Here is a 72,089-nt window from a genome sequence, read left to right on the forward strand (position 1 = left end):
ATAGAGAAGTCCCATGGACCCATTACCCTACTACCTGCAATGATGACATCTTACATACCTGTAATGCATCACCGATCAATTGGCACAATACAGTTTCACCAGCTGCTGCATGCACTTATGTGTTTTGTATATCTGCACGTGTATAGGTTGGTAGAGCCACCACCATAGTCAAGACACAGAACTGTTCATCACCACAAAGGATCTCTCTGATGCTGCCCCTTTACAGTCACAGCCCTCTTCCCCTTCCCACACCCCTGACAACCCCTTATCTCTTTTCCGTCTCTATAATTTTGTCATTTTGAGACTATCTTATAAATGAAATCTTTTTTAATATCTAATTTTTTGAGATTGGCTTTTTTCACTCAGCACAATACTCTTAGGATTCATCAACTTGTTTCATTGTATCAACAATTCATTCCCTTTTTACTGCTAGCTACCATTCCATGGTATGGATGTACCACAGATTGTTTAACCTTCACCCATTGGAGGATTCTTGGGTCGTTTCCAGTTTTTGGTTATTACAAATGAGGCAGCTATGAACATTTGCATAAAGGTTTTTGTGTGAACATAAATGCTCAGGATTTTGATTGATGGGTCATATATTAGCCTGGTGCAAAAATAATTGCGGTTTTGCCATTACTTTTAATGCAAAACTGCAATTACTTTTGCACCAACCTAACAGTACATATATGTTTAACTTTTAAAGAAATGCCAGACAGATTTCCAGAGTGATCATAGCATTTTACATGCCTACCAAAAACATTTACAAGATCCAGTTTCTGCATTCTTGCCATCATTTGTTTTATTAGTATTTTTTATTTTCGTGATTTTAATAGGTGTGTGGCATCATCACTAGTTTTCCATAAAAACTAGTGATGTTGAGCACCTTTCATGTGTTTATTTTGCCATTCGTGTACAGTGGCAGCCACTATATACAGAAAAACTATAACCACTTTTTTAGTGAAGTGTCCAAGTCTTCTGTTCATCTTCTAATTAGATTGTTTGTTGAGTTTAGAGAATTATTTCTTCTGAAAACAAGTCCTTTGTCATATATGTAATTTGCAAATATTTTCTCTCAGTTGGTACTTTTCACTTCATTCTCTTAACTGACTCACAGAGCAAATGTTTTTAGTTCAGTGATTTTTTTTTTTTTTTTTACTTTTTGAATTGTTCTTTTAGTGCCATGTCTAAGAACTCTTCTAACATTAGATCACAAATATTTTCACCTATGTTCTCCTCTAAAGATTTTATGGTTTTACATTTTACATTGAGATCTGTGATCTATTTTGAGTTCATGTACAAAGTGTGAGGGGCAGATATTTTGTTGGCTCTTGATGATCTCTCTGTTGTTTCTGCCAAATGAGGTAACACCAGGTTCTATAGGAATCACAGAAGTAAGACAACATACAGGGACACAGGATGTCTGTCCAGCCCCTTGCAGGAAATTAATTACCCTCCCATGTGTAGAATAAGCTTCATGCTATGGAAACCAAACATTTCACCAGTGAGTCTTTCTTCTGTAATCATATTGTTCAACCAAACACTGTTCATACTGGATCCTTGAGGAAGCTCCTACTTCCCCTTGCATCATAGCCTGGAGCGAATCTCTGAAGCAGGAAGTGAACATGGGAAATTCCTGTTACACATGGTAACATGTCATTTAATGTAGGAAAAGCTGTGTCTTACAGCCTCAGGAACCCGGAGGTGGAAAGGGCCCAAAGCAGGAGTCACTTATACAGCCTCTCTGCAAAGAAGAACAATCTTTTATTCAACAAATATATTTTGAGTAGTTACTATGTGTCAGAAACTAGGCAATGAAGATGAGAGAGAACGAAAAGACATGGTCCCTGCCTTCTAGTGGGAGAGGAAGGGTGGAGTACAGGTAATAATATGGGCACATATAATACTGCACACCAAAAGTTAGTGATAGGTTGCTGAGGGAATATACTGCAGGGACACATAACCCAGACTTCAGGAATCCAGGAATGCTTCCCAGAAGAAGGGACACTGAACTTAAGACCTAACAGACAAATAGCAAAGAGCTAGGTGGAGTGGAGTGGGTGGGGTGGGGAGAGCGGTAAGAAATAGTCTTCCAGGCAGGGAGAAACAGCACATGTAGGCTCAGAGGTGAGTGTGAGCATGGTGGGCATGGCATCTAGAGTCTCCAGTATTGCTGGTGTGTAAGGTGCAAGGGAAAACGGAATGGGATAGGCTGTCCAGGTCAGGCCATGAAGGACCTTGAAGGTCACTGTAAGGATTCATCCACTTACTAAGGACATCCAGAATCCACTGGAGGCTTTGAGCAGGTGTGTAACTGATCTAGATTTGTATTTTAGAAATCTCATTCTGGAAGCCTAGAGGCAGATTGGTGGGATTCTAGGTGGCAGGCTGGAGCACTGGTTAGACTGTTGGAGACGGTTGCCAGAGATGACAGAACCACAATGGGGGCTGTGGCAGTGGAACATGGTTGATGCATTTACACTGGGGTAGAATCTGAGGCTTAAGGAGGAAGATGCGGTTTTAAAGATGGCTTTGAGAAATGGAGTGAGAGAATCATGCAGAGAAACAGAATTGAGGGCTGTGTTGCAGGAACCATTGTGGTTGGAACCTTCACTTGGACATTCCTAATGAGCAAGGACCAGCTCATTCCTTCCTTCTTGTTACTCTTCCAGGTTTGACAGTCCTGCTTGAGCAGAACTGTTTCCTGTAACTTTGCTGCCTTGGACCAACTTTGGCCCTGACAGACCATACAAAACTGTCCACCTCTGCTAGTCCAGGCAGGCTTCAACAGTCTTAAAGACATGGATCACTTTGTCTAAGACATTAAAGGATTCTCCCTTCTCTCAAGCTTTCTTTTCTCCAGCTCGCTAGCTCCAAGTTCCTATAGCCACTTCCCACTTAGCATGACTTCCCTCTCTCCCCTCTTCCTGATACCCCTTCTACCTCCTACTTTTAATGTAATTATGTGCTGTCCAAACTGGATAAAATCTGGTCAGCCAGAGAACAGTAATCATCCTTCCTGGAGCCTGGAAATTCTATCCCTAGCATCCACACATACTTTCGGCCTCGTTAGGGAACCTGCCTCCCTTCTCTGAATGTTTCAGCCAACCAACATCCCCCACTGTCCCCTGGGCAATGGAGACAGGCCTGATCCCAGAGTCTTAGCTGGGGAAACAGGTCGGACAAGGCCCTCCCTGACTCACCCTCCAACAGCAGGTGAGCTGGGTCTGGAAGCATGTAATCAAGCCTCACCAGGAAATGGGGTTCTTGCTTTTCCCCTCCAGTGAGGAGACAATAGAAACTATTCACTGACCATTGCTGGATGTGTGGCTTGAAGGGGCAGGTACGAAGATGGGACACTGGCTCTGTCTTCAATAAGTGTGCAGTCTTGTTGAGAGAGAGGATATAGAAGGGGTGGTCACAGAAGGCCCTTTCCAGAGGAAATGAGAACACAGCAGTGCCTTGAAGGACAGGAGGAATATCAGCTGGTGAGAAAGATGGGGATGGTGCACCAGAATGGAAAAGGAAAGCTCTTTCCTTGTGCAGAGGTCACAATGTCTAAAGTGGACCTGGAAAAAGAAGAGAAGACACTGGTCAGAGAAAAGACTATATGTGAGCATTGAGAGAAAATGCTGCAAGGGTAGATTGAAACCGTATTGGAACACCAGCTTTGGAGCCTGGACTGTCCTATAGGCTGGGAATCACCAAGAGCTCTTGAACCAAAGAAAAGGAGTGAAGTGATAGATGGCTTGGTTTTTGGGTCTGGTGAAGCTAGATAGATTAATTCTACACTCTACACCCTGATCCAGAGTTTCATAACGTTTAGGTGTCAGAAACGTTTGAACTAGAGTGACTCCATTCTGAATAGGGACCTGGTAAAATAAGGCTGAGACCTACTGGGCTGCATTTCCAGGAGGTTAAGGCATTCACGGTCATGGGATCACACAGCAGGTCATCACAGGATACAGTTCATAAAGACCTTGCTGATATAACAGGATGCAGTAAAGAAGCCAGCCAAAATGCACCAAAACAAAGATGGAGATAAAAGACCTCTGGTTGTCCTCACTGCTCATTATATGCTAATTTGCATGCTAAAAGATACTGCCACCAGCACCATGACAGTTTACAAATGCCATGGCAACTTCAGGAAGTTACTCTATGGTCTAAAAATGGGGGGAACCCTCAGTTCCGGGAATTGCCCACCCCTTTCCTGGAAAACTGATAAATAATCCACTCCTTGTTTAGCATATAATCAAGAAGTAACAATAAGTATAAGCAGCTGAGTGGCCTCTGCCACTACTCTGCCTATGGAGTAGCCATTTTCTATTCCTTTACTTTCTTAATAAACTTGCTTTCACTTTATGGATTCACCTCAAATTTTTTCTTGTGCAAGATCCAAGAACCCTCTCTTGGGGCCTGGATTGAGACCCCTTTCCGGTAACATAGGGAGGTAAAAACCCTTCCAGGAAGTAGTCCAGGGAATCTAGACAGGCACCTGGCTGGCCTAGCATTAGCTCACTTTCAGGTGATCTTTCCAGTAGCCCTTCCTAGAGTGATATGGGCAGAGAGGATTGAACTATTCAGATATAAGACCTGGGAAGTGCTTTGAGTGGCAATAATAAAAGCTAGAATCTGGGAGCAGAAATGGCTACATAATTTGCAGGACCTCATTTTTTACATATCATCAAGAATTTTAAGATGGCAACATTAAGCCAACCACAGGGTCCTTCTAAGCATGAGGTCCCAGGCAATATCACAGGTTGCATGCCCATGATACTGGCTCTGTCTAGGGGTAAAGATTAGGGTAGGTTCTTATCCAAATGCACACATAGGGTCTTCAAGGGGGCTGCCCAACTCAGTAGGCTCACAGCCTCTTCCCTGGGCAGATGGTAGCCCAGCATTCCAGCTCGTGGCTCTTGACCTCATGAAAGGAACAAGAGGCAAGGAACAGGAAATCTGAGTTCCAGTCCTGGTTTTGCTTTAAAATTGATGTGAGTCACCTAACTTTAGGGCCTTAATTTCCTTGCCCAGATTACATGTTGAGTACGTATTGTTTCTCTTCCTTTTGATAAAAAAAAAAAGGCCCAATTCTGGGATCTCTACCACATGACCACTTGCCGGAGCATTTGGAGGAAGACACGGGTCCAGTGATGGGTCTTTGGTTACAGAAAGAACTCAGTGAAATGTATTTGTAACTCAGAGCAAACTCCAGATACTTTTTTGCATGCCAATACCTTCTTATTTCACTAGAAAAGTAATCATTGGCCATTCTCTGAAGAATTTATTTGAAGAGACTTCAGGTCTTTTCTTACCTCCTCACCAATTCTTTGTAGGCCCACAGGTAACTGATGCCCTCTCTCTGTGCCTCAGTTTCCTCTTCTGTAAAGTTGAGACCTGGATTAGAGATCTTTATGTCCCTTTCAGCTCCCATTTCTGCATTTCTTTGAATCTATGAAGTAACTGGTCCAGCATACAGCATCACATGGTGTTGGGACGAACTTAGCTGTCTCTGTCAATGGAAGGTAAGCTCACTGAGTTCAAGAATGATGTGTGATTCACTCTAAATCTCCAGTTCCTGGCACAGTACCTCATGCTCAATTAAGAATGGAATGGACAAATCTATCGATGGATGGACAGGGTCTCTGGAAGAGACTTAAAACAAATGATCCAAGGAAGCGAACACAGAGATCTAATCAGAAGCAAAGCCCAAGGCAAAGAAAGAGAATCAGGGTAACTACCTATCAAGGGAGATTGAGTACTGGGTGATCAACATCTGAAATGATACAAAGGAAACAAGAAAATTTAAGGCTAAAAAGAGACAAAAAGGGCTGGGCGCAGTGGCTCACACCTGTAATCCCAGCATTTTGGGAGGCCGAGGAGGGCAAATCACTTGAGGTCAGGAGTTCGAGACCAGCCTGGACAACATGGTGAAAGCCTGTTTCTACTGAGAATATAAAAAATAGCTGGGCATGGTGGCACACGCCTGTAATCCTAACTACTTGGGAATCTGAGTTAGGAGAATTGCTTGAACACGGGAGGCTGAAGTTGCAGTGAACTGAGATCACGCACAGATCTCACAAGATGGGCGTCAATGAGACTCTGTCTCACACACACACTCAAAAATGTAAAAAGATGTCACAATGGGCAGGTCATTAGTGACCCCTGAGAGAAAAGAAGATATCAAAAGTTAAGGAACAGGTAGATCACAAGGAAGGGACAACAGACATAAATGAATCTTTTGAAAACTTTTGGAAAAAATGAGAGTGATAAGAAGGTAACTGGGCACATGGCAAAATCAAAAGGATTATTGTTTATCAATTTATTTTCTTTAAGAGGAGACCTGTATGTTTATCACAGTACTATTCACAACAGCAAAGACATGGAATCAACCCTGGTGCCCATCAATGTTGAATTGGATAAAGGAAATTTGGTACATACACACCTGAAATACTATACAGCCCATAAAAAAGAGTAACATCATGTCCTTTGCAGCAACATGGATGCAGCTGGGGGTCATTATCCTATGTGAATTATCACAGAAACAGAAAACCAAACAATGCATGTTCTCACTTATAAGTGGGAGCTAAACATTGGGTACACATAGGCACAAATATGGAAACAGTAGACACTGGGGATACCAAAAGGGAGAAGGGAGAAAGAGGAATAAGGATTGAAAAACTACCTACCAGGTATTATGTTTGCTACTTGGGCGATGAGATCATTAGAGGCCCAAACCTCAGCATCACGCAATGTACATATGTAACAAACCTGCACGTGTACCTCTGAATTGAAAATTTAAATAAATAAAATAAAGTGAAAAAGAAGAGAAGGAGACCCAAAATATTTGTTAACCAAGAGGAAAGATTGAAGGAGGAAAAGGCAGAAATTTTAATAGAGGGAGAGAGGAGGCAACTGATGGATTTATGTCCTAGAGGAGTCAGGAGAGAAAGGGGACCAAGAGCACAGTTCTTTTCCCCCTTGTCTCTGCCACCTATAAATCTGACAAGCAGACCACTGGGTGCTGTAGAGGACATCCAAACATAGAAAGAAGTTGGGAAGGGTGACTCTTGAGGTCCCATCTTACCAATCCTGTGACCGTGATGTTCACGCATTCTTACTGTGGCATGTGGTTCACAAGCAGATGACAGCAATGTGAAGAACATCTTTGAAATATAGTCTAGTGGTGGCTCACGCCTGTAATCCCAGCACTTTGGGAGGCGGAGACAGGCGGATCATGAGGTCAGGAGATTGAGACCATCCTGGCTAACATGGTGAAACCCTGTCTCTACTAAAAATACAAAAAAAAAATTAGCCGGGCATGGTGGCGGGCACCTGTAGTCCCAGCTACTCGGGAGGCTGAGGCAGGAGAATGGCGTGAACCCAGGAGGCGGAGCTTGCAGTGAGCTGAGATTGTGCCACTGCACTCCAGCCTGGGCGACAGAGCAAGACTCCATCTCAGAAAAAAAAAAAAAAACGGAAATATAGTCTAGTGCCTGCAGCTTACCCTGGACCACATTTCCAAAGAGGAAATGAGCCCTTTGAGATGTATTCCACCTGTTTGGGAATGTGGTCCAAGGATAGAGAGTGGAATAGTAGGAAAAGCACCAGGTTGGAAGTCAAGAGTTCAGATCTAGTCTCTCCTTGTAATTCTTTATGTGCCCTTGGCCATATCCCTTTTTCTCTGGGAGTTGCGTTTTCCTTGGAAACACAGGAGTTTGAAATAGGTGACTGGTTTATTTCTACATGCTCTGACTGAAGTGTTACAGAGTCATCCTGAAAGAGCTGGCACTCATCTCTGTGGTTCTTGGGCAGCTCTGTGCCTAATGTGGCCACTGAGGTACAAAGAGCAAAATAGGTAGTAAGTCCTTCTTGTCAATTCTTACTCATGTCACTAGACAGCTCACAGTATGGGCATCACCTCCAACAGGAAAACCCACATGTTTGTCAGTGACATTCCAGACCCTCCCGTTTGGGCTGCAGCATCAGCATGACCAAATCATGTTTGGCAAAGAAAGGCTTATGTCTGGCTATGTGTTGATGACATTGATGAAATTCAGTATTGCCTTGGGGGACTGATTTCCTGACTGAGTTCCAAGTTCTGAGTTTAGAACTTGGTTTGGCCTTTGTCAACCAATTTCCACATAGGATTAAAAGGCAGGTAGATGTATCTTTGCCATTAAATAAATCATGACAAATTAGTTATTCATTAATTCATTCAAAAATATGCATTCAGCAACTTCTATATACATTAAATGTATATAAGATGGATGGATGGATGATGAATGAATAAATGGAAGGATGGATAAGTGGAAAGATAATTTAGTAAATGGATAGATGACTAGGATGGAGGGATGAGTGGATGAAAGATGGATGGATGGATGGATGGATGGATGATGAATGGGTAAAATCATCAGGAGGGAGCTTGACAAAGAACTAGGAGACCCAGGATCTGGTCTGCAACATCATTTATCAGCTAAGCATATGAGCAAAGATTTTTTAGTTACAAGTGACAGAAACTTAAAGTGGCGAACAGGGAAATAAAAAAGTGTATTGATTAATATATCTGAAAAATTATCATGAGTTTACAGAGGTCTCTCTTTGTCTTGCAGCTCTGGTTTCTTTCATTAACATCATCCTTACCTAGTCTTTCCCCATCCAGTGGCCAGATTTACCATCAGCAGCTCCAGCCTTACGTTATTCCAGTTTTGCAACCTCCAAAGGAGTGTCTTTTCCCCAAGAGTTCTAGAAAAAGTTCTTGAGAGGGTTCTCATTGGCCCAGCTTGAGTCATTTGCTCATCCCTGAACAAATCCTGTGGCAAAGAGGGTACAGTTCTCCAACTGGTCAGGTCTGCCCTGGACCCACCCACAAAGTCCAGAGGTGATGTCTTGTACTATGAAACGCATAGACTCAGAGTGAAGACAGGGTGGCATTCCCAGAAGAGAAAGGAATGGATGCCAGGCAGGCAAAAACCTTGGAAGTCCTCTTGCTGGGTGACTACAAGGCAGTTCCTTTGCCACTTGGAACCTCTCAGCTCCCTCCCATGGCTGTCCTCACTGCATAGATTTCTTGTGATGTGAAAGCTCTTTGACAAAGCGGGGCTTATGCTTTTCACTTGTCTGTTATTCAGCACCCATCTGTGGCTCTTCCTCCTTCTCCAAGCCTTCGCCAGCATTTGGCCTCCAGGTTCCTCCCTTTTCTGACTTATGCCACTTAACTTTTCAGGCCACGCAACCCGACAACTAACCATTAGGTGTATTTGGAGCAGAAAAAGTGCCGAGGCCTTTGTCAGGCCCAACAAGAAATACTGCAATGAATAAGACCCTCTCTTTCCACACAGGGAACTCCCAGTTTAGTCAGAGACAAATATCCTTCTTGCATTGTGCTCTAACTGCTCTCTGTGTGAGTCTAATCTCCAAAATAAAACTACTGGCTCTTCCAGGGCAAGACCATGACGCATCTTTCTCTCTGTCACCCACATCCCTCTAGGCTATTTTGTCCCAAGAGCACCAACAAGGGAACTAGGGCCCTTAGTGCCCCCAACAGTGAAATAGTTGAAAGTCCTACCCCACTGGTCCCAACCTTCCTGCTAAAGGACCCAGTATCCAGGACAGTCTTCCTCTTTGCTACCTCACAGCACCTGCCTTGCCTTCCACACCACCTCACCTGAGGCCCTCCATCACTGGGTCATTGGGACCTAGTTTAGCAATGACTTCCATCTTTGGCTTCTGAAGTCACTGGAGCTGTGTGGCCCTGGCTGTCCTTTGGATCTAGACATCTCCAAGCTGAGGAAGGAAAGGATCCTCCTCTGGCTGTTTCAGACCACCTTGCAAGGCCAGAAATAGGGTGGCAACTTTGTGATCCCTTCCTTTAGCCAGCAAATACGTTCTGAACATCCACCCTTCTGCACCCAGCTAGTGTGTTGGGGAAAGAATGGTGAGTACGTAGGCAGAGTCCTGTCTTTCAGGAACTCACAGACCAGCTGAGAAGACTGCTGGCTCCTCATCCAACCCAAGCAAAGCTTCTTGGACTCCATAGTGACATCCTCTATCCACTCATTGGAACAAGAATGATGGGAACTTAGTAAGAGTAGCCTAGGTCCTTGGTGGAGGGGAGTTGGGAGTGAAGGAGAGGAGTGACCCCATAATGAGCTACTCAAAATGATCTTTCGATGTCATTTGTCAGTCGGGTTCCTGGACTTAGCATATGTGCCCAGATTTACTTTTTCTCTACCTACTGCCAGGGAAGTATTGTGGCAACCACTGGCCACATGCTGAACATCTTGGCCTTGGCTTCAGCCATTCATTTAAGGAAGCCTATTAGGGCTCTCCTGGGAGGAGTGTGAGCCACCATGCCTGGCAGAAGTTGATTTTTTAAAAAGGAGGAACATTTCCTGACCCATCTGCTCTTGACTAAATAATCCCATGAACTCCTTCCAAAGGTGAGCATTTCTCTGGCATATTTCTGCTCTTCTCTCCTTTAAACTCAGAGGTAAAATTAATCCCAGGATCTCAGTCCCTTTTTCTCTCCCTGCCACATCTTCTTTCTGATACTAAAATCAGTCTCTGTCTTTCATATCCACACAGGGAGGAGGTGGGGCTCAGCTAATGAATATTTGAGAAGCCCTTTGAGATCTTGGATGAAAGGTACCTTATAAAATGCAATTAAAAAAAATATGGGTAATTACTAGCTGGGCTAATCCCCGTAGGATAATTAGAGAGTTTTCCTCTGGCAGACTCTGAATTCATGCAGAAACTCATGAGTTCAAAAGGCAAAACTGATTTGAAATTTCAGGGACCACTGATATGCTTCCTCTGTTCCAGCATCATATCCCTGAGTCTTTTCTGAAATCTGAGGAGCTTCTTAGCAGGCCAGAGCTGGAAAGGATCTTTGAGATGATCTTTCCAACCTCTTTGGATTACAGATGAAGCCACCAAGACCCAGAGAACTGATGTGTCTGGCTTAAAGCTGCAGAGCATGTGTGGGAGAGCCACAGCTCAGGTCCAGTCCCTAGACACCCCAGTTTAGGGGTTCGTGTCACCACTCCTAATCTATAATGTACTCTATCCAAATCTCTGCATACTGCACAGTAGAGTACTGGAACAAGAGTCACACAGAGTTGAATTCAAATCCCAGCTCTGACACAGATGAAAGCAAAGTAGCTGGCAAGTAAGCCTCAGTTTCCCCATGTGTATAATGGGAATAATAACATCTGCCTCATAGGGTTGTTGTGAGGAGTCAATGAGTAATGACACAGAAGCATCTGGCACAAAGCATATGTTCAGTCAAAGCTGCTGGAATGAATGGAGTCTTTGCAGTCCTAGGGTTTGACCTACCGTCCTTGTTTTGTATAGCTATGTTCAATCTGCACTTATGGGGCACTTACATGCTGCAGACTGTGCTAAGCTCTCCAGTACTTTATGTCATTTAGTCATCACCACATCCCCTCAAGGTCAGCAGTGTGAAGTTGAGCTTCAGGTTGGTTAGCTAACAGGTCCAAGGCCACAGCTGAAGAGGAGGCAGGACTTGGCCCTGTGCGCTCAGCCATGACGCGACACTGTCGTCACTTGTGAGAAGAGGAATGCACGTTGTTATAACCACAGTGGAGCCCTAAAAGGGTTTTCTCCTGGGATACAGGGGAGGAGTAATGGAGGGAGATTGGGAATGGTCGTAGCCTGAGAGGATCCATTGAAGCATTTTTATTTCCAGTTATAAAAATTAAACTCTTCTCCTGTATAAGATTTAATTATGCTGAGGAGGCTGCACTGATGAAAGTAGTTAAATTATCTTCTCTGAAAAGAGAATCAAGAAATCCAGATTCAGGTCCTGGATCTGCTCCTTAGAAACCGTGTGTCTTGCTCAAGTCCCTCAACCTTTGCATCTCCCCAAGACTTCTGTTCCTCATCTATGTAATGCCTTATCCCACATGGAGTCTTTGGAGGCTCAAATGTGAGTAACGTGGAAGTGCTCTGTCAATTGCAACTTCTGTACAAATGGGAATCATTACTGGTACCATTCATAGTTTAGAAGACTTTCAGTCTGAAGGAAGAGGTAGCTGGAAGCCCCAGGCTGGGCTACTAATCCAGCACACTTCGCAGGCTGGGGACAAAACACATCACATAATTTATGGCTCTGAGCTCAAATTATTTGGTTGGAAGAGGGCATTTTTGGGGAACAGCCCTTTGAAATTTAATTGTAAATTAATGGGTTTCACTAGTTTCAGGTTTCAAACTTTTTTCTGGGCTGAGACCCAAGATTAAAACCTGATGTGTCACATTCTTTCATTCTGTGTGTTTAGAAGAAAACAGGCCCCTGTGAAAGGCTGCTGGGTGAGGCTGGCAAAGGAGGAAGGAGCTGATCCAAGAGTTGTTAATCACCCCCCAATGATTTCCTCATCAACCAAGCCTTTCCCAAGGACTCCCTAGAAACTTGAATAACCAGGAATGTATTCTTCAGAACCACCCTGTTTAAAATGGACGGCTGAGTCATCCTCTCCAGGGATGTCCAGGGCTGACCAAGAGAATGACAGTGGCTAAGGCTATCAGCCAAAGGAAACTCAGAGGTTGCTCTCTGCAGCCACCCCAGGCAGGGGTTTTTTGAAGAGATGGTCATCTCACACCCCCAGCGATGGGGAACTCACTCCCTCTCATTGTCAGACACTTGCTGGAAGCTGCTCCAGATCTCCAGTCTCCATTTATCTCTGTGTAATTCTCACCCACTCCTCAAGGGTCTGTCCTCTGGAGCCACAGGGCCATGTATAGCCCTCTCCACCACCACTGGTAATGCATCAACCCTGAGACAACCCTTCCCAAGACTAAGTCCTCCAAGTTAAAGAGATGGATGTAGCTGAAAATATACAGCTTGAGGCATCAGAAGGCTTGAATTCAAATCTCAGCTTAACAACTCATTAGCTTTGTGACTTTGGGAAATTTACTTAACATCTCTGATCCTTAGTGTACTTATCTTTAAAACAAATACCTTTGGGGATTGTTGTGAGGATCTAACATATAAAGGAAGAGGAACTGAAGGCCAGAAGTAAAGTTAGACCCAAGTGAATATATGGGAAGAAAGTATCACACACTCGGGAGAATTCTGTACAGTCTGGTGGCCTAGACCTGTTACACACAGAACTTTACTAGGAATGAAGGGGTGACTCTGCACTAATCCTTATATCCATGCAGTGCAGGGAGTCAAATTAGAGAGCCCTCTGAATAAAGCCAGGACTCAGAAACAGCTATACTCTCTGAGAAAAAGGATAATTGATGAAAAATAAAACAAACGAAACATAAAACCTGCACAGTATAACTAAGCAGCAAGTTGTCCACCTTGATTTAGGGTAGTTGGGGAAGAAAATAGTGCCCTGAGGTTTCAGTGCTACTGGCTGACCATTGCATAACTAGGGGTTCTGAAATGACACTAATTTACACATGGTTTTAAAACTCTCAAGATGATCAATTGAATTTAAGTGGACCTTGAAAAAGAAAAAAATAAAGTGGACTCTGTTCTGTTATCAGTATGTCCTGATGCCTGACAGAAGCAATCAAGAATCTTCCCTGCAGAAATGCACTCTCAAGCCAAGCCTTATAGAATTATCATAAGATTCCAAAAACTAGGGGCTCACAATCAAAATGATGTGTGCAAGGAAACAGACCACCATGAGTCAGTGGCAGCAGAAACAGCAAATCATAGAACCAGGCCCACAAAGACTTCAGATATTGGGATACATATAGACTATAGAACAATTATGTTTAATATGTTTAAATAAACATATTAAAGAAAGATTCAAAAGAAGACTCACACCCACATCTTCTGGCATGGCCCAGCGCTCTTTCCACTAATTCAAGAAGGAAAGAATGAAAAATGAGTCAAGAACAAAAGAATATAAAAATGACCAGGCAGATTTGAAAAATAATCCAAGTGCCTACTAATGATGAAGAAGTAACCCAAGCTTCCTCTATGAAAGCCAACACACTTCCTATTAGACAAAAATTTAGAAAATGTCCAGTTCACCCCCAGCTATTAAATGCATCCTGTGCCAGCAGCAGGAAACAGTCATAAATATTCTTCCAGAATCATCCTTTTGCCTGACCCATTCCTCTTGTGCTGCTTTTCCTAGCTCTGGGATTCCCTGGATTCCTTTCCCAGTTCCAGGCACCAACTTCTGGCCCTCCTCCTTATCTAGGTGACACATTCAGACACTCCTCAGCTCCCCTCTCAACTCCACATTTCATGGGGCACCTTCAGTCCAAGTGTGAGGGGGTCTCAAATATGACTGTGCTCGCAGCAATTATTTTAAACACGCTACGGGCTACCACCACCATCTGCATGCTTCTTTACAAAATACCTTTTATGTCTATGAAAGCTTGGTCATCCTCACAAATGAAGGAGACAGGCTTACAGAGTTATAGTCATTCAGCTAGAAATGGACAGAGCCAAGACTCAAAAGAAGACTCACACCCACATCTGGCATCTCCCAGTGCTCTTTCCACTAATTCAAGCTACCTCCAATTAGAGCAATGATGAATAGCCAACCAGCACTGTCTGTTCTTTATTATTACATAGGTTAAACCCTCATCTGTTTTCATCAAACTGAACTGAAACCTTCTCAGAGTTACCCAGTTGGTTGAGAAATCTTTGGGTCATTGCCAAGTACGGTCTTAGGATCAAGGAAATGTTACTTTATGTCCCAATTGTTTGGAGATCACTGGCTACAGTTAGTGGAGACATAAGTACAGGTTCTTTCGGGCAAAAGCCAGCCTAAGCATAGCACAGGATGGAGAGGTACCCCAGGGGAACAGAGTCCCTATGATTCCCCCCTTCCACTGTCTCAGGGTAACACCTGAAGTTCCGCAGAAAAACATTTTTTAAACTCTCAAACAAAACATTAAAAATCTACAAGAAAATGAGAGCATGTGTACCCAGCTAGGTAAAGTGTGCAATTTGAGTCTGTTTTCTGTTCATTTTACTCCTGGGGAGATTTTCTAGTCAAAAGCAGAAAAGGAACTTTGTGGGCGCCCTCTTGTGGGGGAGACCTAGCACTGCGGGGCCACCCCCAGCCAGCCTTGCCCTTCAGAGTTGCTGAATGAGACAGAGGAAGGGCCGCCTGCCCACGGGATTTACATTCTAGTGGAAGCAGATGGGGAAATCCCAAGAAGATAAATGAACAAGATCTTTCTAGATCATGAAAGTAAAGAGCATAAAACAGGGTAATGTAATAGAGTGAGTAGAGGAGGGTGTGGGTCAGGCTACAAGTTGTGTGTTCAAGAAAGGCCAGCTGGGGCAGGGGAGAGGAGGTGGCTGAGCTGAGCCCCAAGTGTCAGGAAGTTACCAACCACGGGAAGGTCAAGACAACCAGCCCAGGCAGTGCCAAGGCCTTGAGGTAGGAATGAGTTCGGGGTGTCGAGCACAGAGAAGCCAGTGTGACAAGTGGCAAAAGCAAACAAGTATTCCAGTGAGTGAGGATGGAGGGTGAGGCACCTCTGGGAGGACCCATATCATCCAAGTGGGAAAACGGGGTCTGTTTCACACTTTCAGGAAACTTAAATCTCACCCCTGCACCCACCTCCCACAGCCAGTTCTTCAGCAAATCCAGCTGGCCCTGCCTCAAACCATCCACTTCCCTCATCCCCATGGCCGTCCCCAGCCCGAGTTATCACCCTCTTCTGTAATAGCTTCCTAGTGGATCTCCTTGCCCCTTGCAAGGCATTCTCCTCTCCACAGAAAAGTGATCTGCTTAATGTAAATGAGAAAATCAGATGGTGCCTCTTCCTTGCTTAGAACTCTTCAATGGCTTTGCACTTAGAATAAACATCCTCTTAGGTCTGACTTCTCCCTCCCTCTGCTCCAGCCACAGTGAACTCTAATCTCTTTCCTGCCTCAGGACACTTGCACTCGCAGTTCCCTATACCAGGAACGTTTTTTCCTTGGTTTTTGACAACTCTGCTTCCTTTTCATCCTTCTGGGCTCAGCTTAAACTTCTCAGGGAATCCTTCCTTGACCACTCTATCCAAAGGAGCCCCCAAGTGACTCTCCATCACCTTGTCCTATTGATTTCCTTCATGGCAGCTATGATAATGCATCATTATTCCATTTATTCATTATTTTCTTACTTTTCGTCTTTTTTCACATTGGATTTGAGGTCCATGAGGGCAGGGACCATAACTCTTATTCACCACTGGATCCTCAGTGCCTGCAGAGCTCTTGGCATTTGCATGATATTTGAGGAATGAATGAATGAGCCCTAGGAGGTAGCAGTCAAGATGGAATCTAGGAATTATCTAGCCCAACAGCCCTCAAATTCTGTTTTTAGCACAGAAGCTGTTTCCAAATGGACTCTTACACAGAACCTAAGAATGAAGCAAGACACAGCAGACGTGAGCCCTGCCCTCCTGGCTCTGTCTCCGTGTCGCCAAGAGCCCTGACTGAGCCAACGATGCTGGCAGCTCTTGAGAAACACCTCCCAGGTGGCTGAGTCCTCATGAATTTTCCCTCAGCCCATGTTTCTCTGGCTTTCTCTCTTCTACAAATGAGAACAGAGGCAGAATGGAAAAAATAACATTTTAAATTGTCATCAGCAATTTGGGGGGTGGATAGAATTAAATGTATTAGAGAATATTTTCATGGGGGAATGTATTTGGGAACACTTCTGAGGTATGAATGAGCTCTGTGGTTTTTACTTCAAAGCACCTATGTGGACCCAGGCACATTTGCGAAAATTTCTGGAAACCCTGTGTGCCCCAAGGAGGGAGCAGAGACCACTTACTCTCCTGCCACCCTTTTCCTTCTCCAGAACATTGATGTACCCCTTCAGGTGCCAGGCAGCACAACTCAGCGGGCACAAAAAGAAGGTGAGTCGGCAGAGGCCTGGTGTCCAGGTGTCCTGAGAAGGTCCTTAGCTATGTTCACATTATTTATGACCCAGTTCGTATATTCTCAACTCACCTTTTTACCTTGGCCATTGATGTGGCAACCAACTATATGCAAATGTAGCCTGACAGCTGTCCAGAATGTCTCTTGATTTCTGGGGTTTTTTTTGTTCGTTTTTTTAAGACAGAGTTTCGCTCTGTCGCCTAGGCTGGAATGCAACGGCATGATCCGGCTCACTGCAGCCTCTGCCTGCCAGGTTCAAGCGATTCTCCTGCCTCAGCCTCCTGAGTAGCTGGGATTACAGCTACAGGTATGTGCTACCACGCCGGGCTAATTTTTGTATTTTTAGTAGAAATGGGGTTTCACCATGTTGGCCAGGCTGGTCTCAAACACCTAACCTCAGGTGGTCCGCCTGCCTCGGCCTTCCAAAGTGCTGGGATTACAGGCAAGAACCTCCGTGCCCGACCATGTCTCCTGATTTCTAATGGCTACTTATCAGCTGTGTGATCTTGGGCAAGTTGCTTAACCTCTCTAGGTTTCATCATCTGAAAAAGGGGGACGATAATGATACCACTTCATATGACTGTACCAAAGAGTACATGAGTTAATAAATGTAAAGTGCTCACAACAGTGCCTGACACAAAGCAAGTGCTATCAAAAAGATCAACGTTGTTATAATAACTATTATTATTGTTGTTACTCTCGCTAGGGCTGAGCGCTAGAAGAGGGAGACCGGGCTTCCTATAGCTCCGAGTCTGCTAAGTTGGAGCCTGATTTGCCATGGATGGGAGTTGACTTCAGTCCTCAGGCTTGTGGGGTGGGGGCAGGGAGGACAGGAGATACCATTTATTGAAGGCACAGAATCAAAGAATTCTCAAAACACCTTAGGGAGAAGATACTCTTGGTATCGAAGTGGTGCCATTTGTCTGGGGTAATAACCCGAGGTTCATTGCCTCATTCCCTCATTCCAAGGAAATTGAGGATGTGGACACACACAAGGAGTGAGTTTAAGAGCACAGGTTTAATAGGTGAAAGAAAGAGAAAGGAGAAAAACTCTCTCCTGCAGAGAGAGGGGCTCCGGAGTGGTCTTCCACTCCGGAGAAGAATAAGGACATTCTCAAGCTATTTCACCCCTGTATGTGGAGACCTAGCTGGCCACGCCTGTTTGAAGAGGGTCAGTCTCATGGAAGGAGGCTGCCCCAGTTGAGCTTCCTGCCCAGGCTGGAGCCCCTTAATGGTTGGGCAATGGTAGGCTGATCAAGAGTTGTCTTTCGGTGAAATGCATGGAGGCGTTTTACAGAGGAGCTTGAGGAGGCAGTGTCTGATTGACATAGGGCATGAGAGATTGGTTGAACCAGGTGTGCTGTTTGCATAGCATGCAAAGAAGCTGGTCATCCCACCCTAATCTTTTATTATGCAGATGGAGTCTCTACCTGGCTGGCGCCATGTTGCCTGCTTTTTACTGCACATGTGGTGACAAAGAAAAGGGAAGAGGGAACTTCCGCGTTGAATATACCTGGCTTCCAGATATCCCTTTTCTATTGCCACAGCTGCCAGTATTTACCTATGTAAGCTTTTAGCTTGCTTATCTATGCTTGCAGCTTGATTTTTCAGGTTGCCTTTTCTTAGAAAAGAAATGAGTTAGGGGCTGCTTTTTATTAAAAGGAAACCTTACTGAGGACTCTCTTATCCTCACTATCTGCCTAAATAATTTCTTTCTAGTTCCTGTATCACTATCACCTTTTCAGAGATGAGGAAACCAAGGCTTAAAGGGCTTACAGGAGTCATCTGAGGTCATGTAGCCTGGAATGTCTGAACCAGGGTTGCCCCTAGGCCCAGCGAGTGTGGCCCTGGTCCCTGTCGCCACCCTGCGAAAGGAAGGAAAGGGTAGTGCATATCCCTGTGGTTCCCAGAATGTCCTAGGGGAAGAAGGAAACTGCAAAGATGTACCTCTCAGCCCTTTGTGCCTGCTGGAAAATGCTGCAGGCAATATCCTATCAGGGCCCTGAGGGGAAGTTGGCGCTCTGGGCACTGCTTCCCTGACCTACACCCAGGAGGCTGGGCTCTGGGTGAGGTAGGTGGGATGGGAATCTGTTGGGAAGAGCACTGGGCCAGGAGTCAGGAGCTGAATTTCAGACCTCGCCCAGTGTGCCAGTTCCAGCACCTAAAACAAGGCCTATCAAGTAGCAAGGAGTGCACAATCAATATTCATTGAAGAAATGGATGAGTGAATCCATGAATGAATAACATAGGCCCTGCTCTCAAGGAGCTTTCAGTCTAGAGGAGCAGAGGAGACAGGTGCAGCAGCTACAGAGTTCAGATGAGGGGAGTGCCCTAGGAGCTGGGTTACACCCCCAAAAGGGGAGCCTTCTGGGACCTAACAGGTAAAGGGGACTACAGAAGGCAAAGAGGAGAGAGGAGTGCAGGGCACAGAGGCCTGCGGAGCATGGGCTTGGAGGCTGAGCAGGTTAGCACTTGACAGGGATGTGAGAAACGGCTCGCACTGTTCGGATCCTTATATTCTGGAACACATCCTGCCCCGACAATCCCTTCCCTTCACTCTCTCAAGGCGTAACTCCAAACTGGGCAGTTATCTGTGGATTGGGGTAAGCTTGGCTCCCCCACACTGATTTTCTAAAGTTGGGCTGGACACAGGAGCTGGTTTGACACAGAGGCCCCACAGGTCTCCTCCATCCAACAAGCAAAGCCTGGGACCAGCCCAACCTTCAGGGAGTCGCCCTCAGCCTCCTGAGCTATAGGCCTTCACTGGACCCAAGTCTTCACTGACCCAGAGCTCCACACTCTGCCCTCCTCCCTGGCTGCCCAACCCTCCACTGTGGGGTCAGACACACCCTGCCCACCCCTGGCAGCTGGTCCCTACAGCCTCTCCCTGGCCCGCCCTGGCCAAACACTGGCAGAGGGAAGCCCGGGAAAACCAGACAGGCAGGCCTTGCCAGATGGCAGCCAGGCCTGAAGGAACCTGGGGAGAAGAGGGTGACGTGAAGGTCACTGGGGCTCCCTGAAAGTCAGAAAGACGTGGAGATGAGTTGTTGTTACTGAGACCTAATGGGCAGTAAGTCTTACTCTTTTGTTTCCCAACAAATGAGAGAATTATACCAGAGGTAATAACCCTTTCCATCTCTATAGGGCCATCCAGTCTCCAGCCCATGTTCACATGAGGTATCCACTCTAACAGAGAAGCAGGAACAGAAGGGAACCTGGGGCATCCCTCCCTCCGTCGCATAGCAGCAGGTGCAGGCACCGCGTCTTTGCCCAGTGCTTCCATCTGCTGTCCTCAGGCTATTGCCCTGCCCCAAAGCCTAACGTGGCAGACACGTGCTGAGCAGTTTCAGACCCTGCTGGCCTTGGGGATTGGGATTTTAGGAGCAAGCTTCAGAAACCCTGTGGAAGACTGGGAAAGTCAGTGAAATAATAAAGATGGTCCTGACGATGACAGAGAGCACATTCTGATGTCACAGGGCTTTAAGCATGTACTAAGCACTCACGTGTGCACCTTGAATACCTCACAACAGCCATCTTACTGATGAGGAAGCCAAGGACTGACTAGTGAGGTTAAGCAACATGACAGTAAGATTAAATTAGTAATCCCAACCTGGGTTCATAGACTTAGTAGATCAGGATTTGGGACCAGTATTTCAGTGGTTGATTTAATAGACACTCACAGGAGCTGCTGCACAGGCTGCCATCCATGAACGCTCAGGTTGCAAAAATTACATGGGTCCCCTTCATTGCTCTACTTTAAATTGGGATGGACAATCTTGGCTACTCAGGAGGCTGGGGTGGGAGGACGGCTTGAGCCCGGGAGTTTGGAGATGCGAGCTATGATCCTGCCACTGCACTTCAGCCTGGGTGCAGGGGGAGTCTTTGTCAAAAAAAAAAAGAGAAAAGCAAAAGAGAAAAAAGAAAATTGGGGTGGGTAAGTAGACAGTGGGTAGAGACTGGTTCCCAAACTTCACAGGGCATTCATCTCACTTGGATTCATCTCCCTCTCCTCTCCCTCTGTCCTCACCCTCCCTCCCCATTCCCTCTTGCACGCAGGCACACACACCACGCACAAATACACCTCGGCTTGAGATCCCAGGCTTTTTCCAGCCATGTCATTGACATGGGCCCCCTGCTGGCAAGTGAAGGGTTACCGCATACTAACAAAGCAATGATCCTTGACTACCACCTAGTGGCGCAATGTGGTAATGTTACATTTCTTTTCCATCCCTCCTTAATCTGATGATATTAAATATTTCAGTAACCAGAAGCCAAAATGTTAAGAGTTTGCTGTTTGCGCTCCCTGCTTCAGAATCCCTAAAAAAATTCCTCGTTAAAGTATATAACAGTAAATTTTGACGAAGTTGAAGATCTAAATTTAACTAAAAACTTGGCAGTGAAATTTGAACTAGAATAACAGGTACTATTTATCAAGCATCTATAAGCTAGGCGTTGTACCAGTTGCTTTATATTGTTTAATTTACAATTTAATTTGATACCTCTATGAGGCATATCTTATACTTAACAGATTTCAAAATTGGGGCTCTGAGAGGGAAAATAGCTTATTCAATATCAAACAGTTATTATGCAGAAGACTCAGGACTAACCAATACCTTCATTTATGAAGCATGCAAAAGTTAACCAAATGACCCTCAAAACACCCTTGGAGAACTACAGGATTAGTCCTATTTTAGGAATGAGGAATAGAGATCCAGGAAAGTTAAGGAGCTTCTTAAAGGTCACACAATGAGTATTGCAAAAAGTTAAGTGTCAGACTTCACTCCCCAGGAAGTGGAGTCTTTCCTGTGCTGCTCCTTGCTCCCCAGGGCTGAGACAACAGTTGTGCTCTGACATTTTAGGGTCCTTGCTGCCATTGTACCTGGCCTCACAGAGTCTAAAACATACCCCCACCCCACCATCCCCAAGGTCTAGAGTCGCCACATGGTTCCTTATCCCTGACATCTGAGTTGCCACCAAGCCCTATTGGCTCAGGTTCCTGAATTGCAGCCATATTCTGCTCCCCAGGCCGAAACCTCCAGAGCACTCCTTCTTCTCCTGAGTCAGACCAGTTCTTGCCCTGGCCCCTAGAAGTAGAATTGCAGCTACAACCCAGCCCCTGAGCCCAAACTGCTAAAGGTGCTCTCTGGACAACCTATATCCAATAAACACAGAGAGAAAACCTGCACCACAAGACCCAGGTGCCACAATAGGTTTGTGATACCCTGAGCCTGGGACCCCAGCCCCACAAATGCTCTAAGCACCTTCACCTGGAACCTAGTACCACTGCAGCTGCATGTAGGCCATGTCCGACCTGATACCAAGAAGAATTCTCTCAGCTAAGTCTCCACACTGTGGGGGAAATAAGAATAAGAGGACGGCAAAAGCCCTTGCCCATGAAGACTTTAACAACCTCCACCACTACTGCCACCGCCACAAACTTCTACAGTCTAAGTCATTGAGGCACCCACAGTTATTCAATGAGCCAACAATGAATACAGCTGAGGAAGCTGCATAGAGATTATATCACTCAACTTACACAAAAACAGAGTTGTCCTGACCAACCAGCATACTAAGACCAAACTGCAGGTGAAAGTCTTTCTCTACAAAGATGATTCTAGAAAGTTTGGAAGAGGTAGATGTTCCATCAGATGGACAGATACAAGAAACATCATGCAGAGACAGAAGAAACATAAACAAGAAAGGAAATATGACACCCCTAAAGGAATACAATAACTCTCTAGTAAGAGACACTGCTAAAAATGAAATTTAAAAATTTCTGGAAAAGGAGTTCAAATGATGATTTTAAGGAAACTCGATGAGATACAAAAAAATACAGATAGACAATTTAACAAAATCAGGAAAACAATTCATGATATGAATGAGAAATTTAACAAAAGGTGGATATTATTTTTAAAAATAAACAAACCTTGAAGCTGAAGAATTCAATGAATAAAATAAATAATACAACAGAGAGATTCAATGATAGACTTGATCAAGCAGAAGAAAGAACTCTAAGTTGAAAGACAGATCATTTGAAATTATCCAGTCTGGGGGAAAAAAAAGAATGAAAAATAGTGAAGAAAGCCTATAAGACTTATGGAACACCACTAAATGAACAAATATTCATAGTATGGTGCTGGAAACACTGGATATCCACATGCAGTAGAATTAAACTAGATCCCTATCTCTTACATACAAAGTCAACTCTGAATGAATTAATGACTCAAATATAAGACCTGAAACTACGAAACTATTGGAAGAAAACAAAAACATTGTATCAGAACATTGGTGTGGGCAAAGACTTTGCAAAGAGGACCTCAAAAGCACATGGATCAAAAGCAAAACTAGACAAATAGGATTGTATCAAACTAAAAAATTCCTGTACAGTGAAGGAAACAATCATCAGAGTGAAGAGACAACTAGCAGAATGGTAGAAAACATTTGCAAACTATTTATTCAACAAGGGATTACTATCTGGAATATACAAGGAACTCAAACAACTCAAAACCAAAAACCAACCAACCAAACAAAAAAACCCACCAACAATCCAATTTTAAAATGAGCAAATGAGCTAAATACACGTCTCTTAAAAGAATACATAGGAATAGACAACAGGTATGTGAAAAAAAATGCTCGAAATCACTAATCGTCAGAGAAATGCAAATAAAAACTACAATGAGATATCATCTTAATACAGTTAGAATGATTGTTATCAAAAAGACAAAAAGTAAATAAATGCTGGTGGAGATGCAGAGAAAGGGAACTCTTATACACAGTTGGTGGGAATGCAAATTAGTGCAGCCATTATGGAAAACAGTATGGTGCTTCCTCAGAAAGCTACAAATCGAACTACCACATTATCCAGCAATCCCACTACTGGATATATATCTGAAGGGAAGGAAATCAGTATGTTGATGAGATGTCTGCACTCTCATGCTTATTGCAGCACTATTCACAATAGCCAAGATATGGACTCAACCTGTGTCCATGAACAGATGAATGGATAAAGACAATATGGTACATATACACAAGGGAGTACTATTCAGCCACAAAAAAAGAAAGAATCTTGTCATTTGCAGCAACATGGATGAGTCTGGAGGACATTATTTTAAGTGGAATAATTCAGGCACAGAAGGACAGATACCACATGTTCTCACACATGTGAAAGCTAAAAATGTTGATGTCATAGAAATAGAGAGTAGAATAGAGGTTACTAGAAGCTGGGAATGATAAAGAGATGGATAGCCTAATTTTGGTTAACAGATACAAAATTACAGCTAGATAGGAGAAATAAGTTCTAGAGTTCTACAGCATTGTAGGGTGGTTATAATTAATGACAATTTACTGTATATTTTTAAATAGCTAGAAGAATATATTTTGAATATTCCCAACACAAAGAAATGATAAATGTTTGTGGTGATGGATATGTTAATGAACCCTATTTGATCATTATCCATTGTATACATATATTGAAATATCATACTGTAAGCCATGGAGAGGGGCCTAGGTTGATGATTTATCATAGTTATGAAAACTCTGGAAGCCAATAAGGATCTAAAAGATGAGAGTCATCCTGGAACCCAAGTTTGGCCTCAGAGAGAGGCCCATTTGAGGTCTCTACTCTCTTTGGTACTTGGAGGAGAGAAACCTCCATAGGCACCAGAGTTCTCTTAGTTTCAGATTCATCACAACTGTAAGGCATCCCATTTTACAGATGGGGAACTGAGATCAAAAGAGTTATCATTTATGTTGGAGGTCCCACAATCAATAATTATCAAATTAGAAATAAACCACATATTATAAAACAGTATCAATTGTATATTTTGTATGCATATACTAAAGTATTTATGCAGTTGTTTCCATGTAAAGTATAACCAGTGATTTATGTTTTCATCTATATTCTGTATCTTGTACATTCAGCAGCCTGACAAGACTTCTCTGAAGCACAGGCATGATCAATTCATTTCCTAAATGGTTATCTTTTCCTCTCAGTAGGAGATTCTCATTTCGTATTATGGCTACAAGCCCAAAAAGAATGAAAGAGTTTAGAACAACTCATGGTGGGAAGTCTAACAGGAAAACCTCATGAAAATGCAGGATTTCAAAAGACCGAACCTTTAGTGTATTCTCATTCATGAGAAATAGAACTGCCAAGAAACTGCCTGATGCACACTTGGCTCTGGGGAAAAAAAAAAAAAAAAAAAAAAAACCGCAAACCAAACAAAACCAAAACAAAACACTTTTCTTGAGAATTTATAACCATAAGTCAGTATCACATTGTGATCCAAATTCATACAACCTGTTGTCTTCCTAAAATTTCAAATGACAAATGAGGTTTCTGAGGACAACCTGATACATGAAAGCATGTTGGGAAGTTCCTCCAGTCAATTAGAAAAAGAAAACAGAAGACCTCTCTAAAAGAACTCAACTACAATTCAGGCCTTACAGAATTTCCACAAATAAGCTCCCAAGGCAAGTGGCAACTCACAGTCAAAAATCACAAACAAATCACATGAAAGTGCCAGAAGAAATTACAGACAGTAAAGTCAGACACACATAGACTTTAGCACTAGAATTATCAGATAATCATAATATTGCCATGCTTAATGGGATTAAAGACATAAAAGAAAAAATTGGCAACACAAGTCAGCATCAAGAAATGAAAAAATGACTAAGAAAGTAGAAAAACAAAATATCAAATAGATTAACCTTAAATGTAAATAGGCTAAATATCCCAATTAAAAGATACAGACTGGCAAATTGGATAAAGAGTCAAGACCCATCAGGAGATGTATACAGATGTGCTGTATTCAGGAGACCCATCTCATATGCAAAGACACACATAGGCTCAAAATAAAGGGATGGAGGAATAGAATATTTACCAAGGAAGTGGAAAGCAAAAAAAGAGCAGGGGTTGCAATCCTAGTCTCTGATAAAACAGACTTTAAACCAACAAAGATCAAAAGAGACAAAGAAGGCCATTACATAATGGTAAAGGGATCAATTCAACAAGAAGAGCTAACTATCCTAAATATATAAGCACCCAATACAGGAGCACCCAGATTCATAAAGCAAGTCCTTAGAGACCTACAAAGAGACTTAGACTCCCACACAATAATAGTGGGAGACCTTAACACCCCACTGTCGATAAAAGACAGATCAGTGAGACAGAAAATTAACAAGGATATTCAGGACTTGAGCTCAGCTCTGGACCAAGCAGATCTAATACACATCTATATAACTCTCCACCCCACATCAACAGAATATACATTCTTCTCAGCACCACATTTTACTTATTCTAAAATTGATCACATAATTAAAACACTCTTCAGCAAAAGCAAAAGAATGGAAATAATAACAGTCTCTCAGACCACAGTGCAATCAAATTAGAACTCATGATTAAAAAGCTCACTCAAAACTACACAACTACATGGAAACTGAACAACTTGCTCCTGAATGACTACTGGGTAAATAATGAAATTAAGGCAGAAATAAATAAGTTCTTTGAAACCAATAAGAACAAAGACACAACATGCCAGAATCTCTGGGACCCAGCTAAAGGAGTGTTTAGAGGGAAATTTATAGCACTAAATTCCCACAGGAGAAAGCAGGAAAGATCTAAAATCAACACCCTAACATCACAATGAAAATAACTAGAAAAGCAAGAGCAAACAAATTGAAAAGCTAGCAGAAGACAAGAAATAACTAAGATCAGAGCAGAACTGAAGTAGATAGAGACATGAAAAACCCTTCAAAAAATCAACAAATCCAGGAGCTGGTTTTTGGAAAAGATTAACAAAATACATAGACTGCTAGCAAGAGTAATAAAGAAGAAAAAAGAGAAGAATCAAATAGACACAATAAAAAATGATAAAAGGGATATCACCACTGAGCCCACAGAAATACAAACTACCATCAGATAATTCTATAAATACCTCTATGCAAATAAACTAGAAAATCTAGAAGAAATGCGTAAATTCCTGGACACATACACTCTCCCAAGACTAAACCAGGAAGAAGCCGAATCCCTGAATAAGCCAATAACAACTTCTGAAATTGAGGCAGTAATTAATAGCCTACCAATCAAAAAAAGCCCAGGACCAGACGGATTCACAGCCAAATTCTACCAGAGGTACAAAGAGGAGCTAATACCATTCCTCCTGAAACTATTCCAAATGATAGAGAAAGAGGGACTCCTCCCTAACTCATTTTACGAGGCCAGCCTCATCCTTATACCAAAACCTGGCAGAGACAAAACACAAAAAGAAAATTTCAGGCCAATATCCCTGATGAACACTGATGCAAAAATCCTCAATAAAATACTGTCAAACCAAATCCAGCAGCACATCCAAAAGCTTATCCACCATGATCAAGTCGGCTTCATCTCTGGGATGCAAGTCTGGCTCAAAATATGCAAATCAATAAATGTAATCCATCACATAAGCAGAACCAATGACAAAAACCACATGATTATCCCAATAGATGCAGAAAAGGCTGTCGATAAAATTCAACACCCCTTCATGCTAAAAACTCTCAATAAACTAGGTACTGATGGAACGTATCTCAAAATAATAAGAGCTATTTTTTACAAACCCACGGCAAATATCACACTGAATGGGCAAAAGCTGGAAGCATTCCCTTTGAAAATTGGCACAAGACAAGGATGCCTTCTCTCACCACTCCTATTCAACATAGTATTGGAAGTTTTGCGCAGAGAAATCAGACAAGAGAAAGAAATAAGGGGTATTCAAGTAGGAAGAGAGGAAGTCAAATTGTCTGTTTGCAGATGACATGATTCTATATTTAGAAAACCCCATCGTCTCAGCCCAAAATCTCCTTAAGCTGATAAGCAACTTCAGCAAAGTCTCAGGATACAAAATCAATGTGCAAAAATCACAAGCATTCCTATACACCAATAATAGACAAACAGAGAGCCAAGTCATGAGTGAACTCTCATTTACAATTGCTACAAAGAGAATAAAATACCTAGGAATAAAACTTACAAAGGATGTGAAGGACCTCTTCAAGGAGAACTACAAACCACTGCTCAAGGAAATAAGAGAGGATATAAACAAATGGAAAAAAATTCCATGCTCATGGATAGGAAGAATCGATGTCATGAAAATGGCCATACTGCCCAAAGTAATTTATAGTTGTAGTGCTATCCACATCAGGCTACCACTGACTTTCCTCACAGAAGTAGAAAAAAACTACTTTAAATTTCATATGGAAACAAAAATGATCCTGTATAGCCAATACAATCCTAAGCAAAAAGAATAAAGCTGGAGGCAACACGCTACCTGACTTCAAACTATACTACAAGGCTACAGTAACCAAAACAACATGGTGCTGGTACTAAAACATATGTATCGACCAGTGGAACAGAACAGAGGCCTCAGAAATGATGCCACACATGTACAACCATCTGATCTTTGACAAACCTGACAAAAACAAGCAATGGGGAAAGTATTCCTTATTTAATAAATAGTGTTGGGAAAACTGGCTAGCCATATGCAGAAAACTGAAACTGGACCCCTTCCTTACACCTTATACAAAAATTAACTCAAAATGGATTAAAGACTTAAACGTAAGACCTAAAGCCATAAAACCCTAGAAGAAAACCTAGACAGTACCACTCAGGACATAGGCATGGGCAAAGACTTCATGAATAAAACACCAAAGCAATGGCAACAAAAGCCCAAATTGACAAATGGGATCTAATTAAACTAAAGAGCTTCTGCGCAGCAAAAGAAACTATCATCAGAGTGAACAGGCAACCTACAGAATGGGAGAAAATTTTTGCAGTCTATCCATTTGACAAAGGGCTAATATCCAGAATTTACAAGAAACTTAAACAAATTTACAAGAAAAAATAACGCCATCAAAAAGTGGGTGAAAAATATGAACAGACACTTCTCAAAAGAAGATATTTATGTGGCCGACAAACATGAAAAAATGCTCATCATCACTGGTCATTAGAGAAATGCAAATTAAAACCACAATGAGATACCATCTCACACCAGTCAGAATGGCAATCATTAAAAAGTCAGGAAACAACAGATGCTGGAGAGGATGTGGAGAAATAGGAACGCTTTTACACGGTTGGTAGGAGTGTAAATTAGTTCAACCATTGTGGAAGACAGTGTGGCGATTCCTCAAGGATCTAGAACCAGAAATACCATTTGACCCAGCAATCCCATTACTGGGTATATACCCAAAGGATTATAAATCATTCTACTATAAAGACACATGCACACGTATGTTTATTGCAGCACTATTCACAATAGCAAAGACCTGGAACCAACGCAAATGCCCATCAACGATAGACTGGATAAAGAAAATGTGGTACATATATACCATGGAATTATATGCAGTCGTAGAAAAGGATGAGTTCATGTTCTTTGCAGGGACATGGATGAAGCTGGAAACCATCATTCTCAGCAAACTAACACAGGAACAGAAAACCAAACACTGCATGTTCTCACTCATATGTGGGAGTTGAACAATGAGAACACATGGATACAGGGAGGGGAACATCACACACTGGGGCCTCTCAGGGGGTGGGGAGCTAGGAGAGGGATAGCACTAGGAGAAATACCTAACGTAGATGATGGGTTGATGGATGCAGCAAACCACCATGGCATATGTATACGTAGGTAACAAACCCGCACGTTCTGCCCGTGTATCCCAGAACTTAAAGTATAATTTTGAAAAAATAAAATAGAACTTCTAGAAATTAGTAATATAAAAATTGGATTTAAACTTCAATGGATAGATTAAACAGATGATTAGGCACAATGGAAAGAATCTAGTTAACTGTAAGATACATCTGAAGAAATTACCCAGACAGCAGCCTCAGAGACAAAGAGATGAGACATAAGGAAAAGGTTAAGAAATAAGGATGGTAGAAGAAGAGGTCTAACATATGTTGAATTAGACTTCCAGAAAGAGATAATACTAAAAGTGATAATAAGGGCTAATAATTTTATAGTACTTACTATGTGCTCCTGTTGGAAATCATTTATATACATTAAATTATTAATCTTCACAGCAAACCTACAGACTAAGAATGTTATCCCCATTCTACTGATGAGGAAACAAACACAACAGAGTTACCAAATCTGGCTAAGGTCCCATAGTAGAAATGCCAAGTAGCCTGGTCTTGTGTTCTTCACCGTTATGTTAATATTTTAAGAGATTATAGCATTAAATTGTTTAAAAATATTAAATGATGATAATTCTAAAATCTAGGAAACTCCACAAATCCCAAACATGATTTGAAAAAGAGTCACCAGATGCAATTTGGTGAGAATGTATCATAGCAGAGAAAAATAAAAGCTCTTAGAGAAAACAAGGCAGATCACCACAAGCAAATGGCAACCTGACTGATGGCTGCAACAGTAACCATACTGATGGCCACAACAGTAACATTGGCAGTCAGAAGGTGGATCTTCAGTGTGCTGGAAGAAAGTAACTATCACCCTACAATGCTCTGCCTGGAAAAACCATCTTTAGAAGAAAAAGGTGAAACAATGACATTTTCAGACAGATAAAAGGAGGCATTTACCATACAGAGACTCTCACAAAAGGAACTCCTGAAGAATGCGTTTTGAGAAATGGAAGAAATGAGATGTAAAATGGGAGGATGAGCAAGAGCATTGGTGATTATGTGGATAAATCTGAACAAACACTGACTATTTAAAACAATAATAAGTGTTTCATTTGTTGGAGGGAAACAGAATCAAAATAAAATAATAGAGCACAGTAGGTTAGACGGTAACAGAAGTTAAAGCTTTCTAAGGTCCTGGTGTTGCTCGTGAGGAAAGCAGATTTCTGGGGACAAATGCGTGGTTTACCCACTGCACCAAAGTATAATACAAGAAAATGCTGAGTCTCAGAACTCGCCTCAATCAACACATGTTCCCTGTCTAAGGTCATCCAGCTGCTCTGGAATGCAAAGGGGCATGATCTTGTATGGTGTTCATCATTGTGTCTTCATTGCCTGGAACGGTACCTGACATATCATAGGCAAACAATAAACAGTGTTGAATGAATGAATAAATGAGTGAATAATTTCTTCTGATTGTCTTAAATGCTTCATAATTGTTACTTATAACTCAATTTGGCTGCAGCATAGGCACATGAAAGGAAGTCATAGGAGATAAGGCTGAAAATATTGGTTGGCTCTAGATGATCTAAAAATAATCTAGCTAATAAATACCATGATGTAGAGGGAGAAACGTGACAGATGGTGCATGTGATGTGCTAAGTCCCCTATATTTTATAAGGAGACTCAATATATCTAGTTGTTAACATTGATAAATCAAAAATAGAAATGTTGTTTTATTATGCAATGCTTTTTTAAAAAAAAGAATGGAAACTATGCAGTGGTTGCTTTTGGGGAAAGAGACTTGGAGAGACTTTGCATTTCATTTTAAACACCTTAGTGTCATTTGAAATAAACCCGATTTTAAAAGATCAAGTAAGCCAGGGCCTTGAATGCCAAGCAGAAGAGGGCAGACTATTCTTTAGCTATGAAAGCTCACGTTGCTTGATTGTTCTGCTTCGTGCAGAGGCTCACTGTGGCAACGAAAGACTTCAGGATGATGATTCCTTGCAGGGAGTGGGGCCGGAGAGGGTAGGGGAGAAACCAAGATAAGTGATTGGAGTCAGAGCAAATGCTGAGAAACATCTCATGTGGTTTCATGTGTCATACTCTTATTTTCCAGCACCCTCTGTACAGGAAATCACAGGGTTGTTGAGCATCTTGATAAGCTTTACTCAGTCATCAGGTTTCACTCCAGCTCCTGCAGGCATCTCCCCATCCTCAGCTGTTTGCCAGTCCCAGGAAAGCACTTCTCAACTCACCAACTCCAGTAGAAAGAAGGGTGTTAAGGTAAGAGTTTGTTCAAGAACCATCTTCTTTCAAAGGCAGTTTTGGTTTTTACCTTAGTCCACATCCTGATGAATTCATCAGGAAAAGGAGACAGGAAGCTACTTTGAGGGAGCTTTGGATGCTGGCAGCTTGGATGGTGGGAGATCCAAATGGGGTCAAGCAGATTCATCCCACTTTTCTTCTATCTACCTATATTCTCCCCTTCTCTTCAACCATTCAAATCTACAACTATGGAGAGAAAGATTTTGCTAATTTTAATTTAGGGGCAGGCTAGAATGAAGGCATTACTTCCCTAAGCTAAATTGTTACTTAAAACCTCAGGTTGCACTGATTTTCTTGTTATTCAAAAGGTTTTTTCTTCATATCTGTCATTGTCCCAGCAGAAAACACACATCGCACCCTTTAAAGGGGTAGTTTAGAAGAGTTTAGTGAAGAGACTGTTTACAAAGGTGTGAACAGAGATTAAGGAATGATGAAGCCTTCAAAGGCAAGTGATAGTGGAGGGCTGTTACCATTGCTAGGTCTGAAGTGATAAGAAGAAAGAGAAGTTCTGAGAACTCAGAATGTGCTGTAGCAGTAGCTGTAACTGTAACTGTAGCTGCGGCTACAGGAAAGGGCCACCAGACAGGGCTATGTCCTTAGGTAGAAAAACACTGCCACTGCCAACTCACAGCCCTTCAGGGAGCAGGGAGAGAGCAGGAAATTTTTTAAATATCATCCCCCAATCTCCTGTCAATGTGTCCCTTTGGCTGAAAAAAAAAATCACCCTCCAATTTCCTGTCAATGTGTACCCTTTGGAGCCTGAGTGAAAGACAGCCCATTGACGAGGCACAGACATGTCTCTTCCCAGGATGCAAAGGCAGGTAGAGAAGGCTGGACATGAGATACTAATGGCAAATAGGAAAAGTCCATTTCTTCCCATAGCCTCTTCTCAGTTTGTATTTCCTGAGACTTTCTCTATTAATGTGATAGAATCAATTTCTCATTCTATCACCTCCCTTTTTTTTAATTGTTTGACTTTCCCATCTAGTGTCACTTCTTTGGACTAGTCTCTCACTATCATCATAAGTGCCTTGAGAATGGAATGCGGTTGGGAAAAAAAGGGATCGGGAGTACATAGGTACTCCCAGGTATAAGTACACAGGTACGTGTAATGTAAGTTTATGATTTTGGCTTCTCTAAAAAGAAACCTATTATAGTGATAATCAAAAAGAACGTTTATTAGACTTGGGCTGATGACTCCAAGACATCAAACACCAAGGCTCCTTCCAATTTCTATTTCCCCATCCCTAAAGCGGTACCCTTACCCTCATGGTCCTACATGGCTCCCAAACACATCAGCATTCCAGCCAGAGAGAAGAGAAAAAAAGAAAGAGTACAGGAGGAGCTGGTTATATCACTTTCTCTCACCTCCCCTTGACCATCACATATGGTTACATGGTGCCATCAGCATAAAGGGAAGCTGAGAAATGGGCCTTTTTCTGATCTAAGACTCAGAATTATTATGTGTGAGAAAAGGAGAATGGCTTTTGGGGCAACAAGCAGTCTCTATAGCCCCTGATTCTCTTTTAGCATCTGTACTCACATGGAGATTTTTCTCAAGACTGCCTCACAAATAGTGAATGATGTAGAAATGGAACAGAAATAAACCTAGGACAGGGCCCCAGGAGACTGGAGCTGATATTGGACCTGCTTTTCACCATGTGATTCAGGAAACTCTTTTGTACACGTTAAGCCTGTCTTTCTTTGTTAAATGAGCATATTACAATAGATGGCCTCCAAGGGACATGTGTTGGAGGCTGGGGATATAATAGTGAACAACCACAACAAAAATGTTGAGTTTAATGAGGGAGATAAAAGAAAAAACAGACATACACTTAAAAATACAGGTGCAGGGCCGGGCGCGGAGGCTCATGCCTGTAATCCCAGCACTTTGGGAGGCCGAGGTGGGCAGATCACAAGGTCAGGAGATCGAGACCATCCTGGCTAACACGGTGAAACCCCGTCTCTACTAAAAAAAAAAATACAAAAAATTAGCCAGGCATGGTGGTGGGCACCTGTAGTCCCAGCTACTCGGGAGACTGAGGCATGAGAATGGCATGAACCCGGGAGGCGGAGCTTGCAGTGAGCTAAGATCACGCCACTGCACTCCAGCGTGGGCGACAGAGCGAGACTCCGTCTCAAAAAAAAAAAAATACAGGTGCAAACTCTGTTCAATGCCATGAATAAAAAGGCCAACCTGCCCTGAGGGAGGATAACAGAAGTGGTTTTCTTCCATATCTTCAATAGGCCAACCAGGGCTACAGGAACTAAGACAGCATGTGATGGATGCATTCAGTCCTTGATGCCAATTCTGCACCCCCATGGAGGACACATTCACTTTCCCCTTGGAGGCCTCCAACCCATGAGAGTTTTCTGCAGTGTGGAGTGATTGACAGCTGTTTTTCTGAAGCAAGAAAGAGCTCTTGCATTCAGTTGCTTATTCTCAGTTGGCTTCTATTCACATCTCTTCTCCTTATTTGATTACTTTCTCTTCCTTACTGTTTCTTAAAGTTGCTTAATCTAGGCTTAAAAAACTGCAATTTTGACATTCCATTTTGGATTTGATATGAGCATTACTTGTTGCTTTTCTCTTTTCTTCATGTGTAGTTGGCATTGAACCCTTGCAACGGGGCTGCAAGGCTGGTTAAGAGCAAGCCCTCTGACACAGACCTGTGGGTTCAAATGCAGGCTCTACCACTTGTTTGTGAGACCTGAAGCATATTACTCAATATATTTGTGCTTTAATCTCCTTATCTGTAAAATTGGACTAATAATAGTACTGACCTCACCGGGCTCTGAAGAGGATTTAAAGAGGCTATACCTGAAGAGCACTCAGCCAGCTGCTATTGTCCACCCCATTGTGAGTAAGGGCTCCTTCTCAAGTGTAATTTACATAAGCATCTGCCTTTTCCCCCAAAGCCCTCCACAGCGTAGACATGGTTCTTTTTTCTAATTTCCCACTCCTTTCCCCAAATAATCCTGTTCACAAATGCTTTAATTTGCAAAGAAAGCTCAAAATCATCTGGGGGAAGTAATGGGTCCACCTTAGATGTATTCATACCACAACACCCTCTAGTCACCTCTAGACACTAGACACTCTCAATTGCCACCTCTCCTTTTCCCAAATTGCCCCCTTTTCCTCCAAGATGCAGAGAAATTCAGATAAACCCTGAATCCTCTCCATAAACTGGAAGTTTAAACTCCTTTGGGTGCTGAGCAAAAGCCATATATTAGCCCTTCCAGGATTGAAGATATGACAGTGGCCATTATTCATTATCTGTGTAGGCAGAAGCAATCCCTTCAAATACACCAGAGCTTTCCCAGAAGGAAACGTGAGGAACAATGTTTTCTTCATTTCTTTCCGTGTGTGTTTTTTAGTGACTAATTTCATTTTAAAATGTCGATGTTCCACTTAGCCCAAATTTTCAACTACTCGGCTCCCCATTCATTCATTCATTCATTCATTCATTTATATGTGGTACAAACTTCTTGACTCTCCACTATGCCCTCACATTGAGCTAGGCACTGAGGACACAGAAATGGATAAGAGAAAAATTCTTCCTGTTTTCATAAAGCTGACTCACTGAGCAATTTCTAGCCTGACAGGCCTGGCTGTCCTCAGACCTGTCCTAGCAAGAAGTCACATCTCCATTATGATCCTAAATCATGATCTCCATTCTGACTGTTGATGGACCCCTCTCAGTCATTAAGGGTGGCCATGGGTCATGGCCTGGGTCATTTCTTCTGGCCCCTGAGAGGAAATCTGTATGCCAGGATAAAAAGAATGCTGAACTCAGAGTCCTGTCTCTTGCTGTCCCACATATTCTGCCTAGACTTTTCTCTTCCTGCCTCCAGGAGATATGACACAGTGACAGTGAATGGGGGTGTTTGGGCCTTAGAATATTCCCATACCAGTAGAGGATCTACCTTGTAATAGAAAGAGCCCAGGATTTAGAGTCAGCAAGAAATGAGTTTGAATCCAGGTGCTAGGACTCCCTGGCCCTTAATAAATGACTTAATCTCTTCAAGCCTCTAATTTCCTCTCCTGTAAAACAGAGGCGGTAGTTACCACGTAACAGGCTGGTCATGAGAATCAGTGAACATGCAGCAGGTGCTCAAGTCTTGTTTTTGTTCCCAGGGGCACCAGTGGAGGTTTTCTGAGCATGGATCCAACCACCCCGGCCTGGGGAACCGAAAATACAACAATGGATGGAAATGACCAAGCCCTTCCTCTGTTTTGTGGCATGGAGACCCTGATCTCGGTCTTCCTGATCCTCTTCATTGCCCTGGTCGGGCTGGTAGGAAACGGGTTTGTGCTCTGGCTCCTGGGCTTCCGCATGCGCAGGAACGCCTTCTCTGTCTACGTCCTCAGCCTGGCCGGGGCCGACTTCCTCTTCCTCTGCTTCCAGATTATAAATTGCCTGGTGTACCTCAGTAAATTCTTCTGTTCCATCTCCATCGATTTTCTTAGCTTCTTCACCACTGTGATGACCTGTGCCTACCTTGCAGGCCTGAGCATGCTGAGCACCATCAGCACCGAGCGCTGCCTGTCCGTCCTGTGGCCCATCTGGTATCGCTGCCGCCGCCCCAGACACCTGTCAGCGGTCGTGTGTGTCCTGCTCTGGGCCCTGTCCCTGCTGCTGAGCATCTTGGAAGGGAAGTTCTGTGGCTTATTTAGTCATGGTGACTTTGGTTGGTGTCAGACATTTGATTTCATTACTGCAGCATGGCTGATTTTTTTATTCGTCGTTCTCTGTGCGTCCAGCCTGGCCCTGCTGGTCAGGATCCTCTGTGGCTCCCGGGGTCTGCCACTGACCAGGCTGTACCTGACCATCCTGCTCACGGTGCTGGTCTTCCTCCTCTGCGGCCTGCCCTTTGGCATTCAGTGGTTCCTAATATTATGGATCTGGAATTCTGATGTCTTATTTTGTCATATTCATCTAGTTTCAGTTGTCCTGTCATCTCTTAACAGCAGTGCCAACCCCATCATTTACTTCTTCGTGGGCTCCTTTAGGAAGCAGTGGCGGCTGCAGCAGCCGATCCTCAAGCTGGCTCTCCAGAGGGCTCTGCAGGACACTGCTGAGGTGGATCACAGTGAAGGATGCTTCCCTCAGGGCACCTCCGAGATGTCAAGAAGCAGTCTGGTGTAGAGATGGACAGCCTCTACTTCCATCAGATATATGTGGCTTTGAGAGGCAACTTTGCCCCTGTCTGTCTGATTTGCTAAACTTTCTCAGCCCTGATCTTAAAACAGTTAAGAGAGTCCTTGTGAGGATTAAGTGAGACAGTGCCTATGAAACAAACACTAAGTGCAGTGTCTCTGGAACTGCCTTACTCACAGGCTTCCACGACAGCCCCATGAGAGCTTTGCCAACTCAGGTCCAGGGCTGTTCCCACTTTTAATGAATCCTACCTTTTGCAGAAGGCTGAAAGCAGTGCAGAAAAGGTCTGCATTTCTTTGGTCACTGCACTTGATAGGGACTCAAAGAATGTTATATTTTTAATTAATTTCTTTTTCTCTTCCGTACAATTTCTGTCTCAACAAAATTAGAAGAATCAAATTTAAATCTAGCTCCAAAAGAGCAGTCGTCTTTCATTTTGGCAGCCCTTAGAATATCCCCCAGCTTAATAAATCTTTGTTGAATGGCTTAATGAATGAATAAACTGGTTAATTTTTAAGTTAAATCTCTGAAAAGTCTCCATTTACCAGATCTGAGTCACTAAATATTGCTTTCACTACTTTTGAATTTTGCAAACATGAAATTAAGTTTTATAATTAGATAAATCAATGTCAACACATATTTAAAGTTTGAGGTACACTGTCTTCCTGTGGTTTCCTTTCACATGCCATCCCATAAAATCCCAGCTACCTACAGGCCATCCCATTCCTTCCCCTTTGCCTTTGCTCTAATCTTCCCTCTCTGGGGGCTCTCTAATTCGTCCTGGAAGTTTCCAATGGTCTTATACACTCTATGTTCTTGGAGGACAGGCTCTATGTCAGATTTACCTCTTATTCCAAAGAACTCAGAGCATTTATTTTGTTAATTAAATTGCACATATTTTTAAAAGTTATGTGTTCCACAAAATAAAATACTAATTGTAACTGCTGCATCTTTTAATAATTTATTATTTTTAATTAAGGTATAATTAAGAGAATGATATGCACAGATCATAAATGTACAGCTTAATGAGTTTTGTTAAATGAATACACCTATGTGACTCAAACTTTATTCAAGACAAAATATTTTCATCATCTCTAAAAGTTCCCCTGTGCTCCCCCCATTCTTCCTGCCCCCAGAGGCAACCATTGTTTCTATTTCAATCAACAAATATTAGCTTTGCCTGACCTTTAACTGTATCTTTTTAGAATCATAATATGTGTATTTTTTGTTTCTAGCTCTTGCACTCAACATAATATTTTGAAGATTTACCTATGTTATTGCATCACATGTATCAGTAGTTTGTTCCTTTCATAAAGCTGAGTACTATTTAATTGTGTGAGTGTACTATGGTGTAACTATTTTCATACTAACAGATATATGTGTAATGTATTATGAATTTTTTGGCTATTACAAATAAAGTTGCTGTGTACATTCTTATTCAAGTCTTTTTGTAGATATATGTTTTCATTTCTTTGTATAGACAACCTGGAATGAAATTGCAGGATCATGGAAAGATGTATGCTTAATTCTATAAGAAATTACCAAGCTATTTTCTAGAAGGGTTGTACCATTTCACATTCCCACCAGCAATGTCTGAGAGTTCCAGTTGCTCCACATGCTCCCAACAAACATGGTATTGCCAGTCTTTGAATTTTAGTCATTGTAATGAGTGTTAAGTAGTATCTCATTGTGTTTTAATTTGCATTTCCATAATGACTTATTAAATTGAGCATCTTTTAAGTGCTTTTTAGCTACTTTTTTTTGGCAGTGTCTGCTTAAGTTTTGCCTATTTTTATTATTTGTCTTTTTCATTATTAATTTGTATACATTTTTTCATATGCTGAATGATTCCTTTGGTAGTTATGTGTATTATACTTACCCAGTTGGTGGTTTGCCTATTCATTTTTACATATTTATTTAACAATTACATATATTTATGGGGCAGGATGTGATGTTTTGATCAATGTATACCTTGTAGAAAGACTAAATCAAGCTAATTAACATATCCCGCACCTTACCAACTTGTGTGTGTAATGTGAATGTTAAAAATCTATTATTTAAACCAAACACCACATGTTCTCACTTATAAGTGGGAACTGAACAATGAGAACACACGAATACAGGGAGGGGAAGAACACACACTGGGGCCTGTCGGGGGCTGGGGTAAGGGGAGGGAGAGCATTAGGAAAACTAAGTAATGCATGCTCGGCTTAATACCTAGGTGATGGGTTGAGAGGTACAGCAAACCACCATGGCACATATTTACCTGTGTAACAAACCTGCATATCCTGTACATGTACCCCATAACTTAAAATAAATTTTAACATCTATTTTTTTTTTTGAGATATATTCTCACTCTGTCCATTCCAGGAGGCTGGAATGCAGTGGTACAATCTTGGCTCACTGCAACTTCTGCCTCCTGGGTTCCAGCGATTCTCATGACTCAGCCTCCTAAGTAGCTGGGATTACAGGCGTGCACCAACACGCCTGACTAATTTTTTTAAAATTTTTGGTAGAGATGGGGTTTCACCTTGTTGACCTGGCTGGTCTTGAACTACTGGCCTCAAGTGCTCCACCTGCCTCAGCCTCCCAAAGTGCTGGGATTACAGGCATAAGCCACTGCACATGGATGAATCTTTTTTTTTTTTTTAAACTTTTATTTTGGGTTCGGGGGGTACATGTGAAGGTTTGTTACATAGGTAAATTCATGTCATGGGGGTTTATTGTACAAATTATTTCAACACCAAGGTATTAAGCTCAGTACCCAATAGCTATCTTTTCTGCTCCTCTCCCTCCTTCCACCCAAGGCCCTCGAGTAGACCCTAGTGTCTGTTGTTCCCTTCTTTGTGTTGTGAGTTCTCATCATTTAGCTCCCACTTATAAGTGAGAAGATGTGGTATTCAGTTTTCTGTTCCTGCATTAGTTAGCTAAGGATAATAGTCTCCCGCTCCATCCATATTCCCACAAAAGACATGATCTCATTCTTTTTTATGGTTGAATAGTATTCCGTGGTGCATATGTTCTGCATTTTTTTAACTTTTATTTTAGGTTTGTTGGTACATGTGAAGATTTGTTACATAGGTAAACACGTGTCATGGGGATTTGCTGTATAGATTATTTCATCACCCAGGTATTAAGCCCAGTACCCAGTTGTTATCTTTTCTGCTCCCCTCTCCCCTCCCACTCCCCCTCAAGTAGACCCTGGTATCTCGTTTCCTTCTTTGTGTTCATAAGTTCTCATTATTTAGCTTTCACTTCTAAGTGAGAACATGTGGTATTTGTTATCTCTTCCTGTGTTCATTTGCTAAGGATGATAGCCTCCAGCTTAATTCATGTTCCCACAAAAGACATGACCTCATTCTTTTTTATGGCTGCATAGTATTTCATCGTGTATAGGTACCACATTTTCTTTATCCAATGTCATTGATGGGCATTTAGGTTGATTCTATGTCTTTGCTGTTGTGAATAGTGCTGCAATGAACATTTACGAGCATGTGTCTTTATGGTAGAATGCCTTATTTTCCTCTGGGTATATACCCAGTAATGGGACTGCTCAGCTGAATGGTAGTTCTGCTTTTAGCTGAGTATTCACCATACTGCTTTCCACAATGGTTGAAGTAATTTACACTCCCACCAAGAGTGTACAAGTATTTTCTTTTCTCTGCAACCTCGCTAGCATCTGTTCTTTTTTGACTTTTTAATAGTAACCATTCGGACGGGTGTGAGATGGTATCTCATTATGGTTTTGATTTGAATTTCCTTAATGATCAGTGATATTGAGCTTTTTTCATATGCTTGTTGGCAGCATATATGTCTTCTTTTGAGAAGTGTCTGTAAATGTCCTTTGCACACTTTTTAATGAGGTTGTTTTTCTCTTGTAAACTTGTCTAAGTTTTTTACAGAAGCTGGATATTAGACCTTTTTGAGATACATAATTTGCAAATATTGTCTCCCATTTTGTAGGTTGTCTGTTTACTCTGTTAGTAGTTTCTTTTGTTGTGCAAAAGCTTAATTAGATTCCATTTGTAAATTTTTGCTTTTGTTGCAATTGCTTTTGATGTCTTCGTCATGAAATCTTTGCCCATTCCTAGGTCCAGGATGGTATTGCCTAGGCTGTCTTCCAGAGCTTTTATAGTTCTGTGTTTTACACTTAAGTCTTTAATTCATCTTGAGTTGACTTTTGTATGTGGTGTAAGAACAGGGTCCAGCTTCAATCTTCTGCATATGGCTAGTCAGTAATCCCAGCACCATTTATTGAATAGGAAGTCTTTTCCCCATCACTTGTTTTGGTCAGCTTTGTCAAAGATCAGATGGGCTGTAGATGTATGGCCTTATTTCTGGGCTGCCTATTCTGTTCAATTGGCCTATGTGCTTGTTTTTGTACCAGTATCATGCTGTTTTGGTTACTGTAACCTTGTAGTATAGTTTGAAGTCAGGTAATGTGTTTCCTCCAGCTTTGTTCTTTTTGCTTAGGATTGCCTTGACTATTTGGGCTCTTTTTTGGTTCCACATGAATTTTTAAACAGTTTTTTCTAGTTCTGTGAAGAATGTCATTGGTAGTTTGATAAGAATAGCAAAAAATCTATTCTTATAGCAATGTTGAAATACACAATACATTGTTATCAACTGTGGTCACAATGTAATGCAATAGATCACAAAAGCTTATTCCTCCAGTTTAACTGCAACTTTGTACCCTTTGATAATCATCTTCCCTTTTCCATTTCTCTGCCCCTCTCTAGCCTCTGGTTACCAACTTTCTACTCTGAGATTGACGTTTTTACATTCCACACGTAAGTGGGATCATACAGTATTTGGTTTTTTGTGCCTGCCTTATTTCACTTAGGATAATATCCTCCAGTTTCATCTATGTTGTCCAAATGACAAAACTTCTTTCTTTTTAAGGCTGTATAGTATTCCACTGTATATATAACACTACATTTTCTTTTTTTTTTTGAGACGGAGTCTCACTCTGTCGCCCAGGCTGGAGTGCAGTGGCGCAATCTCGGCTCACTGCAAGCTCCGCCTCCTGGGTTCACGCCATTCTCCTGCCTCAGCCTCTCTGAGTAGCTGGGACTACAGGCGCCCGCCACCACATCCAGCTAATTTTTTTATTTTTTAGTAGAGACGGGGTTTCACCGTGGTCTCGATCTCCTGATCTTGTGATCCGCCCGCTTCGGCCTCCCAAAGTGCTGGGATTACAAGCGTGAGCCACTGCGCCCAGCCTACATTTTCTTTATCTATTCCTTCATTAACAAATGCTTAGGTTGCTTTCATATATCAGCTATTGTGAATAATGCTGAAATAAACATGGGGTTGCTGACATCTCTTCAACATATTGATTTCAATTCCTTTGGATATAAACTCAGAAGTGGGATTGCTGGATCATATGGCAATTCTATTTTTACTATTTTGAGAAACCTCCATTTTATTTTCCAAAATGGTTATACTAATTTACATTCCCACCAACAGTATGCGAGGGTTCTTTTTCTCCACATATTTGTCAACAGTTACTATGTTTCATCTTTTTTATAGTAGCCATTCTAACAGATGTGAGGTGACATCTTATTGTGGTTTTAATTTGCATTTCCCTGATGATCAGAGATGTTGAGCATTTTTAAATATATCTGTTGGCCATTTGTATGTCCTCCTTTGAGAAATGCCTGTTCAGGCCGTTTGCCCATTTTTATAGTTATATGTTTTCTTGCCAATGAGATGTTTGAGTTCCTTATACATTTTGGCTAAAAAGCCCTTATCATATGCATGGTTTGTTAACATTTTTTTTCAACATATGATTAACACATAATAATTGTACACATTTATGGGATACAACATGATGTTTCAATACTTGTACAAATTGTGTAATGATCAAATCAGGATAATTGGCATATCCATCACCTTAAACACATTTGTGATGAAAACATTCAAAAATCTATCTAGTTATTTTAAAATATACAATACTTTATTGTTTATCCTACTCTGCAATAGACAGAGGTTTGCATATATTTGCTTCCATTTCATAGGTTGTCTTTTCACTCTGTTGTTTCCCTTGTTATGCAGCAGCTTTTTGGTATGATGCAATCTCATTTGTATATTTTTGCTTTTGTTGTGTTTTTTGGGTCCTATCCAATAAACTGTTGTCCAGACTAATGTCATGAAGCTTTCTCCTGTTTTCTTCCAGTAGTTTTACAGAGTCAGGTCTTATATTTAAGTCTTTAATCTCTTTTGAGTTAATTTTTGTATGTGGTGAGAGATAAGTGTCTAATTTTATCTTCTGCCTGTGGATATCCAGTATTCCCAATTTATTGAAAAGACTATTTTTCCCCATTGTGTATTATTCACACCTTTATTGAAAATCAATTGACCATGAATACTTGGGTTTATTTCTGGAATTTCTATCCTGTTTCATTGGTTGATGTGTCTATTTTTATGCCAGTACCATGCTGTTTTTATTACAATAGCATTATATTTTGAAATCAGATGGTCTGATACCTTCAGCTTTGTTCTTTTTCTCAAGATTTCTTGGGCTATTTGGGGCTTTTGTGGTTTCATAAGAATTTTAAGGTTTTTTTTCTATTTATGTAACAAATAACATTGGAATTTTGATAGAGATTGTATTGAATTTGTAGATCTCTTTGGGTAACACGGACATTTTAACAATATTAATTCTTCTAATCCATGAACGCGAGATGTCATTCCATTTATGTGTGTTTTCAGTTTCTTTCATCAGTGTTTTATAATTTTCAGTGTACAAATTTTTTACCACCTTGGTTAAATTTATTTCTAATTATTTTAATTTTGATGCTGTTGTAAATTGAAATTGTTTTCTTATTTTTCAGATAGTTCATTATTTGCACATAGCATTGCTACTCATTTTAGTATGTTGATTTTGTAACCTGAAACTTTATTGATTTTTGAATCAGTTCTAGCCAGTTTTGGGTGAATCCTTAGTGTTTTCTACATTTCACCAGCAAACAGACAATTTCACTCTTTCCTTTCCTATTTAGAGGCCTTTTATTTCTTTTTCTTGCCTAACTGCTCTGGCTAGGACTTGCAGTACTATATGGAATAGAAGTGGCAAGAAAGAAATCATTGTCTTGTCCCTGTTCTTAGAGGATAAGCTTTCGATTTTTTACCATTGAGTTTGATGTTAGCTGTGGGCTTGTCATATATGCACTTTATTGTGTTGAGGTACATTCCATCTATACCTATCTGACTGGGAATTTTAATCATGAACAGATGTTGAATTTTGTAAAAAAACCCTTTCTGCATCTATTCAGGTAATTGTGAGGTTTTGGCCTTCGTTTTGTTAATATGGTATCACATTTATAAATTTGCATATGTTGAAGCCTCCTTGCATCCTATGGAGAAATCCCACTTGATCGTGGTGAACGATCTCTTTAATATGTTGCTGAATTTGGTTTGCTAGTATTTTGCTGAGAATTTTTCGATCTATGTCCATCAGAGATATTGGCTTGTAGTTTTGTTTTCCTGTACTGTCCTTGTCTGGCTATTGTATCCAAGTAATGCAGGCCTTGTAAAATGAGTTTGGAAGTACTCTCTCATCTTTAATTTTTTGCAAGAGTTTGAGAAAGATTAGTGTTAGTTCTTTAAATAGTGAGTAGAATTTAGTAGTGAAGTCTTTGGGCTTTGTTGAGAGGTTTAGGTGATTACTGATTCAATTTTCTTACTCATTATCGGTTTGTTCAGATTTTTCTGTCTTCCTGATTCAGTCTTGGTAGATGTATGTTTCTAGAAATACATCCATTTCTTTTAGGTTATTCAATGTGTTGATATATCATTTTTTATAGTCGTCTCTTTTATATTTTTGTGGTATCTGTTGTAATGTCTACTCTTCTATTCGTGATTTATTTTGATTACTCTTTCCTTTTTTCTTTTAGTCTTGGTAACAATCTGACAATTTTGCTTATCTTTTCAAAAAACTTTAGTTTTCTATATTTTCTATTGTTTTGTAGTCTATTTTATTTATTTCTGCACTGCTCTTTGTTATATCATTCCTTTTGCTAAGTTGGAGCTTACTTTCTTCTTTTCAGTTATTTGAGGTATAACATTAGCTTGTTTATGTGAGATCGTTCTTCTTTTTTGATAGGTATTTATTTCTGTAAAATTTTCTCTCAAGACTACTTTTGCTGCATCCCATAAGTTTTGGAATATTGTGTTTTCATTTTCATTTGCCTCAAGATATTTTAAATTTTCCTTTTGATTCATTGACCGTTCAGAAGCCTGTTAATTTCCACATATTTGTGAATTTTCCAAGGTACTTCCTGTTACAGATTTCTAGTTTCATGCTATTGTAACTGGAAAAGATATTTAATATGATTTCAATCTTCTTAAATTTGCTAAGATTTTCTTTGTGGCTTAACATACATCATTTATCCTGGGAGAACATTCCTGGTATGCTTGAGAGGAACGTATATTCTGCTGCTGTTGTATGAAATGTTCTGTAAATTAATGTTAGGTCCATTTGACCTAAAGTGTAGTTCAAGTCTGCTGCTTCCACTGATTTTTTATTTGATCTGTCCAGTGTTGAAAGTGGGGTATTGAAGTTCTCTATTATTATATTACAGTCTATGTTTCCAATAAGATCTTTTACATTGCTTTATATATTTAGGTGAGATTATGTTGAATAAATACATACATATATATATATATATATATATATATATACACACACACACACATATGGACTTATTGCTTCATTTTATTAATTTTTTAGTTAATTTATAAATTCTTTGTTTCTCTTTTTCTTTCTTGCTGACTTCCTTTGTAGTTTGATGATTTTCTGTAGTTGTATGCATTGAATTCTTTCTTTTTATCTTTTTTTGTATCTAGTAAAGATTTTTGCTTTACTGGTTACCATGAGACTTACATAAAACATCTTAACTAATAAGAAGTTATTTTAACCTGATAACTACTTAACTTTGATCACTTGCACAATCTGTACACTTTTATTCCTACCACACAATTTATGTTTTTGATATCAAGTTTTACAATTTTATAATTTGTCTCTTAATAAATTATTGCAGCTATTGTTCTTAACTGTTTTGTCTTACAACCTTAGATACAATTGATATGTAGAAGTATTATTGATTTCACATTATCATTACCATATTAGAATGTTTTGAATTTGATTCTTTACTTTTACCAGTGAGCTTTATGTTTTTATGTGTTTTCATGTGGCTATTTAGCACCATTTTCCTTCAGCTTGAAGAAATTTAACATTTCTTTCTTGTTTGCTTGGTTTATTTTCTTTTTTTATATATTATATGTAATAATTTTTCTTTTTTTCTTTTAAGTTTTACTTCTGGGGTACATGTGTAGGATGTGTAGGTTTGTTACATAGGTAAACATATGCCATGATGGTTTGCTGCACCTATCAACCCATCACCTACGTATTAAGCCCAGCATGCGTTAGCTAGTTTTCCTAATGCTCTCCCTTCCACAACTCCATCCCCCAACAGGCCCCAGTGTGTGTTGTTCCCCTCCCTGTGTCCATGTGATCTTATTGTTCAGCTCCCACTCATAAGTGAGAACATGCGGTGTCTGATTTTCTGTTCCTGCATTAGTTGGCTGAGGATAATGTTTTCCAGCTTCATCCATGTCCCTGCAAAGGATATGATCTCATTCCTTTTTCTGGCCGCATAGTATTCCATGGTGTATATGTACCACATTTTCTCTATCCAGTCTAACAATGATGGGCATTTGGGTTGATTCCATGTCTTTGCTATTGTGAATAGTGCTGCAATGAACATACACATGCATGTATCTTTGTAATACAATGATTTATATTCCCTTGGGTATATACTCAGTATTGGGATTGCTGGGTCAAATGATATTTCTGGTTCTAGATCTTTGAGTAATTGCCACACCATCTTCCAAAATGGTTGAACTAATTTACATTCCCACCAATAGTGTAAAAATGTTCCTATTTATCCAGAACCTCACCAGTATCTGTTGTTTCTTTACTTTAATAATGGCTGTTCTGACTGGTGTGAGATGGTATCTCATTGTGGTTTTGATTTACATTTCTATAATGATCAGTAATGAGCTTTTTTTCACATTTGTTGGCTGCATGAATGTATTCTTTTGAGAAGTGTCTGTTCATGTCCTTTGCCTACTTTTTAAGGGGGTTGTTGGGTTTTTTTTCTTCTAAATTTGAGCTCCTTGTAGATTCTGGATATTAGACCTTTGTTGGATGGATAGACTGAAAAATTTTTCTCTGACTCTGTAGGTTTACATATCACTCTGATGATAGTTTCTTTGCTGTGCAAAAGCTCTTTAATTAGATGCCATTTGTCAATTTTTGCTTCTGTTGCAATTACTTTTAGTGATTTTATCATCCTTATCCATGCCAAAGTCCTGAATGGTATTGCCCAGATTTTCTTCTAGGGTTTTTATACTTCTGGGTTTTTATACTTTACATTTAAGTCTTAATCCATCTTTAATTTTTGTATAAGGTGGGAGGAAAGGCCTCAGTTTCAATATTCTGCAAATGGATAGCAAGTTCTACCAGCACTATTTATTAGATAGGGAATCCTTTCCTCATTGCTTGTTTTTGTCAGGTTTGTTGAAGATCGGATGGCTGTAGATGTGCAATCTGATTTCTGAGTTCTCTATTCTGTTCTATTGGCCTATGTGTCTGTTTTTGTATCAATACCATGCTGTTTCTGTTATTGTAGCCTTATAGTATAGTTTGAAGTCAGTAGCATGATGCCTCCAGCTTTGTTCTTTTTTCTTAGGATTGTCAGCTTTACAAGCTCTTTTTTTGGCTCCATATGAATTTTAATACAGTTTTTTCTAATTATATGAAGAATGTCAATGGTAGTTTGATGGGAATAGCATTGAATCTATAAATTACTTTGAGCAGTATGGCCATTTTCACAATATTAATTCTTCCTATCCATGAGCATGGAATACTTTTCCATTTGTTTATGTTCTCTTTGGTTTCCTTGAGCAGTGGTTTGTAGTTCTCTTTAAGGAGGTCCTTCACTTCTCGTTAGCTGTATTCCAAGGTATTTTATTCTCTTTGTAGCAATTGTGAATGGGAGTTCATTCATGATTTGGCTCTCTGCTTGCGTGTTGTTGCTGTATACAAATGCTTGTGACTTCTGCACATTGATTTTGTATTCTGAGACTTTGCTGAAGTTGCTTATTGGCTTAAGGAGTTTTGGGGCTGAGACAATGGGGTTTTCTAGATATAGGATCATGTCATCTGCAAACAAAGACAATTTGACTTCATTCTTTCCTATTTGAATGTCCTTTATTTCTTTCTCTTGCCCTATTGCTGTGGCCAGAACTTCCAATACTATGTTGAATCACAGTGGTGAGAGAAGGCATCCTTGTCTTGTGCTGGTTTTCAAGGGGAATGTTCTAGCTTTTGTTCATTCAGTATAATATTGGTTGTGGGTTTGTCATAAATGGCTCTTATTATTTTGAGGTGTGTTACTTCAATATCTAGTTTATTGAGAGTTTTTAACATGAAGAGATGTTGAATTTTTATTGAGATCTTTTGTCTATTGAAATAGTCATGGGGTTTTTGTCTTCAGATCTATATATGTGATGGATTATGCTTATTGATTTGCATATGTTGAACCAGCCTTGAATCCCAGGAATGAAGGCAACTTGATCATGGTGGATAAGCTTTTTGATGTGCTGATGGATTTGGTTTGCCAGTATTTTATTGAGAATTTTTGCATTGATGTTCATCAGGGATACTGGCATGAAGTTTTCTTTTCTTTTCTTTTCTTATTTTTTTGTATCTCCACCAGGTTTTGGAAGAAGGATAACACTGGCCTCATAGAATGGGCTAGGGAGGAGTCTCTCCTTTTCAATTGTTTGGAATAGTTTCAGAAGAAATGGAATCAGCCCCTCTTTGTATTTCTGATAGAATTCAGCTGTAAATCTATCTTCTAGTCATTGGCTTTTTTTGGTTGGTAGACCATTTATTACTGCTTCAATTTTGGAGCTTGTTATTGATCTATTCAGGGATTCCACTTCTTCCTGGTTCACTCTTGGGAGGGTATATGTGTCCAGGAATTTATCCATTTCTTCTAGATTTTCTCCTTTGTTTGCATAGTGCTGTTTATAGAATTCTGTAATGGTTGTTTGCATATTTTGGGGGTAATTTTTTTTATGATGTGTATTTGATTCTTCTTTTTCTTCATTAGTCTAGCTAGTGGTCTATTTATTAATAAAATAGTCTATTTTATTAATATTTTCAAAAAACAGCTCCTGGATTGATTTTTTGAAGGATTTTTCATGTCTCTATCTCCTTCAGTTCCACTCTGATTATTTCTTCTCTTCTTCTAGATTTGGGGTTTGTTTGCTCTTGGTTCTCAAGTTCTTTCAGTTGTAAGACTAGGGTGTCAATTTGAGAGCTTTCTAGCTTTTTGATGTGGGCATTTTAGTGCTATAAATTTCCCTCTCAACACTGCTTTAGCTGCATCCCAGAGATTCTGGTATGTTATCTCTTTGTTTTCACTGGTTTCAAAGAACTTTTTGATATCTGCCTTAATTTCATTATTTACCCAGTAATCATTGAAAAGCAGATTGTTCAATTTCCATGTAGTTGTGTAGTTTTCAGTTGGTTTCTTACTCCTGAGTTTTAATTTGATTGTGCTGTGGTCTGAGAGACTGTTATGATTTTAGTTTTTTCATAGGCTGAAGTGTGATTTACTTTCAATTATGTGATCAATTTTAAAGTGACATGTGGCACTGAGAAGAACGTATATTCTGTTGCTTTGGGGTGGAAATATCTGTAGATATCTATCAGGTCTACTTGATCCAGGGCTGAGTTCAAGTCCTGAATATCTTTGTTAATTTTTTGTCTTAATGATCTAGTATTGATAGTGGGGTGTTAAAGTCTCCCACTATTGTTGTGTGAGATTCTAAGTCTCTTTGTAGATCTCTAACAAGTTGTTTTATGAATATGGGTGTGGGCGTATTGGGTGCATATATATTTAGGATAGTTAGCTATTCTTGTTGAATTGACCCCTTTATTGATAGATAAAGCCCTTCTTTGCCTTGTTTGATTTTTGTTGGTTTAAAGTCTATTTTGTCAGAAACTAGGATTGTATCTCCTGCTTTTTCTGCTTCCCATTTGCTTGGTAAATTTTCTTCCATACTTTTATTTTGAGTCTATGTGTGTCTTTGCATGCGAGATGGGTCTCCTGAATACAGCACACTGATGGATTTTTACTCTATCCAGCTTGTCACTCCATGTCTTTTAATTGGGGCATTTAGCCCATTTACATTTAAGGTCAATATTGTTATGTGTGAATTTGATCCTGACATCATGATGCTAGTAGGTTATTTTGCAGACTTGTTTATGTATTTGCTTCACAGTGTCAGTGGTCTGTGTATTTCAGTGTATTTTTTGCAGTGGCTGGTAACGGTTTTTCCTTTGCATATTTAGTGCTTTGTTCAGGAGCTCTTGCAAGGCAGGCCTGGTGGTGCCGAATTCCCTCAGCATTTGCTTGTCTTAAAATATTTTATGTTTCCTTCACTTATGAAGCTTAATTTGGCCAGACATGAAATTCTAGGTTGGAAATTCTTTTCTTTAAGAATGTTGAAAATTGGCCCCCAATCTCTTCTGGCTTGTAGAGTTCTTGCTGGAAGGTCTGCTGTTAGTCTGATGGGCTCCCTTTATAGGTGACCTGACCTTTCTCTTTGGCTGCCCTTAACATTTTTTTCTTTCATTTTGGCCTTGGAAATCTGATGATTATGTGTCTTGGGGTTGATCTTCCCATGGTGTATTTTACTGGGGTTCTCTGGATTTCCTGAATTTGACTATTGGCTTATCTTGCTAGGTTAAGGAGGTTATCCTGGATGATATCCTGAAATATGTTTCCCAACTTGGTTCCATTCTCCCCATCTCTTTCAGGTATCCCTGTCAGTCATAGGTTTGGTCTTTTAACATAATCCCATAGTTCTTGGAGGTTTTGTTCATTCCTTTTCATTCTTTTTTTTCTCTAATCTTGTCTGCCTGCCTTATTTCAGCAAGACAGTCTTCAAGCTCTGATATCCTTTCTTCCACTTGGTCTATTTGGCTATAGATACTTGTGTTTGCATTATGAAGTTCTTGTGTTGTGTTTTTCAGCTCCATCAGGTCATTTATGTTCCTCTCTAAACTGGTTATTCTGGTTAACAGCTCCTGTAATGTTTTATCATGGTTCTTAGCTTCTTTGCAGTGGGTTAGAACATAATCCTTTAGCTTGGTGAAGTTTGTTATTACCCATCTTCTGAAGCCTACTTCTGTCAATTCATCCATCTCAGCCTCAGCCCAGTTCTGTGTCCTTGCTGGAGACATGTTGTGATCTTTTGCAGGAAAAGAGGCACTCTGGCTTTTTGAGTTTTCAGCATTTTTGCATTGATTCTTTCTCATCTTCATGGGTTATCTACCATTAATCTTTGAGGCTGCTGACTTTTGGATGGGGTTTTTTTGTGATGAGGTTTATTTTTCATTACGTTGTTGCATTCAGTTTGATTTTCTTTTAGCAGTCAGGCCTCTCTTCTTGTAGGGCTGCTGTGGTTTGCTTGGGGTCTACTCCAGCCCCTATTCACCTGGGTCCCTCCTGTCCCTGGAGATATCACCAGTGGAGGCTGCAGACCAGCAAATATGGAAGCCTGTTCCTTCCTCTGGGAGCTCTGTCCCAGAGGGGCACTGGCCTGATGCAGGGAGGAACGCTCTTGTATAAGGTGTCTGGAGACGCCTGTTGGGAGGTCTCAGTCTGGAGGAGGAGGTTCAGAGACCTACTTAAATAAGCAGTCTATCTGCCCCTTGGCAGGGCAGGCATGCTGTGCTGCGGGGAAATCTCCCTCACCTGGGCTCCCCTGGCTCTTCAGAGCCAGCAGGCAGAAAAGACTAAGATCGCTGATCCAGAATACTGCAGCTGGTCCTCCTCCTCTTAGGGGCTCTTCTCAGGGGGATCAGTGTTCTATCCACAAAGCCCTGGCTGGGGATGCTAAGATTCCCACAGGGAGTCCCCACCCAGTGAGAAGGAGTGAATCTTGGTCCCTCCCTACCTCGCTGGCAAAAGAAAGTGGCTGACTGGAGCTGCAGTGATGGCGGCCACCCCTCCCCTCGGTAACTCAGTCTTCTTAGGCAGTTTCTAGCTGGGTGCACTGGCCAGCAGTGATGCCAAGCTTGTGGACTTCCGTGGGAGTGAGGCCACTTGGCTCCCTGGCTTCCACCCCCTCCCCACGAGAGTGGACGGATGTCCTGCCTCAAGGGAGTTCCCAGAGCCAGAGTATGCAAACACTCTAGGGTCTCAGTGTCTGCTCAAAGTGGCCGCCCACCCAAGTAGCCACCATGATTCTTCACAGCTTTATGCGTGGGACCCAAGGCTATGGTAGCGGGGGCTCAGGAGGGGACCTCCTAATCTGCAGGTTGCAAGGATCCATGGGAAAAGCCTGGTTTTCAGGGAGGGGAAACACAGTCCCTCACTATCTCCCTTGGCTGAGGGAGGGAGTTCCCTTTGCCATCTGCAGCTCCTGGGTAGGGTCTTGCTCCACCCTGTTTTTGCTGGCTCTCCGTGGGTCATGCCAACCATCTAGTCAGTCCCAATAAGAGAACATTGGTACCTCAGTTGAAGATGCAGCATTCACTCCCAGTTTTTGTCCTTCTCGGTGGGAGAAGCAGAGAGGAGCTGCCTTGATTCAGCCATCTCAGCTCCACCCAACATTTCTTATAAGGTAGTTCTCATGGTGATAAATTCCCTCAGCTTTTATTTGCCTCAGGAAGTTTTTACCTCCTCTTCATTTTCTAATGACAAAATTGCTGAGTGTAGTATTTTTGATTGACAGGGTTATTTTTTTCTTTAAGCTTTTTAAATATATCATCCTACTTCCTTCAGGCCTGCAGTTTCTGCTGAAAAAATCCAGATAGTCTCACGTATGTTCCCTTGTACATAACAAGTGACTTTTTCATTTTTTCCTTTCTGCCCCTCAGATTGGATGATTTATAAGTACCAGTCTTCAAGTTTGTTAATCTTTTCTTCTGCTCGATCTAGTCTGCTGTTGAATCCTTGTGTTGAAGTTTCGAATTTGGTTATTGTATTCTTTAGCTTGATGATTTCTGTTTGGTACTTTTAGGTTTTCTTTTTGTTGAAATTTTCTCTTTGTTCATGCATTGCTCTACCTTAGTAAACATCTTTATGATTGCTTTTTGGAATTCCCTGCCAGGTAAAGAATATATCTCCATTTCATTAGGGCTGGTTTTTGGAGATTCATCTTGTTCTTTTATTTGGAACCTATTTTCACGTTTCTTCATTTTCCTTGACTTTTTATGTTGGTGTCTGCACTTTAGATAAGACAATAACCTTCCTTAGACTTGTTAAACTGGTCTCATGTAGATGTTGCTCCCCAGTAAGCTCTGCCAGAGAATCTAAGTGCCTCTAAACTGTTTGAGATTGTCTAATACACTCTTTGTTCTTAGTATCCCCAAGAGACTACAGAGTGCCAATGATTCTATTGCCTTGAGAGAGGTGGGTTAAAATCCAGTCCCTCAGGATGCAGCTGGAGAAGTTGGAGTGTTAGATGTGTGTTCCGGTTCCTTCTTTCCTGTGGAGAAGCTGAATGCCAGTTTATCTTCCACTTGTTCTGCTGTACACCAAAAAGAGGATCTGTGGCAGATGCCAATACTCTTGTTCAAAATGCTCACCTTGAACATGAGGAGACAGATGCTGAACGTTTGCAGTTTAGAAATTACGTTTTTGTTCTCTGTGGCCTAGGAGACTGAGTGTGAGCCTCATCAACTCCCAGAGCTAGGTGATTTAGGATCCAGTCCCTTGGTTAGGAGCTATAAAATTTGGGGCACTCAATGCACACAGAAAATACTACCAGAGATAGTCTGAACATCTAGATATTTTGCTGGAGCAAGCCAGGAAAGTGCCATCTCTCTTGTTCCTGCTGGCAGAGACCTTCAACCTCTTTCTAGGAAGAGGCTGTAGGGCCGGAAGTTATCACTGAAGCAAGTTGGAGAAGAAGGCATAGGGAGTGCCCACTCTCCTGTTTAAGCAAGCAGAAGTCTCCCACCCTCCTTTCAGAGACAGACTTCTGGATTGCAGTTATTGCTGAAGTAAGCCAAGGAAGAAGACACAAGGGGTGCACACTTTCCTTCTTAGGCATGGGGAGGTTCCCTAGCTGCTTCCAATGAGAGATTGAAGGGATATATTTCTGGAGCAAGCTGAGGAAGAAAGCACAGGCAGTCCTGTCCTTCCCATTCTTGTTGGCAGAGTCTCTCTTTCCATAGAGAGGTTGCAGGGCTGGAATTATTGCTGGAGTAATCCAGGGAAGAAGGTGTGGGGAGTGCCCACTTTCCGCTTAGGCCATGGTGACATTCCCTCTGTCTCCTTGCAATGAGAAATTGCAGGGAATTATCACTGAAGCAAGCCAGGGAAGAAGACGCAAGGTACCATCCTTGCCATTTAGGCTGGAGTAGGTTTATTATTTATTTGCTACATAGCCCCCGAGATACTGGCTTGTTAGAGGCCAGAACCACAGGGAACTACCAGAAAAGTGTGAAGTCAACTCTTTCTAGGGGGATTTTGGAAAATTTGTTGGTCCTGGGGACTATAGGTGCTGGGAATGTTTTAATGGTTCAAAACCCTGCTTTGTTTTTTGTGTTTGAGGAAAATCTTTCTCCATGCTGTTCCTCAAGCAAGGTGATTTAAAGGTCAAGTCCTTAGGCAGGAACTGTAAAAGCTGTACGTCGTATGCGTGGTACAACCCCATGTCCCTCAGAAAGAAGCTAAGAGTTGGAGATTCCTTCCTGATTGTAAGGCGCTGTGCTCAAGGTGGGGCTAGTGTACAAGTGTATCTCTGCTTCTCCTACCAAATTTGATGTGGGAATTTTCTCAGTATTCTGGTGCGTAGTAGTCTTTCAACTAAATTCTGTCTTTCTCTTGGACTGAACTGATACATATGTAAGTGTTTACTCAGTATGTCAGTGGGAGGAGGGATAGTCAGGAGCCTCCTATTCCACCATGCTGCATGTTGTTATTTATTTATTTTTTTTCAAAAGGTCCAGCTCTGTGGCCCAGGCTGTAGTGCAGTGGCACAATCTTGGCTCAATGCAACTTCTGCCTCCTGGGCTCAAACCACCCTCCCACCTCAGCCTCCCAAGTAGCTGGGATTACTGGGATTACAGGTGCATGCTACCACACCAGGTTAATTTTTCTATTTTTTTTTTTTTTTTTTTTTGTAGAGATGGGGTCTCACCTCATCGCCCAGGCTGGTCTCAAACTCCTGAGCTCAAGTGATCTGGCTGCATTGGCATCATAAAGTGCTGGGATTACAGCAGTGAGCCATTGCACCTGGCCACCCTTTATTTTTAATGCAGTATTTTTTTATAGTACTTTTAAGTTTTCAAAAAATGCACATAAAATACAAATGGTTTCCATAAAGTCCCTCTTCCTATCCCCACCCCCATACATTCTTCTATATTTAACATCTTGAATTAGTGTGGTACATTTGTCAAAACTGATAAACCAAGACTGATGTATTACTATAAATTAAAATCCATAGTTTACATTATGGATTATTATGTTGTACAGTTTGATGGGTTTTGACAAATCCAGAATGTCATGCATTTACTATTACAGTAATGTACATAATAGTTTCACTGCCCTAAAAACAACTTTTATTCCACTTATTCATTCTTCCCCACCACCCCATCCTCAAACCACTGGCAATCATTGTTCTATTTACTATTTCCATAATTTTGCCTTTTCTAGATGTCATATAGCTGGAATTACACAGTATATAGCTCTTTCAAACTAGCTTCTTTCACTCAGCAATAGGCATTTAAAGTGCTTCCTTATGTTTTCATAGCTTGATATCTTTTTTCTTTCTATTGAATAATACTTCATTTACAATTATTCCATAGTTTGTTTTTCTATTCACTATTAAATGATATCTTGATTGCTCCTAAGTTTTCGTAATTATGACTAAAGTTGCCATAAACATTTTTGTGTAGGCTTTTGTGTGGATATAAGTTTTCAACTCATTTGAATAAATATCTAGGAGCATGATTGCTAGGTCTTATAACAAGCCTATCTTTGACTTTATTAAAAACCTGTAGGCCGGGCGCGGTGGCTCACGCTTGTAATCCCAGCACTTTGGGAGGCCGAGGCGGGCGGATCACGAGGTCAGGAGATCGAGACCACGGTGAAACCCCGTCTCTACTAAAAATACAAAAAAAAAAATTAGCCGGGCGTAGTGGCGAGCGCCTGTAGTCCCAGCTACTCAGAGAGGCTGAGGCAGGAGAATGGCGTGAACGCGGGAGGCGGAGCTTGCAGTGAGCCGAGAGCGCGCCACTGCACTCCAGCCTGGGCGACAGAGCGAGACTCCGTCTCAAAAAAAAAAAAAAAAAGAAAAAAGAAAAAAACTTGTAGACTGTTTTCCTAAATGGCTTTACTATTTTGTATTCCAGCCAGCTATGTGTAAAAATGTCTCTTGCACCACATCTCCCCCAGAATTTAGTGTTGTCAGTATTTTAAATTTCAGGTTCAAACACTAATAGGTATGTAGTAGTGTCTCATTTTTTTGTTTGTTTATAACTCTCTAATGACATATCACAGTAAGTATTTTTTCACATGCTTGTTTGCCATCTTTGTAACTTGTTTGGTAAAAAGTCTATTGAGCTCTTTTGCCCATTTTTAATTGTGTTGTCTGTTTTCTTATTGTTGAATTTTAAATGTTATTTGTATATCTGCATACTAGCCTTTTCAGATATGTATTTTGCAAACATTTTCCTCCAGTTCATGGCTTACCTTTTCATCCTGGTAAGAGTGTAGTGTCTTTTGCAGAACAAATATTTTAGTTTTAGTAATGTTGTCCAATATCTGGACTTAGTTGATTAGGGCAGGAGAATATTGGCTTGAGGGGTGGGAGCTTCTTAAAGGAGATGGTTGGGGATACTGGCTTACGATTGGTTGGTTTACAAACAAAAATAATGCTCCCATGGGAGTAGTTTTCTATATGTAAGAATTACCTAACCTGGGGAGGAGCAGTATCTCCCAGGTCAGCATGGTTTTGAGATGTCAAAGCATAATAAAGAAAAAAATTTAAAACATGATTAATCAGCAACTAACATCACACATAAAGATGAAAAGCCAGATGCTCTTTCTAGTAATGTCTCTTTCGGGTTTTGGTATTCAGGTAATGCTGGCCTCACAGAATAAGATAGGAAATACTCTGTTTCTATTTTCTGGGAGAGATTGTAGAGAATAGTATCATTTCTTCTTTCAATACTTGATAGAATTAACCAGTGAAAACATCTGGGCCTGGGGCTTTATGTTTTGGAAGGTTATTATTGAGTCAATTTTTAAAATAGATATAGGTCTACTCACAGTATCTATTTCTTCTGTGTGAACTTTAGTAGATGCATGTTTCATGAATTATTATATTTCATCCAAGTTATCAAATTTGTGGGCATAAAGTTATTCATAGTATTCCTTTATTGTCCTTTTAATGTCCATGGGATCACTTGTGATACTCTCTTCTTTCGTTTCTGATATTAATAATCTGTGTCTTTTTTCCCCTTTGGTTATGCTGGCCAAAGGTATATCAATTTTATTGATATGTTCAAAGAAAAGCTTTTGGTTACATTGATTTTATTAATTTCCTATTTTTAATTTCACTAATTTCTGATCTGTTTTTTCTTCATCTGCTTACTTTGCACTTAATTTGTTCTCTCTTTTTTTTTTTAAGTTTCCTAAGGTAGAACCTGATTGATTTTTGTTCTGTCTTCTTTTGTAATTACATGATTTCACTGCTATTAATTTTACTCATTAACTGCTTTTGCTGCATTCCACACATTTTGATGTTTTATTTTTATGTAGTTAATATTTTTAAATTTTTCTTGAGATTTCTTCAACCCATGTGATTTTTATTATTTTTATTTTTTGACACAGAGTCTCACTCTGTCCCCCAGGCTGGAGTGCAGTGGTGCAATCTCAGCTCACTGCAACCTCTGCCTCCTGAGTTCAAGTGATTCTCCTGCCTCAGCTTCCCGAGTAGCTGGGATTACAGGCTCACACCACTACGCCCAGCTAACTTTTGTATTTTTAGTAGAGACAGGGTTTTGCCATGTTAGCCAGGGTGGTCTCAAACTCCTCATCTCAGGTGATCCGCCTGCCTTAGCCTCCCAAAGTGCTGGGATTACAGGCATGAGCCACTGTGCCCGGCCACCCATGTGATTTTTAGAAGTGTGTTGTTTAATCTCAAATTCTTCAAATTTGAGAATTTTCTGTCTTTCTGTTATTGATCTCTGGGTTAATTGTATTATTGTATGAAAATATATGCTATCTGATTTATATTTATATTAATTTTGTTAAGGTGTGTTTCACGGCTTAGGATATGATTTATCTTGAATGTTCCGTGTAAACTTGAGACTATGCATTCTACTGTTATTGGATCAATCTGTTGGAAATCAACAAGATCCAGTTGATTGATGGTGCTGTTCAATTCAATTATATATATACTTAATGATTTTCTGCCTGCTGGATCTCTCAATTACCAATAGAGAGGTGTTAAGGCTCCAGTGCTAATAGTGGACTTATCTATTTTTCCTTACCTTCCTATTGGTTTTTTGCCACAGATATTTTGTTGTTATGCTGTTAGGCACATATGAATTTAGGACTATTATATCTTATTGGAAAATTGACCCCTTTATGATGGGACCATTGCCCTTATTTATCCCTGATAGTTTTCCTTGCTCTGAAGTCTTCGTCTGAAATAAATATAGCTACTATAACCTTCTTTTGATTAGTATTAGTATGACATCACTTTCTTCATCTTTTATTTCAATCCATTGTGTCATTATATTTGAAGTGGGTTTCTGTACACAACATAGAGTTAGGTATTGCCCATTTTCTACTCTTATAGACTTTTCTTTAAATTGATATTTAAACCATTCACATTTAAAGTGATTATTGATACAGTTGGATTGATATCTACCATATATGTAATTGAATTCTATTCATTGCCCCTGTTCTCTCTTTCTCTCCTCACTTCTTTTTTTGCCCTCTTGTTTTAACTGAGCAATTTATGATTCCTTTTTCTTTTCTCTCTTGGTGTATCAATTACACTTCTTTTCAAAGTTTATTTTAGTAATTGCCTTAGAATTTATAATATACATTCACAACTACTCTAAGTCCACTTTCACTTCATGAATAGTGTGGGTACCATATGATATTTTCAATTCCTCTCTCTGCTGTCTTATAACATTGCTGTCATACATTTTTCACTTACATACTATATAAACTACAATCATCCAATATTGTTACTATTATTATTTTGAACAAACTGTTACTTGCTAGTCAAGAACAAGATATAAAAAATATTTTACCTTTATTTATTCCTTCTTGAAAGTTCTTCCTTTATGTAGGGCTGAGTTTCTGATCAGTATCCGTTTCCTTTTCTCTGAAAAATTTCTTTAACCTTTCTTGCACGGCAGGTCTGCTGAAACAAATGTCATCAATTTTTGTTTGTTTGAAACAGCCCTTTTTATTCCTCTAAAGGATGATTTCACTAGGTACAGTTTTAAGTTGGTGGTTGTTTTCTTTCAACACTTTAAATATTTCATGCCATGCCCTTTTTGCATGCAAGAATTCTGAAGAGAAGTCTAGTGTTATTCTTATCCTTGCTCCTCTGTAGGTAAGATATTTCCTCTCTGCCTTCATTCAAGATGTTCTCTGTCTTAAGAAATGGGAAAGGGATTCTCTATTTAATAAATGGTGCTGGGAAAACTGGCTAGCCATATGTAGAAAGCTGAAACTGGATCCCTTCCTTACACCTTATACAAAAATTAATTCAAGATGGATTAAAGACTTACATGTTAGACCTAAAACCATAAAAACCCTAGAAGAAAACCTAGGCAATACCATTCAGGACATAGGCATGGGCAAGGACTTCATGACTAAAACAACAAAAGCAATGGAAACAAAAGCCAAAATTGACCAATGAGATCTAATTAAACTAAAGAGCTTCTGCACAGCAAAAGAAACCACCATCAGAGTGAACAGGCAACCTACAGAATGGGAGAAAAGTTTTACAATCTACCCATCTGACAAAGGGCTAATATCCAGAATCTAGAAAGAACTACAAATTTACAAGAAAAAATCAAACAACCCCACCAAAAAGTGGACAAAGGATATGAACAGACACTTCTCAAAAGAAGACATTTATGCAGCCAACAGACACATGAAAAAATGCTCATCATCACTGATCATTAGAGAAATGCAAATAAAAACAATGAGACACCATCTCACGCCAGCCACAATGAAGATTATTAAAAAGTCAGGAAACAACAGATGCTGGAGAGGATGTGGAGAAATAGGAACACTTTTACACTGTTGGTGGGACTGTAAACTAGTTCAGCCATTGTGGAAGTCAGTGTGGCGATTCCTCAAGGATCTAGAACTAGAAATACCATTTGACCCAGCAATCCCATTACTGGGTATATACCCAAAGGATTATAAATCATGCTTCTATAAAGACACATGCACACGTATGTTTATTGCGGCACTATTCACAATAGCAAAGACTTGGAACCAACCCAAATGTCCATCAATGATAGACTGGATTAAGAAAATGTGGCACATATATACCATGGAATACTATACAGCCATAAAAAAGGATGAGTTCATGTCCTTTGTAGGAACATGGATGAAGCTGGAAACCATCATTCTCATCAAACTATCACAAGGACAGAAAACCAAACACCACATGTTCTCACTCATAGGTGGGAATTGAACAATGAGAACACTTGGACACAGAGTGGGGAACATCACACACCAGGGCCTGTCGTGGGTGGGGAGAGTGGGGAGGGATAGCATTAGGAGATATACCTAATGTAAACGACGTGTCAATGGGTGCAGCCCACCAACTTGGCACATGTATACATATGCAACAAACCTGCACGTTGTACACATGCGTCCCAGAACTTAAAGTATAATAATAATAAAAAAAAATTTGTCTTTTATTTTCTGCAGTTTGAATACCATATACTGAGGTATAGATTGTTCAGTATTTATCTGCTTGGTGTTTTCTGAGCTTCCTGATCTGTGGTTTGGTGTCTGTCAATAATTTTAGATAATCCTTGGACATTATTACTTCATATATTTTATCTGTTCTTTCCTTCTTCTTCAGTATTTCTATTATATGTGTGTTGCTATCCTTTTTTAATATTTGTCCCCCACTTGTGAACATTCTGTTTCACTTTCGGTTTTTTTGTTTTTTCCTCTTTTTCATTTTCCGGACGTTTCTATTGACCTATCTTCAGGCTCACTCTTTTCTAGGTTGCGTCCAAGTCTACTGATGAGCCCATCAAAGACATTCTACATTTCTGATACAGTGTTTTGTTTTTTTTTAATTTCTAGCATTTCCTGTTTCTTAGAATTTTCTTCACTCTGCTTATATTATTCATCTGCTCTTGCATAATGTTGACTTTACCTTAGCATCCTTAGCACATTAATCAGTTATTTTAAATTTCCAATCCGAAAATTCAAAATTCTCTATCGTATCCTAAACACTTTACATCTTATATAGGGAGTCAGTTTATCCTGTTATTAATGCTGATAAACTTTAAAAATAGAAATAAAAAGTTTACTGCTCAAATTTATAATTATGTTTACATAACCTATATTAACAATCTACACAAATATATTAACTAGTAAAATTTATACATTAACATAAAATACAACATTAATATATAACATTATTAATCTATAATCAGAATTAATTAAACAGTTTAACATAATAACTAATAAAAGAACAACTGAAGCAAGTCATTGGTTCTGGAGACTAGAATTCATTAAGACTTTCACCTTGTGAATGAATTAACAGCATTTGCAGTGACCTGAATGAGACTATTATCCTGAGTGAAATAACTCAGGAATGGAAAACCAAACATTGTATGTTCTCACTGATATGTGGGAGCTAAGCTATGAGGATGCCAAGGCATAAGAATGATACAATAGACTTTGGGGACTTGCGGGGAAGAGACGGGGGGCCGAGGGATAAAAGACAACAAATATGGTGCAGTGTATACTGCTCTGGTGATGGGTGCACCAGAATCTCACAAATCACCATTAAAGAACTTACTCATGTAACCAAATACCACCTGTACCCGAATAACTTATGGAAAGATAAACCAAAAGACTTTCACCTTTTGACACACATCTGTGTCAATTGGAAAGAAAATGAAAACCAGCATGGAGAGACTTCCTCTTTCTTGCTGCCAGATTATAGATTCCCTGCTGAAACTCATCAGCATCTTCCACCCCATCTCCATCCCCTACTTCTGTTCTCACCATAACTTATTTTTACATTACGAGTCTATGCATGCTCAGTGCCATTAGCACCAAGCACTGCAGTCCGTACCATGGTGCATCTGGTATACTGTTACCATCACCTGAGACAGAAGTCAGCTGTCATATGTGGCATCTTCGTCCTGTCCCTGCTACTGAGCATCCTAGAGAGGAACTACTATCGCTTCTTTTGGGGTACTCTAATTTTGCTTGGTTTCTGGCACTTTATTTCATTACCATGTGTTCTCTCTGGGTCCAGCCTGTCCCTACTGGTCAGACTCCTGTGTGGCTGCAGGTGCTGCAGCTGACCAGGCTCTTATGTGACAACCTGCTTCTGGTCCTAGTCTTCCACTTCTGCAGCCTACCTGCTGGTATTCAATTGTTTCTTGGGTTGTGGGTTCAAATTGACTATAATTCATTCTTTTGTCTTGATTGCATTGTGTTTATCTTGACCTGCTAGCAGCTGCACCAACCCTATTATTTGCTCTCTTTGTTGGCTCCTTTAGGCAGTATCAATATGGGAAGACCCTCAAGCTGGTTTTCCAGAGGGCTCTGCAGGATACTGCTGAAGTAGATGAAGGTGGAGGCAGACTGGTTCAGGAAACTCTGAAGCTATCGGGAAGCAGACTGAGGCAGTAAGGAAAAGCCTCTGCCTTGGTCAGTCAGATGTGACTTTGACAGTAAACACTGCCCTGCCAGACTTGACAATTACCTGCTCTTCTCTCAGCCTCGACAATTACCTGCTCTTCTCTCAGCCTCATGCCGCCAAAGTGCCTCAGTTATTCTTCAATGTCTTCAAACAGATATATTTAACATGGCTTTTCTAGTTTTTCTCAGAGAAATCATTAGTCCCAAAGTAGAATATCTCTATGATACAAATAAATTTCTTATATTATCTCCTCTGGATCTTTTCTTATTCAACACTCTTTACTTTCAATCTACTTAAATTTTAATTATTTTGGCTACATAAGAGTTGTACATATATATGGGGTATATGTGATATTTTAATATAAACATACAATGTATTATGATCAAATGGGGTAATTGAGGTATCTACCTCAAGCACCTAACTTTTTGTGTTAGGGACATTCCAATTCCACTCCATTATTTTGAAAAATACAATAAAATTTTGTTTACTATAGTCACCCTACTGTACTACCAAACACTAGATCTTATTCCTTCTAACCATATATTTATACCCATTAGCCAACCCCTCTTCATCCCCCACTTCCCACTATCCCTCCCAGCCTCTGGTAATCATCATTCTACTCTCTCTCCCTCCCCGCTGCCCCTGCTGCCACTGATAGCATGCTCATGTCCCAGATGGATCCCCACTTTATGTTGGCCCTGTGGGGCATGCAGCCCTCTTCTCTCTGGGATCTGGAAGTAATAAATGATCTCTGTTATTGTAGGTGTTTTGTTGAGTTACCTCCTCTGTCTCACCTGACCAATACACTTGAACCTAACCTCTTTCCTGGTCAGGGCTGTCCTAGAGAGTGGCTATCTTGGCTGGGGGTGGTGGCTCATGCCTGTAATCCCAGCACTTTGGGAGGCTAAGGTGGGTGGATCACCTGAGGTCAGGAGTTCGAGACCAGCCTGGCCAACATGGTGAAACCCCATCTCTACTAAAAATACAAAAATTAGCTGGGCGTGGTAGCACATGCCTGTAATCCCAGCTACTTGGGAGGCTGAGGCAGAAGAATTGCTTGAGCCCAGGAGGTGGAGGGTGCAGTGAGCTGAGATCATGCCACCATACTCCAGCCTGGACAACAGAGCAAGATTCTGTCTCAAAAAAAAAAAAGAGAGAGAGAGAGTGGCTATCTTGGAAAATGTAAACTGGACCCAGATAATACAAAAGCCACAAGAGTGTCTGCCAGTATAAACAAGTTTCCTGTGCGAGGACTACCTGGTTGCGGGTCAGACACTTAGTCGTTAGGCCATCTGCCAGGATAAAGAAGCATTACTTGAAGGGCACACTGTAAACAGCCATGACCACAGTCCCTGAGTCACATCAGGGCAGGACTAGAGTTCATTGGCACTCTCTTCAGAGAGAGATTTCAAGGCCAGGCTAAAAAGAAAAAAAATACATTATCAGTTTTCTGACTCCAGATTTGATATTCTTCCAGGTTCAGTACTCTGTTGACTCTGTATCCTATACATACACACTTGACTTCCAAATGCTGTTGTAGGTCTTGACTATAGGTGAGGGCTTCCTACAGGAGGGAAGAAGCAGGAAGACAGTGTTTGTAGCCCATGCAGTAGGCATGGTGCCTTGATGTGATGTCACCAGTTCAGACTAAGTATTATGAGTCAGCCCTGGGAATCTACCATCAATTGTACAGCTGTGGCTGAAGATGTTGTCCATCATAAAGAATCCTGTAATGCAAGGCCAAAATGAGAGAGGGGGAGATGACTCATTTTATATTAAATACAACATTTTTCTCCTACCATAAAAATTCAGCTCTTAATCTTTTTATACCCTGATATAGATGATGTCTTGAGAGTTGGGTAACCAATTTTAAAATAAGAATTTTAAAAAGAATTTTTAAGGTAAGAATTTTAAAATAAATTAGAAACTTTATTTTAAAATTGTACATGTCATACAGCACTGCTTTTGAAATATATTTTTGATAGTATCTTCATATTAGATAAAATTGGATTGTTAACGTCCAGTTATCAAAACTGGATTAACTTCCACTATCTTCTTTAGATGAAATTGGATTGTTAACTTCCATTATTCTGATGGGCAGAAAAATGCCCATCAATTTCAGAATCTTTGAAGAGCCACAGAGAGAGAAGCAATGCAAGGTTGGAGCATTTGTTGTATCCGTAGTTTTATTTATTCATTTTTAAAGAGAACTTGGTGACAAATACGACACATTTTAATACATGCTTAATAATTTGCAGGGTGAGTATGTGAATGTTTATATTTTCTGTCCTAAGTAGCCAGTTTATAGACTTCTCCAGCATCACCCCGTCCTCATTCATGATGACTCCAATGGCCTTGTGGATGGCAATCCAACATCCGAACCTTTCCGTCTCCTAAACACCTCCTTACTTTAATCTTGTCACCCACCCCATTCTAACTATCCAGCCTTAGATTTTGTCATAACCCCCAACGGCATCACCTCCACAATCTCAGTTTCAAAATTGCACTGCCTTCCCCTCAACTCTAATCTGTACAACTTATTTTCCCTAATGCCTCAACTCTTGCACGCCATCTCAGCCTCCAGTATCTTCATCCAACATGACTCATTGACCATGGCTTCCCCACTGTCACCGTTGCTAACTTTAGATTTCACACCCCATTTTTGTAATCACTACCTTGCACATACCCTCTACCTCCTTGCCACACTTTCCTCTGCCAACTTGCCAGACAAAACTCCATCTGGTTAAATTCATCTCTCACTCACTCTATGCTTGTTCCTAGAGAGCTGAGTGTGACTAGTGTGTGTTAACTTCTTTATATCTCACAAGGGGAGACAATTTATCCAATTGTTAACACAGATAAATGTTAAACAGAGTAATAAAATTTACTGTTCAAAGCTATATTCATAACTAATGAAAGATTTAAGAACAAAAACTCTAACAAGTTGTCGCTTCTAGAGAACAGGATTTAGGAAGACTTTGACCTTGTATTTGATACACTTCTGATATGGATTGGGTGTGTGTCCCTGCTCAAATCTCATGTCAAATTGTAATCCCCAGTGTTGGAGGTGGGACCTGGTGGCTAGTGATTATGTCATAGGAGCAGATTTTCCCTTTGGAGCTGTTCTCTTGATAGTGAGCGAGTTATCACAAGATCTGGTTGTTTAAAAGTGTGTAGCACCTAGCCCTCCTCTCTTCCTCCTGCTCCAGCCATGAAAGAAGTGCCTGCTTCACCTTCCACCATTATTGAAAATGTCCTGAAGCTTCCTCAATCATGCTTCCTGTACAGCCTGAGGAACCATAAACCAATTAAACCTCTTTTTCTTTATAAATTACCTCCCTCGGGTAGTTATTTATAGCAGTGCAAGAATGAATTAATACAATTTCTGTGCTCTGGAAAGAAAGAGTAAACATGGACACGTTACTACTTTGATAAAGGGTGGGACAGGCCACAGAGGGCCTTGGGTGACAAGTGAGGAGGGTGTGCTTTATTCTTAGTTATAAACTCTCCCAGCACAGGCTCACATTGCTTGGCGTTGCTGGTCATGCACACAGTTGGCAGCAAAAGACTCCAAAACAACCATCATTTACAGGGACAGGAATTGGATGTGGGCAGGGATAGGTAGAAGTTCAAAGACAAGAGTAGAGTGAGACTAAATGGTGAGACACATCTCGTGAGAGGTCATGACTCAAACGACTCTGCACTCTCATTTGCCAGCAGATCCCTGCACAGGAAATCACAGGGCTGTCCAGTACTTTGATAAGCACCAGGCTTCCCTTCAACTACTGTAGGCACCTCTCTAGGTCAGAGAAGTGCCCTCTAGCAACTGTCAACTGCAGTTTGTCACTGTCTTGAGCACAGATCAGCCTGCCACCTCCAGCAAGGAGAATGAAGGAAATGTTAGAATTTATTGAGCTTATTTCCAAAGCCATTATTATGTTTTTCCTCTTAGTGAACATTCACATAACTCCACCTTGGTATGGCATATTCAGGGAGCAATAGGGGCTCCAGCAGGAAAAGACAGGAGACATGATACTCCCTCCTGGCAACTTTGGGAGCTGGCAGGCTTGACAGTGGGAGAGCTGAATGCTCAAAAACAGGACTTGCCCCCTTATTGCACACTCTCACCATTCTCTTCATCAAACCACACTAATTTGCTGTCATGGTGATGAATCTGATGTTTTCGTTAATTTAAGAGGCAAGGTGGGGCACATGCATGTTTCTCAAAGCTAAAACGCTGTTAATAACCCAGATTTCACTGATTTCCTTGCTTTCCAAAAGTTTTCCTTTTTGTATATCTGGCAGTGCCCTGGCATGAAACGCAGGGTTCAAACTGAAATAATTGAAAAGAGTTTAATTAAAGCACCATTTACAAAAATGGACTGGTCAAGCAACTCTTAAGAGAGATAAAAACCCAAAGGCAATTAATTGGGAGGAGTTTTACTACACGGCTGAAGAAATAAGAAGGAACAGCTATCAAGAATTCAGAGGGCTGTAGCTGTGACTACAGATATAGCTGAAGCTATAGAAATGGTCAACAGGCAGGGACTATGTCATGAGGTAAAGTAACACAGCCACTGTCAACTCATAGCCTAGCAGAGAGAGAGCCAGGAGATAGATGAACAATCCCCACATCCCTCACATCCTGCCCTCCAATCTCATCAGTGTTCGCCTTTAACTGAACTTTACAAGGAGCCACAGGGAAAGGAAGCCTATTGGTAAGGTACGGAAATGTGTCCCACTGGGTTGTTAATTGTGCCAGAGAAGAATAGCAAATAGACCTTAAGGGTGAATGGAGAACATCCATCACCTTCTTATATCCATCATACAGTTTATACTTTCTGGAACTAAAAGAAAGAGTCAAACTCTTATAAACAGAGTAGAATTGTGGTTACCAGAGGTTGGGGCTTGGGGGAAGAAATGGGGAGATGTTGGTCAAAGTGTAAAAAGTTTCAGTAAGATGGGGTAAATTCTAGAGATCTATTGTTTTATTTAAAAAATTCCCTAAATTTTTTTACATAAATGATTTATTCAGGGGGTAATGTCAGTAAAATGTGGGAGTAGAAGCCCCAAGCTTACCTTCACAGAAGCATCAAAAAACAAGTAGGAACTGTCCAAAACAACTTTTTCGGAACTCTAGAAACTAGTCAAATGTTTACAGCAACCAAGAGAATGCTGAATCAAGAAAAAGGAAACATGAAAATGCTAGGAACGCTTTGCGGCTTTTTTACTCATCTGCTCAACATCCTTCCCATCACAGCACAGTTTGAAGTGACAGCAGCCCCTGTTTCATTGCGGCACCTAAGACCCTGTTTCAAAGACAGTAGTGCAGACTCCATTTGAAAATTAATGTGAATGTGTCATCTAACTTGTGTAGGAGCTACTCAAAGCAAGCTACTCGTCTCTTTCTTACCCATCATTGAACTCAAGCCAAAAAAGCTGCAGATATTGCTCAGAAATGCTGCAAGGTGAACTAGTAATCCCAGGACATTTGGAGCAAAGGACTGTGGGTCAAAAGACATGCAATAAATCACCTAAAACCCAGGAGGAAAAGCTGGGGGAACATTCCTTGGGAAATTAGGACATTCAAAAGCACTCAGGTTTACAGAGAAATTTCAAAAGTCATGTGCATGTTCAGGGCAAGATTCATGCTCAGAAAACATCTGAGAAGACTGTAAGCTTTCACTTTCAGTCTGAATCCATAGGCTCAGTGCAAATCTTGCTAAAGGTTGAAGAACACAACACAGAGCCAACCTGCAAAAACTAGAAGAGGTGTTCTTTTCGCAGGGTTGGGTTGGGAGAGACATTGCTTTCTTTTGTTCCCATTTTGTTGCTTTTTTTTTTTTAACCTCCTGCATTCAAAGAAATCTCTATCATTTAAGATTAGCTGAAGTACAAGCTAAAGGAACAGCAAGACTGTTTATTTTTGCATAGACTATGTTCTCTGTGTGTGTTCACTGAACTACATTCCTTCACTGAACACACACAGGAATACAGTGTATGCAAAAATAAATGTAAAAATTATCAAATGAATGACTACATCCTTCAAAATAAAGAAGCCCAGTAAACCACGAAAAGGGAAGAATCATCTTTTTCTCAATTACCTCAATTACTCGAATGCCCTGATTTCAACATTTGGCAACCATTAGAATAACAGTTAATTCAGGCAAGAAAAATCAATGCATACTAAAAGTAGTGGGTTGAAATGGGGGTGAGGAATGTTATCTATTATAGTCTCAAAGTACTTCCTCGCAAAATTCTTACTTACAAAGTAGGGGTGGAGGGAAATAACAATAGTGGAGAAACATGGCAGATACCATTTTGATCAAGTGATGAAGTTAATGCCACTGATGGTGGGATGAATTCACATCATGTAGCATGCAATGAGAACACAGCATCATTTTTGTGGTATTCTAGCCAAAATGTATAGCCCAGGTCTAGCCACGAGGAAAATACTGGACAAAACCAGGTTGAAGGACATTCTACAAAATGACTGGCTTATAATTTTCAACAAAATATCAAGGTCATGAAAACTAAGGAAACGCCGACGAGCTGTTGCAGATCGAAGAAGACTGTAGGGACATAAAAAGTGAATGCAATATGTGATTCTGGACTAGATCTTTAAGTTATAAAGGATATTCTTGAAATCCAAATGGGGTTTCTGAGAGAAAGGTGTACAAGATTTTTTAGAACTATTGTTGTAACTTTTCTGTAACTTTGAAATCATTTAAAAACAAAAAAGTTTAAAACAATCTACATTTTATTTTGGAGAAAGAAAAGCTAAGTCCACTTAAGGAAGGGCCCTGAAATACCATTGTGTAGTAGTGATTCCTCTAGTCCTTCCCTGAAGAGACCTATTGCCAGTATTTTGGTAACTATAGTGCCAGTATTTGGATAAAGGAGAATACCTAGATCTAACGAGGGCTATTATTTCTCATTTGAGCTGACACAGAAACCTAGGGACACAAAGCACCATCATCATCCCGTTAGTGAAGTGGCACATGGAATTGAGAAACAAATGGAGTCTTGGGCCAGATCTGTCTGAGCCCACTGGGTCCACAAATCTACTAGTGGTCATCTCTTCAGTTCTGAAATGTATCATAGTAATGGACTTACTTAGCAGTCAGCAAAAGCTTCACATTGGTTCCTTGACCATGAAATGAAAACTACCATAGTGTGAAAGACTAAGTGGAAGCCCCTGAAATTATACCCTCTTCTGGTCAAAGTAGTAAAAAATAACATTGCATTCCAGGAGTAGTGACTGAGATTGGTACTACCTGCAACAATTTAAATGATGCACCAGTTGTTGTCTCAATGACATGCTATTTTCACTGGTCTGACTCTTGTAAAAAGCAAATGGATATTGCAGATGACAGTGGTCTACTGACAACTACCAAATCATAGTAACAACCACAGCTGCTGACCATAGTAACAACCATAGCAACATGACCTCGGGTGTATGGTATTGCTTCTGATCTGGCAAATGTATTGCTTAAAAACACATCAGGAAGGAGGTTCAGAAGCAGTTTGCTTCAGTTTACTTTTACTTTGAGGTCTTCTTCAAAGTAAAAGACAAGATATGGCAACTTGTACCCCCTACCGCCAAGAAAAAAACTCAAGGTTTGGTCAGTCTCTTTGGAGTTTGAAGGCAGAGTAGTTCACACTGGAAAATACTGAGATGACTCATTTATTGAGTGATGTGCAAGGATGCCAGTTTTGAGGGGAACCCGAAGCAAGAAAAAGGCCCTGTAGCAGGTTTAGTCTGCAGTACAAGCAACTCTGTCACTTGAGCCACATAACCCAAAGATCCCATGGTACTAGGGGCATCTGGGGTAGAAAAAGAAGATATATGGAGCGCTCGTAAATGCCTGGCAGGAATGCAAAATTGTACAACCACTGTGGAAACGTTTGTCAGTTCCTCAAAATACCAAACAGAGTTACCATATGACCCAGCAATTTCACACCTAAGCAGATATTCAAGAGAAATATCTGAAATATGAAAATACATGTGTACATAAATCTTGTGCAGAAATGTTCATAGCAGCATTATCCATAACAGACAAAACTGGAAGCAACCTAAATATATATCAATTAATGAATGGATAAACAAAATGTGGATAAAAATGAGGTATTATTTTGCTACAACATAAATAAATCTTGAAAGCATTTTGCTCAGTGAAAGATACCAGACACCACATATTACATGATTCCAATTCTATGAAATGCCCAGAGTAGACAAATCCATAAGGACAGAAAGTAAATTTGTGGTTGCTTTGTGCTGAGGCAGAACAAGGGGAAGAGAAGCAGGTATTGGAAATAATTGCTAAAGGGTACAAAGTTTCTTTCTAGAATGAAAATGTTCTAAAATTAAAATGTGATGTTTGCACAACTCCGTAAATATCTTAAGAACCACTGAACTGTGCCCTTTGTATCACAGTAATATCCACTAGAGAGCATCCACTGCAGAAGAGGCAGGAAACAATCACATGAGTAGAATCCAGTAGATGTCAGCTAGATGCTGTTGGTGCCCCCTTCCCCAGGGATTCCCTTTTTCCAATTTGGTACACTTACCCCCAGCTGCCAGCTGAATTCCTGCTAACAACTCATGCTTGTAACCTCACCAGTGAATTGTCCTTGGGTGGTTGGAGAGATCTCACTGTTCACATTACCCCCAACTCAGGCTGCCTAGAGCTAATGACTGACCAATATGTGCAGTGTACAGAAGCCCAGCTCACCACACTCAAACTGGACAAATCTACAGTGCAGTCTATACTCCAGGGCTGCCTACAGGAGCCAGCTGAAGCTAGACTTTTCTGAAATCATATTCCTGCCCAGTTTTTGTCCCCTTCCCTGTCCTCTTTTCCCCACTCCCTTACAGGCTTCCCCTGAGGGCACTCCTTAACAAGTCACATGCATATGAATCCTCACCTTGGATTCTACTTCTGGAGCACCTGACCTGAAATTACAAAAGTGATCTCAACATCGACACTGACACAAAGTTTAAGTGAAGTTTAAATTGAAGTAATGAACATTTGAAAGTCTTCCTCTCAACCAGTGGTTCCCAGATCTACCTGGAATGGAAATCACAGAGCAGTTTTTTAAATGACATTTCCCAGGTCCTGTCTTAGATCTCCTTAACCAA

General features: G+C 40.7%; 1 protein-coding gene across 4 annotated transcripts; it reads left to right on the forward strand.

Moving 5' to 3' along the window:
- Positions 1-19,812: 19,812 nt before the first annotated feature.
- MRGPRX2 (MAS related GPR family member X2) lies at positions 19,813-37,908 on the forward strand. 4 transcript variants are annotated; one of them, XM_058446887.1, is made up of 4 exons: positions 19,813-19,937; positions 31,597-31,763; positions 32,794-32,907; positions 35,944-36,955. In XM_058446887.1, the coding sequence occupies exon 4, from the start codon at positions 35,969-35,971 to the stop codon at positions 36,953-36,955; it is 987 nt and encodes a 328-aa protein (XP_058302870.1). In that variant the 5' UTR covers positions 19,813-19,937; positions 31,597-31,763; positions 32,794-32,907; positions 35,944-35,968. The 4 variants fall into 4 exon arrangements, with proteins under 4 accessions (XP_058302870.1, XP_058302871.1, XP_058302869.1 ...); XM_058446888.1 differs by lacking the exon at positions 19,813-19,937 and adding an exon at positions 20,403-20,436; XM_058446886.1 differs by lacking the exon at positions 19,813-19,937 and adding an exon at positions 20,407-20,452.
- The last annotated feature ends 34,181 nt before the right edge of the window (positions 37,909-72,089 follow it).

This window comes from Hylobates moloch, unplaced genomic scaffold, assembly GCF_009828535.3.
Source record: "Hylobates moloch isolate HMO894 unplaced genomic scaffold, HMol_V3 SCAFFOLD_11, whole genome shotgun sequence".
NCBI lineage: Eukaryota > Metazoa > Chordata > Mammalia > Primates > Hylobatidae > Hylobates > Hylobates moloch.

What these genes read in the sequence shown, in the direction of transcription:
- MRGPRX2 (XM_058446887.1), top strand. Translation starts at nt 35,969, where the DNA reads ATGGATCCAACCACCCCGGCCTGGGGAACCGAAAATACAACAATGGAT.